Genomic DNA, 71170 nt, shown 5'->3' with positions numbered 1-71170 from the left:
TAAGATGTTAAGACAGAAAGATTAAAGAGACCAATAAAGTAAATAAAAACCTAGATTTTACTGCCAAATAATTACAGCTCACAGTTTTAATAAAGAGCTATAAATGAAGTGAAATATGCATTTGCATATACTCCTAAAAAGTGAAATATATATTTGCATATACTCAAGCATTTCAAACAATGATTAAAATGATCTCAGGCCTCAAACTTTTCACTTGCAGCTATGTTCTTCACATGGCAGAAAAAGACACATTCCTAGAATTTGATACTAAAACACTGTCCTGGATAAAACAAAAACAAACACAAACAAACAAACAAAGAAACAAAAATTAAAATATTATTGATACTATTCTGTTCAATAGTAAGCCATTCAACTACCAGGCTCTCAGCTGAGAACACAGGTTGGGAGCTAATGCAGATGTGGATGACCATCAGTTTCCTCAAGAAGAGGGACTGAGAGGCCTGGCAAAAATATTTACCCTATGCAATGCAAATATGTGGACATAAACCTCCTGTGGGAGAGCCTCTAAAAAATCATGCTCCTAACTGCATCTCTATGCTGGAAATAGCCAGAAAAGTACAATAGAAGATGAAAAATGAGAATATTGCAGACAAATGACTGTTCAATTGACACAGAGGAAAAACAAAGATGATTGCATGCTGTTGAGTAAGAGCTGTTCCAGAAATTACCATCCCAAGAGCAGGATTTGAATAACCCTTCAGTAAGGTGCTACGATGGTCCGTGTGTCCATCCTTGGTCTGTGCAGTACAGGCAGGAATACACAGCACCTCCCAAGTGCCCTGGCAGAGACACCCTGAGTGTCTGCACTGAGTAGTGCAGACTGAACCCATGAGGGCAGGAGTGATGAAAGATACATATTTGTATCCTAAGAAAAAGAGAGACCAAAACATTAATCAGTGTTTGAGCTTTGAGGTGAACTTTGTGCTATTCTGTCTGGTTAACAATCTGTGGCATAGATATGTCTGTGTTACATGATGTGACAGAGAAGCCTGCAGACTATGTCACTTGAGGCAGCACTATAGAAAGAGGACATTTGGAAAAGGTAGGAAACCAAAATTCCTTTTAAAAAGCATTTTTTAAAAGTTCATCACTGAATGTGACTGAAGCAGCAAAGCCAGGAGAACAACACCACCTACAACTGACTTCTAATCCAGAGCAGTCAAGAATTCAGAAGGATGGTAACTGAATTAAAAAATGAGCTCATGAGCTGGTTCAGATCCCAAGATATATTGAAATAACAGTTTTGAGAAAAGCATTAAAGAGAAACAAAGTATAAACAACACCAACCAAGGATTTAAAAGTACTTCCATCTCAAAATAAGTCCATCTTCCTTCTAAGAAGACCCAGATCAGAGGGCAGAAGCTTCCACTTTTGGATGTTGAATGGTGAAGACAGCACAAGCATTTCAAATGATGTTGAATATAGAGGTAGCCAACTTGAGGATATGTCAGGACAATGTGAAAACAAAAGCTTGCATCATTGCTTATTGAAAATAAGCAGCATCCCCAGTGCATTTTTCCACAGGCGGAAACTGTCTTCTCCTTATAAATGACATATCTATTTGCAGTGAGTTTATGCTCCGCATCTGGGAGATAATCCTATTGCTTCATCCTACTGCCACTGCTAACAAGTAGAAAGGCTGAAGTGGAAGATAAACCTGTTGTTATTTTTAAGTTTATAGAATATATTTGAAAACAAGGCCAGTCTGGAGCAATATTCCTCAAGAAGTATCAGTAACATCTTGGTATAAACATGCACATTCCTTGGTTCTTGTGGAGCAGCACCACAAAGCTCTGCAGTAATAAAAGTGGGACAAGCATGCAAAGGCAAACAGCTGTAGTGGAGGAGAGGCAGGAGAGCTCCCACAGCAGGGTGAAACTTTTAGTGTCTGAGAAAATCACGAACTTGAGGCAAGGCACAAAGGCAGCCCTGAAAGATAGTGCAACATCAGCTGTTGGTGGGACAGGTAACTCAGCCCAGTTAAAGCTCCACTGACTGCACTTGACATAATTTAAAGGTCGTCATCACTGAAAGATGACCCCAAAGAGCAACAGGAAGACTGATGGAAGCACTGACTAAAGAACTCCCTTTGTGCGCTGGTAAAACAATGTAAAACGATACAAGAAAGGAGCTGGACCTGGTGACTTCTCGGTGACAGGTGACATCCACGTGCTCCTGCTGCCACCGCCCTGCGGCAGAGCCTGGCAGCTGGATAGCAGCAGGCAGCCCCTGCAGGGACTGCTGCTTTCCTCGGGTGCTGCTCAGCAGCGTTTGCACAGCCCTCTCCAGAGCACGAGCCTCAAAGCAAGAAGCCTTTTACAGCTCCAGGCCTTTTTGCAATCCTCAATCTCTTGATGGTTGCTGAAGACCTGCTGAAATCTGTCTGTGCTTATGGTCTGGCAGACTGTTCTTCCATATAAGATTCCCCAGATGATATTGAATTAATCTAACCTATAGGCTCATGTAAATTTGTAATATAATTTCTTTTAAAAATTCATAATCCTTTTCCTTAATGGTGAACACCAAGTACTTGTAAGGAAAATAGAGGAAATTTTGCGAATCCTTGCTAATTAGCTCATAAAATATATGGCTTAATATCTCTTTCTAAATGTATTTTTACTTATCTCAGATGTTATACAGAAGTAAGAATTAAATGGTAGATCTTCAAATATTATTTTTCCTATGGTTTTGATTTTGTTTTGCCTGAGTGTTCAACTTCCATGACATATCACCACAACACTAGTAGCAATGCTGTAGCACAAGAGTCTAGAGAAATAAGTAGCAGAAGGCTTTGCTCACAAGCAGTTAAATATGTGTGATTCTCTTGAACTTCATTTTTTGTGTCCATTATTATGAAATGACCCGTGTCTTTTGTTAATCTTTAAGGTAATATCTCATTATTGTTTTAGCTCTATTAATGTAGTATAAAGAAGAAATATTCCACTTTCTCTAATGAAGAAAATTAAAAATCAATTTCCAAGCCATCTTATTAAGAAAAGTAATTTTAAAAGCAATAAGACTATAATTTTGAATTGTGTAACAAATCAATCCATGTTTTAGAGCACATAGTTGTCAAGGGTGATTTGTTTAGCAAATTCAACTCAGTTTTCCAATGCAGCTTGTATTTAATTTGTCCTGATCCTGCCATCTCCATTTTCATTGCAGCACAATAGGAAAATGCATGAAGACCTAATGTTTCTTACAGAGGTTTTTATTTCTGATTTACTGCGTTCTCCTTTCCTCTGTACTGACATCTCATTTGAACCTGTTGGTTGCCCTCCCAGTACAGTGCCCTCAGTTCAGATTCCTGAATCTGGTGCTGACTACCAGGACCCCTCTGTGGGAATCTGTTTCCATGAAGGATGTTTTGCCTCATTCTCCCCCACCATCTGAGTCACAACATGGGACAGTGGGGCTCTGACTATGCCAGAGAACCACACAGACAAATGTCTCAAGTGTTCTGCAAAAATATGCAAAGTCTTCCATTAGAGGTGATAATATAACATGAGCGAGTGAGATCACAGGCATTTTATAAATAAGTAAACTAAGGACATGGAGGCAATATCACTTTCCAAGGGCCATACATATATGCAGAGCCAGAAATAACAATAAAATACATTATACTTTTAAAAGTTTATGACTATCAGGTAGATTTTACTTCTCTCACTACTCAGTAGTCTTTAATAAATCATTAACTGGCGTAACTATAGTGACCTTTCTGAAAACACTGAAACTTTCCCAGTTTCCAGAAAGAGAAAACTGATTCACATTTTCTCTCCTTAGTGAAGGAAACAAAGTTTTTCATGCATGGGATCCCTGAGGATCGAACCTCCATATTAGCAACCCTGTGTTCAGAACAAATCCGAAACAGCCCTGTATCAGCCACTGTGAAGAAAATAAATTCTACCCCAGACAAAACCAACACAATATTTTCTTAAGCTTGGCTAATACTGGAATTCAGAGTGGGGCAGCCACATACTTTAAAAGATTTCAGGGAAACCTGTTGGTGTTAACAGACACACCTTGGTGGGGATTTTTTTTTTTCAGTTTGCCATTGAAATAGGAAAATTCAGATAGCCCAACCTCCTTCTCTGTACTTCTCTGGTGCAACCAGTAAGCTCTCAGAGATAGCAGCAATATTTGAAATGGTTGAGCACCATTTCTTCTGAAGTGATGGAGCAGACCCCTCTTTTGCTCACCTTTGTCACATGCAGAGTGAGAACTATCTAATAGGTAAACAGTGACTCAAAGACCCCTCAACAGCTGCTGAGCTGTTCAATCAGTTTGGCTCTGGGACTATAGGGCCAGAGTTGGGTCTGATGAACAAAGAGCCTGTGAGCAGAGTTACATGGCTATGAACTTGGCACAAGAGGAGACTGAACAAAGCAAATCAGATGCCACAAGCACGATTTGCTCGCTGCTAATGATGTCTCTGTAACATCACAGGCTATCTCTAAGCTATATTTTCCACTGTCTTGCTGGCTTGCAAAACTTTCAATGGAACTAGTTTTTCTGGCAGAAGAACACTGATTTTTATCTTTAATGAGCAGCCTCTCTATCATTTAGCTTCAGGAAACAGCTTCCTGGTTGTAAACTGCTTGAGACTGCTGACAGCCAGGCAACTTCAAAAGCAGCCCGGAGCAACTTCCTTGCTGACTTTGGGAAGGAATTCAAATATGCTGAAAGGTGCAGATGATTCTGTTATGGAGCAGGAGGACTCTGCTTCCCGACAAGGAGAAATGACAAGTTGGGATATCAATGATATCAAACTTCCCCAGGTATGTGCCTGTGTCTTAGAAATTTGTTTAGTTCTGACCAGTCATCTCCACCACAGATCTTCAGTGCTTTCTCAGTCATCTATGACTCATTGCCTTTATTCTCTTAGTCACCTCGAGGTATGGAGGGAGGGCTTTGCTAGAAAATACTGAGAAAATATTGAGATTTCCATGCATTTCTCCTAAACGTATTACTGAAAGTGCTGTAGATGCATAAAAAATAGCAATGCTGCAGAAGCATTGTTTTGACAGGTGGATTAGGTGCAGAGAAGGCAGAGGGAAAAAAGGTACCTCCTGCTGTAGGCACTTAATTAGAGCTGTCTAGGACTTGCTTTTTGCCCTGGGTAGTGCTTTTTGAGAAGGGAGCACAGCACCCACAACTGCCTTGCAACCGTGGGTGCTCAGTCTTGCTGCAGATTGGGCTCCAGCTCCAGAGCTGTATTCCCACATGGAGGCAAGTCTTTTCACCTAGGGAAACCTTGCTTCATGTTTGCAGAGGTTTGCTGAGAGGCACAACAGTGATCTTCCCCTCCCTCTGTCCTTTTCTAGTTCTCTTAGTTAAAAGTTTCAACCATGCTCTCCACTGAAAGCCCAGACACCCAGCACACCAATGTCACCTCCCTGTCCCTCAGGTCTGCATATTTCTGCCAGATTCCTCCTACTGCCGTCCTTCAGTGTCCAGCTCTGCCTTTCATCTCCCAGCCCTGCCTTCTTACTGGATCCCAGCCTCCTCCCTACCGTGACAGTGCTGCTTGCCCAAAGCCTCCATGTTTCAGGATGTCCCCTTCCCTGCCCTTCAGCCTAGGTCACCTCCACCTGCATTTCAGTCTGGAGGCTTCATTGACATCCTTCCCTACACTATTCAGTGGCTACCAAGGGACCGTGGGATTTTTTTCTTCTTAGTTGCTGTTCTTACTGCTGTAATGGTTCTCAGTCCTGGGATTAGCAATTTAAAGGAAATTTCTACTAAGCTTTTGTATCCCTTACAAGAACTTTTCCCTCAAAATCATCATCAGGTATGGTAGATGTTTTGCAGTTTACTGCATTTTACTGTATAACTGTACCCACTGATGTACACTGATGTGATGTGTATTTGGGTCTCTGGGGGGTTTTCCCCAGTTTTATTTTTATTGCTCCTTACTCAGTTGTCCTTGAAGCTTGGCGTTTGTTCAGTGGGGTCTTTTTGTTGTTTCTTATTCTTTTTGTTTGGCTGGTTGGGTGAATGAGAACAAGCTCCTGGCCAGGCTTCCTGATGCTCTGGGGCCTGTGGGGAGCCACAGAGATCTGTGTTTTTCCTGTCTTATCTCCACTGCTCCCTGCTGACAACCAGCATCACCTGCCGGGGTGCTACAGTTACCTAGTCTAGAGGAAACCCAACTCTGCTCAGCTCCTGGACAGGTTCTTCTCTTCCCCAGGCTAAAATGTGGCTTGGTTTGCTCTTTCCACAGCATGTGAGCCAGACAGACTGGTTTCAAGAATGGCCAGATTCCTATGTAAAACATATCTATAGCTCAGAGGATAAAAATGCTCAGAGGCACCACAGCAGCTGGGCAATGAGAAACACCAACAACCACAACTCTCGCATCTTAAAAAAGTCCTGCCTTGGGGTGGTGGTTTGTGGTAACGACTGCTCTACCTTGGATGGGAGGAAGATCTATCTAAGACCAGCCATATGTGATAAAGCCAGACAGAAACAACAGCGTGAGTATGAACATGGCAGCTCATAAGTGAACACAACACAGCAGAAATCAAAGTATAGGATCAAATTACCCAGCCTTAGTTCTGCCATTCCTTATATTCCAATGCAACTCTTGATTTGGAACAATGCATTTTACACTTCTTACTGTTGGGGCATGGTCATCTGCTTGTTTATTTTGTGGTTTTTTTCCTAATAATTTTTTAATCTCTACTTCTGCTGGTTAGGGATTGGCCTTCTCAGCCATGAATGAGGGTGCTAAGAAGGCTGTGCAGTGCAGGCAGCTCCCTGCCCTGCTGTTCCTGCCCACCCAAGTGTTGGCATCACTATTGCGCTGGCTCAAGAGTAACTCAGGAGGCAAGTTTTGCAGGAAAGAACTTGCTCATCATCTGTGATGACTGGAAAATAGGCCTCACGGTCACATCACTGGAGCAAGACAATGCAAATAGAGAACATGAGCTGCATACACATTTTTAACAGGACCATTCCAAACAATTGTGATTGCTCAGTAGAGCTAGCACATACTGATTTCTGGATCTGATGTATATTTTAGCTAAAGAAAGGTATTACTCAGGCACTCACTGAAGCCAGAACAATGCTCTCTAGAAACACATATGACATTCCAAACACCGACAAAAGAAAAACTGACCATGATAATAAATTATAAAATTGTAATAAAAATAATTTTTGAAAATTATACTTAATAACAGGCAGAATAAAGGCAATGATTAGTTTGTTTATAGTGATTTTTGCTTATGTTTGGAAGTTTTTTGAATAATCTCTTTCAGTGTAATTTCTGAGCACCAAACCAGAAGCAGCAATCTGCCACCAATGAACCATTGTATCACATGGGATTTGTCTAACCAGTGTTGTATAGAAAATGTTTCCCTCTATCCTTGCTCCAGGGAAATGCTGTCCAAACTGCAATGGACCACTGCGACTCCTTTCTTGCCGAGGCCATGGTGGTTACCCAGTTACCAACTTCTGGAGGCATGAAGGCCAGTTCATATTTTTCCAGGTTGGTATAAAATTACCTAACATTATGTATGTTAATTTTGAAGACTGATATTTTAAGTTTTATTTAGATTTTTTTTTTTGTTCCAACAAATAGGGTTACTGAATATGATGAGGTCAAATGACTGTAAGGAGAAAAAATTTATACAAGGTCCTAAACAACATAATCTAACTCTGAAGTTAGTCCTGCCTGAGCAGGAGATTGAACTAGAGGGTCCTTCCAGCCTAAATTAGCCTATGCTACTATGATTTTACAGCACAGTGTACGTTTTATTTAGGCTTGTGTGAAAACTTGTTGATTTTGAAGTGTTCTGCCTCAGGTACATAGGAGCCAACAAATCCTCAGAAGTCAGAAATGCCATGTTATCTCTTCTTCTCCAAGGCACTATACATAATCATGAGGCAATCCTGGAACAAGAAATGGTTGTCCCCAAGGGACTGTTTATGGAAAATTTCCCTCTGTGTATTGTATGTAACTTATATCTGGAACACAGTGTATGCAAAGTGTTTAAATAATGGGCACTATTTCTGGAAGCTGTAGTCCTAGTTGAGTAACATAACCACTTTCCTGCTTTTCACTTATGTGCAGCCTAAATAAAATTAATTAATGGGAGCTAACGGAAATTAATGTTCAAATAAGCATGTCTAAACTGTGAGAAGAATTAAAGTGATGGCAGGGACACTATAGCCAAGCTGCAGCTCTTGGCTTCAGCTGGGGCTTTACTGGGGAGACTGTCTTCTACAAATAAATGCGATGCACTGATTTTATTATTTTGGAGGGTTTATACCCCATCCCACTTCATCTGGGATATGTTTATTATTTGATCTCACAGTAACTAAATCCTATTAAATACAAAGCATTAAATTAGGCCATAATGCGTGATTTTGGCCTGTGATATAAATTCTGCTCCCTTAAGATTATTAACAAGGTTGCTACTACCTTTAATATACCGTAATTACTTTCTAAAGTCTAAAGGAGCTCATGACCACCCACGTCCAGAAACAAAACTACAAGCAGAAGCAAGAAGATCAATCCAAAAAGCAAAGACAGCTTTTTCTCCATCTTCTCTACGACAAAAACGAGTCCAGGAGATTGAGGTAATTCTTGCTATTGGTCACTGAAATTTTGGTCAAGTGATCTGTGGTTCAAGGCACGGTGGAGGCTATCTGGGCTTTGGGTCTGGGTGGGAGCAGGCCTTACATCTCCACCTGCTGCACGCCCATGATCAGCCCAAGAAGGACCAGGGCCATCCTGAGCATCCTGCTCTCCTTAGTGCTTTCATCCACGGTCAGCACCCCCTCTCCAGAGCAAATTTGTGCCTGGAGGCAGCAGGAGATTACATCTACACTGGTAAACAAAGGAGGGCTGCAGGGCAGGATAAATTTCATCACCATTCAGGTGGAACCTCCTGAGCATGAGTTTCTGCCTATTGTCTCTTGTCCTATTTCTTGGCACTACCAAGAAAAGCGAAGGCATGTTCCACCTCTGCTTGTTCCCCTTGAGTTTCAGCAAGGTTAAGAAGGGGAAGGTGCATAACCTGTACCTGGTTTGCCTGGTTTGAAGGCAGAAGAGTGATTTGAAGGACTTTCTGAAGTACTGATGATGTTAAAAACATCAGCTCTGATGAATGTGGAAACACTTGTGAAAGCATCTCCAGAGATTCTTGGGACTGCTGCATGCCTGATGGAGGGAATCCCAGTGACCTTCATTGCAAAGGTTGTGTTACCCTCAATTGTCATCACCAGTATTCACATGCAGTTTGCCTTTTGATCTGTTAAGGGTGGTGCATTCCCCCAAGCTGGTGCTAGGGATGCATGCCCTTTCAGCCACAGACAGAAGGGATAATTGCTCTGGGTGGGGACAGATTTCTTAAGTGGAAGACCTGGAGAAGGAAGGGGATCTGGGAACCCAAGAAGGATATAAAATGTGCATATGGGAAGTTAAACCCATTTGAATAGAATGTGAATTTAGAAGTTGCAGCTTTCTGCTTTCTACTGGAAATACTCAGGAGGACACTAAAAACCAGAACCTCTCGACACAAGTGACTGGGAACAAAAGCATAAGAAAAAACAGCTGATCTAATTGTATAACAAATACAGCAACAATGTTTATCACTGGTTTAGTTCTGTCTTCATGAACACTGAAATAGTTTCCACTTAGAAAATACTACTAAGCCACGTGGCTTTCTTTCTTTTATAACTGAGCCTACTGCTCAGTCAACCTACTTGCTTAGGTCAAGTTTTCTGTAGACTTACCTTCATCTTTCCCTTCCTAAAACATCTGCCTGAGGCTTTCACTTTCAAATGTGTGGGAGTAGAAATACACTAAAGATGTCAAAAGTGCCTAACAGTAGAGCCTGCTCTTCGGCTGTTCTGACTCAGTACAGTCAGAGCATTTATCCTCATTGGCTTTCCAGTACATGGCTCTCCAGCAGGTTTTCCTTGGGAATAACCCATCATATTTGTGCTTTGGCAAACTGGATATGATACAACTGACTCAGGAGTTTGATTTGTCACACAGAACCTGTGTTGTTCAATCTGCAAAAAATATTCTGAAAAGATTCAGTTTGAATGTGCTCACAAGAGATCACGGAGGAGATCATTAGAAAAAGGTATGAGCCCAAAATAGAGCAAGTTATATATAGGATGGTCTCCCTACGGCATCTATGGCAGGTCTGTAGCTAAAGGTGGACTGGGTCCTACACCAGATTGTTGGAATTTTTTCTCATGGTGAGTGAAGGACAACTGAAAGGAGCTTTGCTGCTCCAGCAGTCCACAAAATCACTATAATTAAATGGATGAAAAAGCAGAATTATAAAGCAGAGAGACCTGCAAGCATTCATCAGAAATTAATGTTCTGAAAGGAATTAAAGTTTGCATAATTATAATCCAATAATTGGGGGAATTAAAGAAGTTGTAAAATACCCAGAACAGAAGATCCAGAAGAATAACTCTTGTGTGCTGGCCCCTACCTGAATGAAATTTCTGTTTGTGGGGTAAAAAAAATGTAAAGATAGGAAAAAATTATTAGTCAGAAACAGATTCTACGAAAGCTGAAGAAGAACATTTTTGTAGTGAAAAGATCACGTCAAAACAATTAGTATAAAAAGATCATACTTAGCTTTTCCAATCTCCATAGAAAAAAAAATCTGTGGTGTCAAACGTATTAGAATAATTTCATTTTTAGGTCCTTCTTAGTATATAATGGCAGCGGACCCTAAGGGCTGTGAATGCAAGGTCTGAGCAAATCTTTCAGTGTAAAACATATTTTGGGCAAAAACTGCTGAAACAAACCCAGAGCCAAGAGCTGGGAGCCTTGTTTGTCCCTACAGCCCATGGGCACCACCCCTATGGTGGGGGAGGCTCTCTTATGCCATCTGCTTTGTTATCTGTGTTCACAGAACCACAGAATGGTCAAGGTTGGAAGAGACATCTGAGATCATCAAATCCAACCATCGTGTTATTTGAGTGCTTTTGTAAGCAGCTGATAGAGGAGAGGTGCTACACTACACCTTGTTTTACTAACCCATGCCTTGCTTTCCCAAGTCACTGCCAGATGCGATGCCGACACAGGAGTCTTTGCTTCTTTCCAAGCCGGATGTTCACATGCCACCTGCTAATTTCAGGGGACATTTAAGCAAAAGCTCCCACGAGCCAACGCTGAGCAGCTTTCCTGGGCAGCTTCCATACGCAAGGACAGCCGGGGAGGACGGGGCGCCCGGAGAGGCAGCAGCCTGGAGCCGAAGCCCGACCCTCAGGAGGACCCCCAGAGCCGAGAGGCTGTGCAGTGTCCCTGCTGTGCCCAGCTCAGCCCCTCCTGCCCCGCACTGCACCCACCTCGGCCCCCAGCACATCTTGCCCATGACAAAGGGTGGCCACGACCCCTTCAGGTCTGTCGCGGGCCCTTTGGGAGACGGCTCATACGGGGAGAACTCTGCACTGACCTTCAGCGGCCTCTCTCCGCCGCCCTACCCCGCGCGTCAGGGCGCGCCCGGCCCCGCTGAGGCGCGGCCTCTCCCGCAGCTCCCGCTGCCTCCGCGGGGAAGCGAAGGAGACAGAGGGGCGGGAGGGCACCAAGTCTGCCTCAACTGCTGCAACAACGACATGGTTTTTAACCGGTACCCATTACGGTGACTGGGTTCAAACGTCCCTGCCCGCCCCTCCTCTGGCAATGGGGCCGATTCTCCACCCTGTGGCAACACAGACGGGAAAGTGCTACCACTTACCAGGTCTCACTTTAGCTCCTCTAGCATCCCCCAGAAGGGGCTTTTGTATCTAAAGGCTTGTCTTTGTTCCTTTTTATTTAACAATCTTATTTCTCCCCCCCCCCCCCCCCCCCCCCCCCCCCCCGCCCCGTTTCATGGATCTAATAAAAGCTATCAGCTCCTCTTACAGATTGCCTCGCTGCCTTTCTCGTTTGGTAGCATTTCAACCCTCCTCGACACAAAGCTTGTTCAAGCCTGTGGGACTGTTGGAAGGTGTAGATGGATAATCTCAAGGACCACAGCTGTCATGTGCAACCTTCTGCACTCTTCCAGCTTCTTTAGGCAGTCCCTCTTCAGATATAAGTCCCTGCACTAGCCTTGCACTTGTGTTGTATAGAGCTGGATGCAGAACTTCAGATGGGATGCCATGAGAATGGAGTAGATGGGGAGAATCCTCCTCCACCTGTGTCCACATTTCTTTTGATGCAGCCCAGAATACATTTGGCCTGAGCTGCATTTGCAGACTGCCAGATCACGTCCAATACATCAGTTGCCCTAAGTCCTTGTCTACAGGGCTGGACACAGTTTTATATAGGTATATATTCAAGGTGCCTTGCTGCTTTTTCCAGGCACTTTTCATTTCTTTCATTGCAGACTGTAAAGAGCCCTTCAGCAACCATTCCATACATCACCCCCTTTGCTGACCACTACCATAAGCTGTATTTTAGCAGGACCCACCAGTTCTTTACATTTGTTAAAAAAACTAGGGTGCTAAATAGGAATTTTCTTCCCTGAACTTACTGGGTCAGACATCCTCGGCAAAGATCCCCTTACCTTTTCCCACAACGAACATCATGACTTTGCTGTATGACTGGCCTCTGCTGCTCTCTGGACTGGGTTTCAGGGGCTGACAACCTCCCCTGCAGAGGCAGGCACTGACAGACACCCCTGCTGCCACGTCTGCAAGGAAGAGCTGAGGGATGTTATGTACAATGTATGGAGCCACATTTCAAGACTGGCTCCTTTATCCACCAAGGGGAGAAAAACCTTTCATTGAGATGAGTCTGGGAGGACAGTATTTACAAAGCAAGCGGCAATAAAAACTTCACAGACCTCAGAATGGGATATATCATGTGTTCATCAAATAGGTTCAGTCTTAGGTTGGTGTGGGGTTTTTTTGTTGTTGTTTTGGTTTTTGGTGGGTCTTTTTGTTTGTTTGTTTGTTAGTTTGGGGTTTTTTTTTGTTTGGTTTGGTGGGGGTTTTTTGGTATCTTTGGAATATATTAGTTGCTAGGGAAACCACTCTCCTGGTGATGGGTGTAGTTCAGAGACATTTACAAGACAAGAATGAATTGTATTTATGGAGTGTTTCAAAATGTTTATTGGAATTTGTGAAACAGCATGCACAGAGATTTGTTTTAAGTGGAAAAAAATCTAAATGTAGATCACAAACTAGCAATGTACTACTGTACATGAAGGTCAACTCACCAAACTTTTTTTTTAGTCAGTGAGTTACTCCCACACTAATTCTGAACTTGGCATGTTTTATGATTTTTCAGATCATTAACTCAAAGAAAGAAACTTTGATCAACATTTGTAACAACCTCTAAGACAGAAAAAGAGAAAATAATAGGAGGCATGAACACTTGTGCTTCAGGAGGTGAGCTGCAGGATTAGAGACAGGCAAGGCCCCCGGGGCTGGTGTCCCATAGCTGGGATTCCTCAAACCAGCCACGCAGGTGAGGGACGGCACAGGGCATGCCCCCTGCCACGGCCATCTGGCTGTGTTTCATCTTGTCTCTCCTGTGAATTCCTTGCCTCTCCACTGCAACGCTGCCAGCATCACCTCTCAGCAGTAGTGCCATTCAGATGTATGGCTGGGAGGCTCCTTGGTAATTGTTTCCACACCAAAGTTTTATCAGTTCCCCTTATGCTCACCAACCACTTCCTCTATTTTTTGAAACTTCCAGCAAAGGGGATTTGATAACCAATTCTGTTCCATGCCTTCTCTGTTCCAATTCCAGCTGTTAGCATTTTTTTCATTAATCTGATTTTTTTTCCTGCAAACCAACCATTTCTTCAAGATTTTAAGATGGGTAGCATCCAGTTACTAAGTTTCACAGACTTCCTGAAGTCTATTACAACCAAACCTTCCTAGAAGATAATTACTACCAACCTTTCCCCCTGTCTGAGAAGGAAGAGCCTTTTTGTTTGTTTGCCTTTGAAGTCTAAATCAAAAGGTTTCCAAAATAAAACCTATTCCTGTGATCTTAGCTCCCCTCAGTAGCTCCCTGCCATAGAAAAGCCATGCCTCCTTGCAGCTTCCATGCTTGTAATCCTGCACAAGCAGGACTGTCCTGCAGTTTGGGTGGGACTCCCAGCCCCTGTTCATGCAGCATTCATCATGCCCAGCCTGTTTCCAACAGAAATACATTTCAGGATCAAGGAGGACAGGTTATTCATTTTTAAAAGTGAGGAAACTAAACCTTTATGGTTTTTCTAAGGTCAAACATGGAAAGTCTATCCAGATTTATAACCTGCCAGGGTCATTTTGACCTTTTCAAGCTCTTGAAGCAACTTCTGTGCTGGCAGCAACTCCCTCCACTTTAGGTACATTCAGCATGGTGAGTCTATATAGCACCAAATTTATCTCTGTTTGGCTTGAAATACAAAGATACTGATCCCATCTCTGACCTTCACAAAAGCTAATTTTTCAATGTGTTTGGGATATGTAAAAAGAAGCATATATATATATATATATATATATATCATTGCTTTAAAACTCTTTTAACCAGCTCTAAGGTACTGTGCCCACCTGGGCAATGATAAGAATAGTAGAATCATAGAATGGTTTGTGTTGGAAGGGACCTAAAAGATTATTTAGCTCCAAACCCCACTGCCATCAGCCAGGACACCTTCCACTAGAGCAGGTTCCTTAGAGTCTCATGCCCCCTCTAGGCCCTGAAAGGTGCTATATTGTCACCCTAGAGCTTCCTCTCCCCCAGGCTGCACAGCCCCAACTCTGTGAGCCTGTCTTCATAGAAGAGTGGTTCCAGCTCTGTGATCAACTTAGTGGCCTCCTATGGACTCATTCCAGCAAGTCTATCTTTCTTGTGCTGGGAGCCCCAGACCTGGATGCAGCACTCTGGGTGCAGTGTCATGAGGGCATAGTAGAGAGGGAGAATCAGAGGTGAAAGAACATTGGATGTATGATCCTCTGATCTTGTATTTAAGAAAATATAATGAACACTCAGGTTATTCAGATTAGCTTCATGAAGAAACACCAATTGATCTGTGAGGATCCACTCATAGGTAACCCTGCAACCGTGTTCTCTTCTGCAGAAAATTGTTTTCTGCAAGACCCAGGTGCAGCAAAACACTAGGAAGCCAGCAGAGATGCATTGAGGTCAGGATGTGGACGATAATTCAGGCAAAATTGTTTGTTCTGGCTTATTGCTGTTTCTGATGGCTGTAGCTACTGCCAAAGCTAACACAAATTCCCATACATGGCATGGGTGATCTACACTACATTCCCGAGGTCTTAGCTCTGAAAGCTCTGGCCTCAGTGTCTAAGGGCTAATGCTTTGGGAGCAATCTCTGTTCCTGCTCTGAAGCAAGTATTTTTATATATAAGGGTTCTTTTGAGGCCATCAGAGCAGGCTGTATCTTACAGAAACATAACTTCTATGTTTGGAGGATTTTGGCTCATGCAGCATTTAAAGCTGAAATAGACATATAATGATAAAGAACTTCCTAAATAGTACAAGGCAGCAATTGCACACCTGAATTTTTTAGTATATTTATCCTGAGAACATCAAATTGAGAAAGGGTAATGTTTTTGTATCAGTCACACCAAAGGGGCAATGAGAAAGCAGAACAGGGATTTGACCCGCATCTCACCAGCCCTGGGAACATACACTCTGTCTCTTCTGGCCTTCCTCTCCCCAGGAGCTCTGCCTCTGCATGTGAAAAGAATTGTAGGTCAGACTGAGCAAAGACATATTTTCCTTTTCAACCCCTTGTACAAAGCTCCTACCCCTGAGGAGATCGGCAAGGATAAGGACTATTTTCTACAATATGGTCCTAAATGCATTCTTTATATTTTTAAATGAAACAAGGTTGTCAAACTTCTGGTGGTAAAAAAGACTCCAGCTGAGGAAGCTTTACGGAATACACCTCAATTCATTGCAGAGAGCTCTTCTTTCCTTGTGGCCTCTAGGCTATTTTGTAATCTGTGTGTCTGGTACTCCTGGCAATTTTGCTCTGCTTTCTCTCAGGGTAGTATTTTGGAGCTTTTTAATAATTATGGTCAAGGAGTCAGTGTTTTACTTCATTGCAAGCAATATGTAGAAGTGACCCCTGTGGTGGACCTCAGCAGGGATATGGCCAGGATAAGGCACTGTACTGAATCAGGATCACTCAGCACAGATAGCACGAGTCAAGTTCAACTGCTTCTGGTGTTTTGATATGCAATTCCAATTGCTATTCATGCTCTGCTTTGATTACTGATGGCATCTATTATATCCTCCTCTGCCTCTCCTGGGCCCCCATTCTGTATAAATCCTCTTCCTCTCTGAGCTGCTGCAGTACCCGGGCACTAAGGGGTTTTTGTCTTTTGCAAGGTGAACTTCCCTGACATTGTTCATCTCCTGAAGCAAGGAGGACTCACCATCAATGCAGGGGAAAAAGGTTAGGGAACACTAAAATAAACCCAACATACGTAAGTCCATGGGCCCTGATGGGATGCACCCATGAGCACAGGGGAAGTTGGCACATGTTATTGCGAGGTCACTCTCAATAACCATTGAAATGTCATGGTGGTTGGGAGAGTCTGAAGACTGGAAGAAAGCAATGCAACTTTTGTCTTCAAGGACAACAAGAAGGGAGATCTGGAAAACTACACACAGCCCAGCTACACCTTGAAATGTGCAAAGGTAATAAAAAAATCCTCTTCATGACACTTTGCAAACACATGGAAGACTACAAAGTGTCTAAAATGAAATTATTAAGGCCAGTCAGCATGGATTTAGAAAAGGGAAATTGTACTTAACCAACCTAAGAGCAGTTTACAGTGAGAGGACTGGCTTGGTGGATGAGGAGAAAGCAGTGGATATTTTTTATCTTGTTATTAGCCTGCTTTTCAGCATAGTCTTCCAAAACATCCTCAGACACAAGCTGACGAAGGATTGTTAAGTGGACAGTGAGGTGGACTGAAACCTCTGCTATTTTGTGATTCTGTTAACATTTTGGATCAGCCATAGCTCTTATACCAGAGAGCTGCAGTCTCTGGATGCTTCTGTTTGAATTAGCCATGTGCAGTGTGGCATATCCAGAAAGCCATCTGAAATGTGGCATATGAAAGACACCCTGGGGCAGCAGGACACAGCCTTTGTGGCCCTGAAGACAGCAGCATCAGCAATATGATTGCCACAAGCATGCTTTGCTCTCCTTGTTGGATTATTTGATTTCTGTGAGCAATGTAAGATGACCTCTTAGGGGACAGGGCAAGCAAGGAAGGTCTTTTGCGAGCTTCTCACTCTGAGCTTTCAGCTGTTTCCAGTTAGTAAGTGAGGAAGCAGAGCTGTCTCGGAGGAGGTGTCTCAGATGAGTGTTTTTCATTTCATTTCTCCAAATCAGTTGTGTCAAGATTTACTTCACATCTTTTGGCAATTGTATAATCAGTGATATGTCTTAAGTATTCTGCTTCCAAGGGTTGCCCAGTCTATTTGTTCTTCTGAAGACAGTCATAAATAATACAAACCACAGCACAAGAGTGTCCTCTTTGCTCAGTGCTTTCTGTCCCTGGTGGAAACTGTTAAGCAAATGTCAAAGCCACATGGCAACTGGGTATCCAGCTCCTTTTTACTTCTAGAGGAGAAAGCAATTTCCTGAGGCAGGATCAGGTCCCTCACTCCTTCACCCCCAGCAGAATGTTCCTGCCAGGACATGGCATGGACCAGTTGGTGGGGCCTTCTGCCCCGAACACCAGGTGAGGAGTGGAGGCACAAGGAAACGTTGCTGATTGCAGCCTCTCCTCTGGCACCTGTGGGTGGCAAGGTGAGGTGGTGGCAGCCTTATACTGGACTCTGGCACCTATAGCAATGAGTAACGACTGCCACAAGAACAGCTGTGACCAACCTACACTATCTCTGGATAGTGTAGACATTAGGTGTCACGAAAAGCTGTCAAAAAAATGCCAAACATCCAGAGTTTCTCTGGTCAAGTCACAGCAAGGACAGGAGGTAACAACCCTTATCTTCAGTGCAGACCAGCAGTGGCTGTGGGCAGAGCAGGATTCCTGGGGGCAGGGCCCTCCAAGCTGACAGCAAAAGCAGCAGTACATTTCAGGGCAGAGGAGGGCTAGTTCATGTTCATTGCCTATAGACTTCCCTGATTTCCCACACAGAGGAGTGGGATTCCCTGCCTGAGAGGCTGGAGACAGTAGGACAAGGGGGTACACATGGCATGACTAGACTCTCTGACTCCTGCCCTTGGAGGAAAATCTAGGGGCAGGAAGAGAGCGGGAGAAAAAAGAATCAATGTCTGATCTTGGGATGGGAATACAGGATGAACAAAAAGACCTTGGCCAAAGTGAGTTAAAATAAAAAGTAAATGGATGGTGTCTTGCCAGTTTACTCCACTGAAGTCAATGATATTGGTCTTTGTATGCACAGGAGAAAACTTTAGGTCAGACTGTAATCCTGCCCTGACCTTCCTGTACTTCAATGCATTTTATCACCCCAACAAGAAAGACAGAACTTTCCAGAAGCCCCAAATACCTGCCAAGAGCCACCCCTGGAGAAATTAAAACCAAAACCTGTTCCTCTTTGCACAGATGAGTTAGTGCTTGGTGCTCCAAGGCAGGGAGCCAGTGGAAAGCCTCAGCCAGGAGAGCAGGTATAGCAGCTCCCTGCTGATGTGGGATTCATGGCAGAGTGCAGGGTTACCAGCACAGACCATCACACCACCAGCACTGTGGAGAGTGACAGATCAAAGCAGTGAAACACACAAAGCTCACCTGAGGAGCATCACCCAGCAGGTTACTGGGCTGCTGGTAACTTGCTCTCCTCTCTTCCTCTTGCTCAACACACAACGCCTCACTGGGAATGAGCAGAAGGCAATTTTTCCCTCCAGTTCAGGCAAGGTGTGTTCTGGGGTTTTATTGTTTTATAGCTCAATAGTTAGTAATAGTTGTGTAGGTACTTTAACAGGGGTTCTGGTATTGACTTGCTCTAACTAAACTGAAGCACTTATTCTGAGTATTTCATTGCAATAATAATAAAACTCTTGTGAACGTCCAAAAAATGCTCCTTCAAACATACTGGATTATTTACAGCTTAGCCCTGCTCCTTCCCAGTGCTTTGTGAAGCCCTTCCTTGGGGACCAGAGGAGTTTGCCTCACTTGTTAAAGTCACTGTTAACATTCACCGTTAATGCCTTTATTACCGACAAATATAAGGAAGAAAGGCTCCAGCCTTCAGCCAGATGAAACTTATCTCCATAACCATGGTTTGCACAAGACCACTCACAAGCATGTCTGTGTCCTTCCTGCAGCATGGCAGTGAGTACTAGAGCCACAGCACCAGCTGCCAGCCCTGGCAACAGGAGGAGAGCACTGCTCCACAGCATGCAGCAGCTGGGCTGGGGTGGCCTCGGCAGCCTGGGGAGGTTGCAGACTCTCCACACAGCAGATCTTGCCCGAACACCATGAAAAAGGTCTGGTTTGCTCTTTCCTGTAAAACTAATGCCTTCTCAGAAGGTCCTTTCTAGGTGCCCACCAAGGGAGTGCTTCAGTATTTTTTAAAAAAAAGTTGGTTGGTCTCTTGAAAGCCCTATTCTTGTAAGAGAAAAAAACTGCATTATTCAGCAAGAGGCTTAAAGTTTTTCTAAGCAGATCTTTTTAACCTTGTCAGTGGGCTTTTCTTGGCCACCCACACTCCCTCAAAAAACACACAGCTACTCTCCTCCAAGCTGGTTTACTCCTTCATACTGGAAACCTGGTGTCCTGAACTACAGACAGCCTCCTCCCTCCCTCCTGTCATTGCATAGAGTGGATTTATGGTTTTCCACACTTATTCTCAAAGTTTAATTTCACTTTTAAAAGCGCATGCAAAATTTTACCTACTTGATTAAAATATTGGCAGAAATCGTCAAGCTGGGCTTGGCTTTCTCTGCCAAGCTCTCTCTCATGAATTCTTTGGGTTCTAGTAATGAAACTATATGAAAGTGTTATAAAGATCATTTGTGATGATATAAGTAAAACCTGAAAATAGATGTTGCACAGCAGGCTTTCTTCCCATGGAGATACCAGAAATGTGTCCCTTTCTCCTATTGCCTACTTTCATCATCAGAACTTGGTGCAACTGAATCTTTGGTCCATCTGTCAAATTTATTTCAAAATTGCTCAGCAAGTTGAAAAGCTTTTGGTGGAATATGTCAGGCATGTCAAGATGACTGTTTAACATCAATTCTGGAGTCAAAGCTACAGAGGGTCTGAAACCACTACACTAATCTGGGAAACAGAACTTAGCAAATGGGAAACCACTACAACATTCACTTTGTTAGAGAACTGTATAAAAGGCTCTACAGAGGGATCTGGACAGGCTGAATTGAACCACTACCAAGGCCAGTGGTCTGAGGGTCAACAAGGCCAAGTGCTGAGTCCTGCACTGGGGTCACAACAACCCCATGCAGAGCTACAAGCTGGGGGCAGAGTGGATTGTTCTGTCTTTTGGAAAACCTTAACTTGGGCTTACTGTAAACCTGGGGTAACCTTTTCTCTGTTCAGGTGCCATAAGTTTAAGCTGGTTTAGGTTACAATTTTTCTATAGCAAACCATGGTCAAGGCCTGATGAGAAGCTGAACTGCAATTTTAGGACAAGATGATCAGGAATGCTGCTGTGCTGAAGCTTGGTGATCACCAGTTGATAACAATGTGCTTCATTGCTATTTTTTAAAATTCCTGTGGACGTTAGTAATGACATGCTGACAATACACTGTATGATTATGGTCTCATAAAAGACTCTAATTTAAGTCCTTCAAGAAAAAAGAAGAAAAACTTCATTCACTGTGTTGCACACACCCAGACAAATATTCATCTTCTCATCAGATTACCTTTCGTGGTAGTTTTTCAGGTTCTACAGACTTTGGTGGGTTTTTACGTGAAATATTTAAAAAGGCACACTTTTTAAGAGGGAGCAGGTTTCAAACAAAATTGCTGGCAACTGTGTTAGCCCCCTCAGTCTTCCCCTTCTATTACCACTGGGAAATGTGGCTGACTTTAATATCTGTAGGTTTATTTTTCTCAGACTTTACTTGCCGGATCACCATCTGTCTAGACACTGTCAATTGCTAATGTGTGTACTCAAGGAGAGTGTAAGGGTACCCAGTATTTTCTTTCTCAATATTTTTGTGATTAAATTTACAGGGAGAACAGATCAAACTCACTACATTGATGTTTGTCATTTAAGCCAGATGCCAAATCATCCAAAACTAACAGAAGATCTCTGCACTGATTCAAAGTACAGAAGTTGTGATAAGTACCCTGAACCCCAAGGATCTTCTTGAAGGTTGTATAATACAAACAATATTTTCCTTGGGTATCCCCCACACTCCCCCCCCTCCCCCCAACAAAAAAAAATCAGTGAGGTGTGGGTAGGCCACCACCATTGGGATAAATCAGCTAGTAAAAACCCCTAAAGCCCCCTATATATATACTCTTAATGAAAACTGGTTGTAACTGATTATTACTTTCATACACATTTGTCAATTTTCCTTTATATGAAGACATTCGTATATTTTACTCTACACTAAGCCACTGAATCCTGTTCTCCGACCCTGAGGGGCCTGCTCCTCAAGTTGTCTTGAAAGCAAAAATCAGCTCTTTGTGTGAGCACTGTTTGAGTCAGGAGGCAACAGAAAATGAGTTCTAGGGGAAAAGGAGAAAAAAATTGTAGGTTTTTTTTTTCCTTGAAATATGCAACTAAGAGCTAATAAAACTTAATGCCCCTATAAAATATCTTAACTGACCATCCCAGGTCAACAAACTCCAAAGTCTGAAGTCTGAAGTACTAGACCTAAACCAAATTTCTTACCAGTGTAGATAGAAAGGAGCTCCCTGAACGCTTCTTGCAGTAAGAAACCCCTACAGTATCCTCTTAAAAATATGAGAAAGCATTGCTCCTTTTTGCTCCCCAAAGACAGTAGGTGATGCAACATCAAACTTTGGTGGAGATACACACCTTCAGCTCATGGGTCCACCTCTCTGCTCTCACTGAGGTACTCCATTCATATCCATGTTTACCAGTTTTACAGGGGTGCTGGGGAGATATTTTTTATTCCTTATAAAAGCTGTTCTGTAACAAATAGATTACTTGCACATACTGCAGGGCAAGATGTCCAAAACCCCCAAAAGCATGTCTGCTTGGCCCTGGCTGGGGCCATCAACCTTGTTCCAGCAAACTTAGACTGAACAGAAATGTTCAGAGCAGGGCAGGGATTGAAATGATGACCCCTGCTTTGGGAACGTACACTCTCCAAGTGGCACTTCTTTTCACTGCATCATCCTTTATCATATAACTTCTCATATTAGCTGCCTCAGATCCCATTTGGAGGCCATGATTCTGTGATTCAGATAATTAAAATCCCTTCTGTTTATTCCCATTCAGTTATGTTATTGTGAATGTCTTCCTAGTGCAGAAACATCAGGGGACAAATGTTTGCCAGACTAAATGTAATGTGTAAAAATTGCTTGGTCCATTTCCTCTATTTTTCCCGGAATGTTCTGAAACTTTAAGTTGTAAGGGAAAATAAATATACTCAGTTTATAAAGTACAAAGGAAAGCTTCACACTACCTCACAGCACAACAGCAACAGTGCACACCGCCCCGGGAAACTCAGGAAGCTGCATCCCAAAGCTCTTGTTTAGTACTAAGCTGCAACAACTTGCAAGGGCAGCACTATCTCAGGAATAAAGTAAAATTTAAAAAGAGAAAAAACAAGCAGGGAAATTCCTTAAAAAAAAAAAAAAAAAAAAGTTTGCAAACTTATCCAGGCAGAACTTTTGTTTTAGCAACTTTAGCAATCTCTTACCCTCATGGAAGTAGAATTAAAAGAAATTTACTTAGTGTGTAAATTTAGTATGGAGATGTAGGGGTCATGGTGCTTGTATGTGAGGGGAAATTAATTCCTTCAGAAATAAAATGTGTGGAAAAAATGTCTAGTCATCTTGGCCTTTCACATTAAAGAAGTATTTAATTTGGCAGGATTTAATAGTCTGAGTTTCCTTACCTCTGAATCATATCCAGCTGTCTCTCACAGAGCATTCTGAGGCTAAATTAATAAACGCCCTACTTCAAAAATATCTTCAAAAGATGTCAAAAAACTTGCAGTTGCCAAGGAAGGATGCCAATCCCAAAAGATGCAGGAATGTTGTCTTCAGAAGCAGTCCTGCTCCATGCTTTTTTTTCTATTCATACGCTGAACATGTGTCCTATAGAGTTGCTCTACACTGTAAAGTTAACACCTCTCTGTTACTGCCTTGAATGATAGGTACACACCAGCATGATGCACCTTTCAAATGGGCTACACTACCAGAGCTGAAAACAGTTTTAGCTAAGAGAGAATGCCACTTTTATATATCCTCAGAAGTTCCATTCAATTATAGAATCTTGTTTCTCATTCCAATCCCTGGTTTCAGTCAGTATTGTATAGGACTTCTGGCTCCAACAGTTATTTAAAGGACTCCAGAACTAAACTCTGGACATGCCAGAGGCAAGGCAAAGGTATTAACTGCTCCTTTTAAGTGAAAAATTTTGTAAGTCATCTTAACAAGCAAGCGGCTAGTCTTAGCATAAAGGACAAAACCTGAATCCAGACTGAGCAACAATCAAATGGGAATCTTTGATTTCTCTACAGGTGTTAGTAATACTAAGTAGCATAGGTAACAGTAATTTCTGAAATCCAAATTTCACAAATGTATAGCAGCTTTTATGTTTTTCTCATATTAGACCACAGAAAAAATGGTGACACACCTCAGTACTTCAGCCATTTTAAAGATAACGAAAGTTTCCAAACACCCTGGCACACATTCCAAGGGAATTCTTCTGAATTAAAAAAAAAAAAAACCCAAACAAAACAGACTCCATTGTTCTCTTCCATTAAAGAACCTAATGTAAACACCACATGTTTTTTTAATATCCTGACCAGCTTGGCTCAGGGCTGTTCAGGAGCTGAACTAGCAGCTGGACAATGTCTGCTCGCTGGTCCCTTGCTCATTCACTGAATTACAGTCTCTTTACACAAAAGGCTTAACTGATGCTAATCTCCAACCAGATGAGACAAATCAGTGTAACACCTGATCACCTCAGCATCTTCTCTACACCAAAGTGTGCATTCTGCTGTCTTAAATTCAATGCATCCAAGAGATCTACAGCTCCAAGAATGATGTTTCTGTCAGCTTTTGTAGCCCCGCTTTGATTTTTATAAGTGAACTTGTCTCAACTCCTTCAGTAAACTCTTGGGAAAAAGGACTGTATAGGTGTACAGCTTATTCTTTTAGTCCAGTTACTAATACAATTAGTAAAGAACAATTTCACAGCAATAAACTAGTTATACCAACTAATGTCATTCTATGATATTTACAAGGACAATAAAACTGAATTATAAAAACATAGAGCCTCTAGTAATTAGAGCCTTGGACTACTGAAAAACACTATAAAGAATGAAGAAAAAGCAACTAGTCACCAATTCTTTGCTGAAACAGGTGCTAGTTTAATAGCTGCACACGAACAAACAGTAATAGTATCTGCTCATTAACCATTTCAAAACACAAAACTAGCCCGACTCTTAAATTGCTTAATGCAAGCATATTCATCATACCTCAGTCTAATATATGGAAGGCTCACATAATTTTCTTCAATAACAATATATGTTTTATCATTTCCTTGGGGAGTAATATAACTTTTATTTTGAGATTATATCTCATATATATATGAGATATATGTATCTTCTTCTGTTGAATCAACATCTCTATTTGTAACTAGCTACGATGTTTTCCTTATGCCTAGACTAATACCTGGCCAAAACAAGGAAAAAAAAAAGGTCAAAAGAAGCGACTAAGTCTTGATATAAAAATAGCTCAGAGTTAAAAGGCTCCTCTATTACATCCAACTTGCTTACTGGACAAGACTGTACCTAAACTAATAATCAGTATCATCATCTGACTCTTGTGGCAAAACTTGGACACTTCTCATCAGGCAGAATCATACTTTAACCTTTCATCCTCGACAAAAGGTGTAGGCAATGAACAGGTGTTCCTGTTTATAAACTTTGCAATATTTCAAAACATGAAGCTGATATTCTAAGCTATTGCTTTTCCATTGAGAAATGAGAACACAATAGACTCCTTATTAAACATTCTGTTGTATGAAGTGATAGTGAAACTGCAGTCTAAAGACACTGACCAGTCTTGTAGGCAGAGCCTTATTACAGTAGCTAGAAACATTAATTTTCAGATATACACATCCTTATTGAGAACTCATGTACTTGAAAACGTCTCTACTTTTCTCAGATAACCTGTAAGTAGTGTCACAAAAGCCATTAAGAGGGTAATTCTACCTGTCAATCCTGCCTGGCATGTAGTTTATGCATGGTAGCTCATAACTAATCACCATTAACTGTATGAAAATAAGGATTTCTTGGGAAAATAAGAAATTGCAAGGGACTGAATGTTCAAAATCATGATTTATTGATGTATTTTTAAATCATGTAGCTCCTTGCAAAGATACAGTTTATAAATTATAGAACAAGTATAACTCTTTCCACAACTTTCACATTTTAGTCCTCAAGTCCAGGTCAGTATTTTGAAACAAAATGGTCAAAGGTAAATATGCAAAATGGCTTAAAAAAAAACTACACTAAAAAGCTTCAGTTCTTCCAGGATCCAAGACACACACATAAGCAGCATTACAATGTCTGCACTACACCCCCAAGCGATATATGCAGGAGAAGCAGCATACAGTACCTGCACCAGACCTCAAGAACACTTCATGATTAGCAGTACACAGCACCTGAACATCTACAGCAGCCTCAAAATTTATCTCAGGAAAGCAAATGCTCCAAGGGTTTACAGCATGAGTGGCAAGGTTAGATGACGGGTTGTAGCACATTACAATCATGTCCAAGTGAGCCCTGCTGACCTGTTTATTCACACCAGGTCAGAGCACAAGCAGAGCACACCAGCGTTTCACCCCTGCTGTGTGACACTCCCGAAGCAGGACCACATACCTGCAAACTCATCCTACAGTACAAGAGAAAACTCATTCTGATCCCTCTGTATCCCTTTCCCCTCCACGCACATCCCATGGAGAAGGCAGGCTCCCCTGAACTTCTACCATGATGAAATTACACTGATGACACCACTGACACCACTGCATTGGTGGGGATGTACATCTGCGGTTAAATTCTGTATTTTGTGCTTGCTTGCCCTTGACTGTTTTTCCTTAAGGTTGATGTCAACAAAATGCCAGATCTTAAAGGCAAACAAAATAAGTTTAATTTAAAGAAAACATTTATTTGAAGTTCTTTCAAGTCACACAGTTTAACAGATGACAACTTTCTCCCTTTTCACATTTCAAGTCTTCACCAGAGACCATACACACTGTCCCATGGACAATGAGATTTTCCTATAGATACCTTTTAAACGAATCAGTGTCTACGCAGATGAAAAGTCATATTTTAAGCAAATTGATTTAAAAATATTTTTTAAAAAATCAAACACAACAAAACAAAACTTTGTTATCAAATTCTTGTCACAAATAAAAGTTGTTTAACACTCATAAGCTTGATCTCAAAACAAAATCCCAGCCATTCACAATCAAACAGAACATACTGCCTTCAAAAAATTTCCCAGAATTTTAAAATGCTCCAAATATATACACATTTATAACTTAAGTGCTTATTAGCTACAACCTTTTACTCATGCAAAAGTTGTGAGAGGACAAGATGTTTCTTAAAGTGGCTTTTCTGAATATGCAGTAAAACTCTTCACTCGTGCAAAGAACAAAGGGGTGTACATTTTGTCAATGTCAAAAGTAGTTACAGCTGTCTCACCAGTCGATCTGCAAAGAGCATTGTAAAAGTTAAATTAGACACAAGGTGCTGTTTGAATCCCTCATGCAATCATGTTCCATAGCACAGTGTGTGCATCAAACTACAGCTGGAATATTGTTTTTTTTAATGCCTTGTTCTGAAAATATTTGAGTATTAGCTGAATCACACTACACAGAATCCACTTCAACATTTATACCTAAAAAACCACTTTCCCTTTCCACTCTTACTATGAGCTCCAAGACTTGAGAAAGTACAGAAACTATACACTGAAAAGAGTGTCTGCAATATAAATTAGGTATGACAATGTTAGCTTTTACAAAAGCAATTTTTCTGTTTATGGAAGTTACCTACATTCCTAACCCTCCGTAGTTTACTTCCTGCATATTATATTCCCACAGCTCAATAACTGAGCTATGTTCCTATCAAAACACTGAATATTAAGAACACTGGAAGACAAGGCCTAAATCCACCCTACCTACCAACAATCAAACATCTGGAAAGCCAAGTTGCCAGTAATTTTAAGTGTCAGGTGCAACAACAGTGGTAAGGGCTCCTGCCTGGTAAGTGATTAGAACAGTTGGTCACATGCCCATAATCTGCACTGCTGAATTATACAGTTAGTAACATTAGAGTTATTACATGACAAGTACAGACATCTTTAGTCTGCACATCCGCAGTGGAAAACATCTTAATAAATACATGCTTTCCACATCCTCTCACTAGCACCACATTAAGTCATTCAACCCTGATTCAGTTCTGAAATCAAACACCCTGCATAAATCCTTAAAAAAAGCTAAAATACTACAGTTATGCTACTTCGGAAACTTCCAATTATCATTAAAACAGGTTACTAAAATCTTGGGGTTCCTTTACACAGAAGTTTATTATGGTATTTCAAATCAGGACCAGTTACTGTTTTCATGACACTTTGTTAAAGCCATCTAAGTCTCAGACTCTTTACATTTTCTGTACTTGGTACCAGACAAATTAATGTCACCTTTTATTCTACACTTCAGTATCCTTCTTTGCTCTTGTTCTCCATTTACTCACCTGCAAGTGATGTGACAAGAATGATGTATCCACACAAGTTTGTTGAACCTCTGGCGCCCACTGGAGCACAACTGTAGTCCTACATGAAAACTGTGATCTGTTTCTTGAGCAGGAACTCGGCGGAAATACCTGTATTTGTGGTAGTCAACTGGTTTCTGTACAGAGAAATAAGAAGTTTCATGACCTACACGGAACACATTGTGCAACTATTTATCCTAAGTATCTGCAAGACCAGATTGCAGAAACTGTAAAACTCTCATACTTAAAAACAAGTACTACTGTTCCTTCAACATACACAAATGTGTATGTTAATGATGGAAGAAGTTTTCACAGAAAGCAAAAGAAGCATACAGGACACCACCCAACTGTGCATGCTTACTGTAACACTTCTTACTCTTCACAAGCTTCTCTTGACTAGCACTTTGGTAATCAGAAGAATTTGTAAATAAGTTGATCAAACCATTCAGAGTTCAATTAACAAATACTGCTCATCTAGTTTCACTAAATGTTGTGGAACATAACTGCACACAATCAAATGTGTTGTCAGAAAATGACCCATTCCTCCTTCTGCCCTTTTAACAATGCTGAATCCTAATACCGCCATAAATGGAAATTAAGCCTAAGGGTGACAACAACTGTTTAAATTAGAACCAGGTATTTATTTGCCTTAATAAATTATTACAGATTTGGGGACAAATGTAAGAGATATCACCATGCTTATTTATGTATATTTTATTTTTAAACTGTTTAAAAAATTAAATTAATTTTTAAATTTTTTGGTGTAAGACAAATCTTTGAGTCCCTTAAAACACTCTGTCTGAGTAAGATCTTGTCAAACTATTTCTCCTCTATTCTATTTTTCTACCTACCTCTTCCTTTTTCTTCATTATTACAGCAAATACTTTGGTTTGATTGTCTGTTTCCTGGGAAAGGCGATAATGGCCAAGCAAGATTGCATCTGTTCTGGAAGGTTAAAAAGGAGGATAATGTCAAGGACATAAAAATACTGTGTCTCCAAAGTGTGATGTTCTTACAATACAAATATCAGCAATGAAACAAAGACTGACTACATGGTATAATGATATAAACTGTTTCTTATTTCCACTCACTAAAGGCTCATTGATAATATTAAATGGTGAAAACATTTTGCAAAGTTGCTTCTAATTTTCCCAAACACGACAGTAAAGCTAAGTTAGTTGGTTCTATCTAATCTACTGCTAAATATTTACAGATTTCTGGTGAACAGCTCAAACTTGTTTTGAAGTTGCAATCGATTTTCTATGTTTTATGTCCAAACATCAAAACCACTGAAATCTTCACTTAAGGAAGTGTGAGAAGGCAGTCAGTAACAAAATAGTATCTTTAAAAGGATTGTTCCATCTACTTGCCTTAAAAATTTCAAATCACATAACTCACAAAGGAAATCTAATTATAATATCTGGACCATAAAATGAAAGGTATCTTTGCGTAAAGATCAAATTTTTTTGTAGTTCTTAGGAGAGAACTGTATCTATAGCACAACATAAATAACATTGTTTTGCTAAGCCAGGATATAGAATCTGACACAAAAGTAAATAAAAATTGCTAGGTAAAAGCAAAATGAAAACTACAGAGCCAAATACTTTATTTCAATAACCTTGTGTTTTTAGTCCGTAAGCGAGGAACTATAGATTGAGGATCTTCAGGAGTTGTTAGCATCATAACTTGACCATCTGGAAAGAATCTCAAATACCTGCAAAAACATAATTACACAATGCAAACCTAGAAAATATATCCTTTTTCTGTTTTGGTTTTTTTGTTTTGTTTTGGTTTTTTTTTCTCTTTTTTCCCCCTGTTTGTTTGCTTTTAAAATCACATGATGTTACCCAGGAGGATTTAGAACTTAATTGGTAATATCATTTGAAAACACATTTCTTCACACATAACAGAAAAAAAAGAGATCAGAAATCAAAAGAGAGTTATGAATACTGAAAAAGGAAGTTATGAAGAGTTATGAAGTTTTGTCACCACTATCAAAGCAAGGTGGCTACCCTGAGATCAAAACTGACCTGAAGTTTCTCCATTCCTATCCACTGAGACCAATGCAACAAAATCTCAATTACAGTATCAGTACAGAATTAGCAATGTCATAAGGACTTTTTGGGTTCTGGAATCTGATTTTTACAGTAATCAAGTACTGTGCTAATGTTTGAGACTACAGCAACAGCCATCAGGTGCAACGGTTTCTATGAACAGCTTCCAGCCTCAGAAGGGACAGTAGAATAAAACAATAAATGCTGGGAGCAGCAAGATGAACAACAGCAAAAAAACATGCTGAGGAAACAGTAGCAGGACATTGACAGCAAGATGAGAAAGCCTAGCCTCTTGATTTTACAATTGATTACGCATACACTAAATGACTAATCTTGTATAATCATGTGTATTCTCTTTGCTGAATTGTGCCATGTACTGTATCAAACATGTAAAGCAGAAGTTGTTTAGGGAAAGAAATCTGTAGATAAGTATTAATTGTTATAAGCATTCAAGCTTTCACCACAAGCTTAAACATGACACAGTTTAAGTGAGGATGAAACATGTTTCTAAGATAATTTCTAATTACCATACTAAATCCTATTTCTAAAACCTATTCTCAAAAAATACACATTGCTTTACATACTGTAGCAGTCCCATTCAGTTTTACAGAATGATTATTGTCTGTGATAGCCAGGGGTGATTTAAAGAACTTAAGAGAGAGAAACATTTCACTCACTCATTGTACTACAGCTCTACCTGTAATATTCCACTTGGTGCCATGCCCTGTAGAAACCATCAAGAGACTGTTCTCCTTGACGTATGTATTTTGTCTTGCTGACATATACACCTATAGATAAGGAAGATACATAAACAAAAACTGAGAACATAAAATATTTATGATAAAACAGCCAATAATCTAAAACTTTTGAGTTTTGTTACTTAAATACATGGAAGTTTTTATTTTAATCCCTTGCATCTTTCCCTTCTCTTTGCAGATATTCTGCAAATTGAAATGCACAAACAAATTCAAATTAGGTCTAACAATAACAACGTCAGAAACATCAAACCCACCTGATTGTTTCTGTGACACACAGTTAGTGCTTTTTCCAAAAGTACAGCTTACCATCAAATCGAACGCGAGGCCTTTCCAAAAACATGTCCCTCCAAGATGCATATGGAACAAGTTTATTGCAGCTCCTGCCCCATATTTTCAAACAGACTTGATGCCAGATTTCAGGGTCTCTAGTGAAAACGAGAAAAAAGCAAACACCATAACTTCCCTACAAACCCCGTTTAGCTTTTATTTATCAAAGTAACACTCTCTTACTTAGTTTGGATGCAACTAAAAGAAACTTTCCTGAACAAAAGTAGCTCATAGTTTAAAACCCTGGACTAATTTACTTAATCCCGGAGTGTTTGAAAGGCTTTTTCTCTTCCCAGTGAAACTGAAGAACAGAGTGTCATTTTCATCCAAGTACAGAACCACAGCAGTGCAGCACCCTGGCACTTCTCTGTGTGGCTATATATGAGGATGACAACATAACAGACCATATTATGGAGACCTGAAACATTAATTTTCAAACAGGGTAGAGCAAGTAATATTTTCTGCTATATTTTTATTACAGTAAAGTCATCTATCTCTCGTACCATTTAGCAGTGTATTGAAAAACTGATAAGCACTGAGGAGCTTAACATGACAATGTCCATGAGAAGGAAAAGCAGAACATACTTAGTGCAAAGAGAAGTTTCACTCTAGATAAATTATCTTCAATACCTGGCACAAATGTAAAATCCTCGACAAACAAGAGATAACTGCTCCAATGATCTTAGATCCAAGTCACTTGAAACCACCCATCGGAAAATGTACATTAGTACTTCCATAGGCAACGCTAAAAAGAGAAAGAAATCCTAGTTAGACGCAACCTGTAAATCAACAGGCTATTTAATAATTCTAGGTTTGGCTTTTGACTTTCCATTAAGAAATCATACTTTTCACATTGTAGCCAAATGTCAATGAACAAAAAAATTTTAACTTAAAATGTCACTATAGATTAGATGTGAAGAATCCTTTTGCTCCTTTTCAGCCTACCAACTTCTGAAGCAGATGTGATTTTTTAAAAGTTTTCATTCTGCTATAGAAGCCAGTAAAAAACATACTATAACATAGGACTGGTTGGAAAGTAGAACATAAATCTAGAAAGAGACCAACACTGCTGCTCAAAGGAGACATCTCATGAGATCATTTTAGAGTAATGTCTGCAACATCTTGTGTTTACTGGCAAAAAAGGAAAATACATTTTCCCAAGTGTACAATGCACCAATTATTAAAATAAAATAATGTTTAAAACCTTGTTTTCTCTATGTTTTGATTTGCTTCACTGAATTTATTTTCTCTCCTTGATCAGAACAAAAGAGAGGCCAAGATTTCAAAGTGCAACTGATAATTTAGGATGCAGAACAAAGGCATCTGTTTTTAAGAGAGATTATAGCTCATATGTATAGCTCTATGTATATGTATAGCTCATATGTATAGCTCTACAATTTCGATCTCATAAGGAAGTCTCAGGACAACAGCCGTAGAACTGAAGCACTGGAAGTCATTAACCTTTAGAAGACTTTCTAGCTTTATTATAGTCTTTCTGACCCTGGAAACACACTTGTTGCAAAAATCTCATATAGAAGCAGATAAAATCAAGAAATGTAAAGATGCATAGTCTACAAAACAATTCTCTCTTACTCACACTTACAATTGTAATAATAATTGTATTTGCAAACCAAACCAAAAGAACTGGAAAGAAAATTGGAATACACTTACTTCAGCAAGTCCATTCCTAGAAGCTGTGACTTTTAAGTATGCCTCTGATCCTGAAAATTCTACTCAGAAATACTACATGGAAAAAGGTTGTGTGATAAAGACAAATGTTTTATGGGAACAATATTTGTTTACCTAGTTGATATTTTTTTTCCTTTGTGTCTAATTACAGAAGTAAATAAAGAGATCATGTATGCGCTTCTTCAAAGGTGGTTTTTGAATGAAGGAGACAAATGTTTTAATAAAGTGAAATGTATATACAAATTCTGCCTCTCAACTCTTACAGCATATCTTAACTATTACCTGAAATGTGGGTCTGGCTGACATAAACTTCAGGCTGACAAAGTTTGACTGAAGATTCCTGAAGAGTTAACTGCTGCTGGAAATCCGTCAGGAGATCTGCCATTTTGTCATCCTCTTTGCTATCCTCAACACTAGAAAAGGGGCAATGCCAACACTGTAATATTGGACAAAACATACCAACAGATGTCCTCATCTTGGCATCAATCCACTGCCTTACTCTCATTCAATAGAGCTGTTTCCTGTATGTTTTTAAAGCAATCTCATTTCATCATACAATAAAACAACTATTAAAATATGGTCAAGGTCATTAAGACATTGCTGGACTACATCTGAGAGTAACAACTGGGGTTTTTCCAGTTTTAAGTTTCCATCCCACTTCTTTTGTATTTGACTTTTTTACTGAAGTCACTGAAAAATTTCTTGACCTCATGAAAAGACAAATCTCATCTTTTACTTTGTCTCAGATATGGCATACATAGGAAATAAAGTGCTGTTAATGAAAAGTTGTATTTTGCAATGCTTCTCATGCTGTAAGATATTGGAAACAATTAAGGATTATTTTTTACGCTTGCATTATTCATCAAAGAGTGATCCTTGGTGGGTTTATTCAACAGTAATGAAGGAAAACTACTTGTGTACCTATTCCATAAATAGGCAGAAATAATAAATTTCAGGAGCCAGAACAAAATAGCAGAACAGAAACAATAAGCTTGCTACTCATCAGTAAATTTGAAGGATTACATACTGATAAAAGAAGATAACCAAATAAAAAAATAAAATAAAATATATATATATATATATAAATTTAAGTTGTATGTCATAATATGATCTTCTAATAGCTGCCCACCTGCTTAGCCCAAAAAAACAGAAAGGACACAAAACTCCTTAAGCACATCACAAAACACTTTCTTTCCCCTGACTTAGTATACAAGCTAATTAAGAAATCTTCCAGTCACTTTTTAATACTATTCAATTCTACTCTAAACAAGCTAATAGAATGAGCTGAGAATATAAGCAAGCAACTAGTAGACATACCAATGGGTTTTGAAGTATCATAGAGAAGACAATTATGTTTGGGCCTGTCCTAACTAAGACTATAGTAAGATGTTGCACTGAACATACCTTCTTTTATTTTGGTGAGTATGATGGTCAGTCCCAGTACCTACAGGACACACTGTAAACTGTTTTTTTTCAAATCTAATTGTGTAATTTGTTTTTTCTCATCAAGACCATATGAAACACCTACCATAGTAATTCAGAAAGCACAACCACCAAAAAAATACATCTCTACAAATATTGCTTTTAAACAGTTGAGCAACAATTGAGACTACTAGTTGTTTTTCTCTCACTGCCACAAAGTGCTGGAAACAGTACAGCAACATTAAAAAAAAAAATCCACAGAATTGTACAATCATTTAGGTTGGAAAAGACCTCTAAGATCAACAAGCCTAACCATTAACCTGGCACCAAACTGCCACTTGTACACATCTTTTAAATACCTCCAGGCATGGTGACTTAACCCCTTCTCTGGGTACCCCGTTGAAGTGCTTGACAACCCTTTCTGTTAAGACTTTTTCCTAATATTCACTCTAAAGCACACCCTCAGGCCATTTCTTCTTGTCCTGTCACTTGTTATTTGGGAGAAGAGACCAACACCTACCACAATACAGCCTCATTTCAAGTGGTTGTAGAGAAGGAAGGTCTTCCCTGAGCCTCCTTTTCTCCAGGCTAAACATCCCCAGCTTCCTCAACTGCTCCTGCCAGGACTTGTGCTCCAGACCCTCCACCATCTCCACTGCCCTTCCCTGGACTCACTCCAGCCCCTCAATGTCTTTCTCACAGTGAGGGGCCCAGAACTGGACCCAGCTCTCCAGGTGTGACCTCAGCAGTGCTGAGTACAGAGGGACAATCCCTGTCCTGGTCCTGCTGGCCACACTATTGCTGATACAGGCCAGGGTGTCACTGGCCATCTGGGCACACACTATCAACCAGGATCCCAGGATCCTTTTCCAACAGGCAGCTTTCCAGCCATTCTGTCCCCAGCTTGTAGCTCCGCATGGGGTTGTGACCCAAGCACAGGACACAGTACTTGGCCTTGCTGAAATTCACACAATTGCCCTTAGCTCATTGATCCAGCATGTCCAGATCTCTCTGCAGAGCCTTCCCACCCTCCAGAAGGATCACTCCTACCCAACTTCAGGTCAGAGTCTCAATTGAGTAGAGAAAATGATGCTAAAGTAAGAAAATAATACTGTGAAAACCATCATGTAAAGACTATAGTGAATGATCCAGTAGTTTTCTTAGTGCACAAATGCACAGCAAAGATTTCATGCCAGCAACACACTCAGAAATAAAACTAATGGATGTAAATAAAGCACTTAGCTCATCTTGAACCCTTTTATATTGAATCAACAGCTGCATTGGAACTGTACTGTCCTGGGGCAACAAGACTGTGCTAGTAATACCACAAGGACATGACTGCGCTTTCCTTTTTCATTCCCCACATTAAAACTCTTGATTTTTTTGATGCCGCTATCAGCAGCAACAATGGCTGCTATAAGTAAGCAAGAATTTGGGAAGCTCTTTCATAAGCTTGTCTACATTAGGCTGTGGGGCCTGGAACATAAATTTTGGTCCTCCTTAAATGTAAGCCTTGGGCTCAGGTTACGCCAACCATACATCACTACACATCCACTGTACTGAGGCATGGGGTGTTCCAATGCTGAAAGACTCGACTACTCAGATTGCAATCTCTGACCTTCTAAATCTAGTGCTCTACTGAAAATGTTATCATCTGGCTGTGACAGCATAAGAACAGATTATTCCTTTGCTTAATTAAGAGGCTTATTTTAGTAGTATGAAGCTTTAACCAATTTATCTTTTTACCATCTACAACTTTGTATATGATCCCAAATCTGAAAATCAAAAATCAAAATAATGACTGATGCTTTTTTTTAATTAACAGCATAACTATTTGTAATTCTTCCCCCTTAAATTAGCTAGCTCTAAACAAGCCTGTTACTATCTTTGAAAAATATAGTCTACTCAACTGAGAGTAGGTATGTTTTCCAGATACTGAGAGACTTAAAATTGCATATTACAGCAGAATATTAATATCCTTCAGAAACAAAATGTCATATTTCAGGAGTCTAATGCACTTAATGAGTAAAATTTCATACTTACCACCTCTTTCCAGCTCCATCACCATCTGGGGACCGTGTATAGGTGATCTTAAACTCTATATCAGGTACAAGCTGCATGGCTAGACGATAAAACTTGATGGCTGAAAATAAAGGTTTGATGTTCAAACATATCTGATGCCCATACTAGCCTATCAAAACAAAGACTGTTATCAGGTTTCAGCTAAAATCACTAAGAAGGTGGAAAATGTCTTTGCCTAGGAAAGCTTATTTAGTCTAAACTGTTAAGTTTAAATTCAACACAGAAGAGAGGAACATTAAGTACCTGTTTTCAAAACTAAAAACTTCATGTACCTTTTCAGAATAAAGAGATTCAGCTTTTACAAATTTACCTTAATTACCACAAATTCAACTACGGAGTAGAAAACTTTACACTAAAACATTACTAGCTCCTGATGTTGTTTGTTGCCCAGCACTTGCAAAGATTTCCCAACAAGCTGTAAAGATTTTAGATGGTAAATCCATAACCAGCCATAAGTTAAATGAAAGAGAAAAATTATGCAGGTAGCTTAAGTCCCTGGTATAGCCCAAACAGGCATTCAGATATATACAACACTAAAAAGATGAGAACGATGAATAGAATATTGGTGCAATTTTAAAATTTCAACAATAGATGCAAAACATATCAGCTTCTCTATGGAAACCCCTGGAAACTAAAGAAGGCATGGAACCAAGCCATTCAACACACTGAAGGTGAGGAAAGCAGACTAGTCACAAAACTATGGGATGTGAGGGAAAACCTGACAGCTTAGGTTTTGCACACTTTTCACACACACAGAGAAAATACTTCTGCCTTTAGCACTACAAAGATCCTACAAACACTGGGTAGAGAAAGAGGTTCAGGAGCATCACTGTGGCAACAAACTGTTATTTAAGGTGCAGAATGTCTTTCTTCTGAATCAGCTCTGTGAATCCTTCTTAATTAGAATGTATTCGATGTATGCACATTCAATCTATTTTAACGCCAGTAGTAAAACCATGTGTGCACGTTTACGTTTCTTTGTATTCCCACATCATGACACCAGGACCAGATGGCAATTCTTCTTCAGTCTGGACTCTTAAAACCAAAACTCAAATAAAACATCAGTGAGTGTGGAGCTCTGAGTCTGGGAAACTTGAGTTTGGGGCTAGTAAATATTCCTGTTTCCTTGAGTTCATGTCAGGGCCAGTGACTGACATATAGCATCCTTTGACTGCTGACGATGAGAAACACCAGCAGCCAGCTAAATAGAGATCAGTCTCAACTTTAGCATTTAATCTTACAGACAAGGCCTCTACTGTACTTAAGCAAAAACAAGCTGCAGCAAATAATGATCTCACGAACATCAGGTAGCAGATTTCAGAAGCAGGTATGGATTCTGGTGACCTGGGCCAGGTCAGCAAATAAAAGAGATGTCTCAACATGTGCTCAGTAATATACCTGTGTCTGGTATAGGACCATGCCTCTAAGGTCTCATCTGTGTGTAGAAATAGTTCAATTTAGTTTCTCTAAGTCTCAAATAAAATTCAGTTGAGAAAGATGAATCCACAGTCATGCAATACAGATGTCTGAAATTCTTTTGTGAATGGAACTGTTAGATATGACTATTTCTTTGCTGCTATGTTTAACATACAAGGAGTGCACTGAAGCAGATGAAGCCACAGCTTTCATTTTATATTACATAATGATTAAATAGACTGCTTTCCTCACCTTTTTTAAAAAATTTATTCAGAAAGAACCTTCACAATCTACTACATGATTTCCTAAATATGTACCAGATTTTTAGTTCTGACACATTTTTTACTGTGCATTTAATTTTTACCAAACACCCACCATATCTTAACCTAAAGTAATTCTGCCCTGTAAAAACATGTAAGAAATTAGAAACTGAGACAACTGATTTTATTAACTACAGGGGACTCATGTTTCTCTCACTTAATATGAAATATGAAAAAACAACCAGAAACCCCTTGAAAATGAAGGAAAATTCCCATGGTAAAGTAGAAATTTTGTATTCAGCAGGTGGCTGAGCTCAGGAGCTTCCAGAGTTCTCCCAGATTTCTGTATCTTAAATTATTTTGCACCTGTACTTTAAACAGGCTGGCCAAACCTGCATGTGCCATCCTGTATGAGCAGGATGGCACATACATTCTGCTTCGCTTTCTTTCTTGCATGAAAGAAACAGAAAATTGGTATCTCCACTACTGACCTACAGAACTTGGAAGTTAGGACAGACTTTTTACTCTCTAGATTCTGAAAATTACATATGAGAAAGAAAACTTTGAATTTCCATTTTTACTAGTGCTGATAGCAAGAGTGTAGGAAAGTAAACTAAGCACCTTAAATATTTATCAAACCTCGAAGACTACCAGATTTGAATGTTCACTGCAGGAATTCTTCAAAATGCTATTTTAGCATGCTGTGTTAATCAAAAAACCCAAACAAAAACCCCCAAACCCAAACAGACCTCTCAAAAAACCCCCCAAAACCACAAAACAAACCAACCAACCAAACAAAAAAAGACACCAAAAAGTCCCCACAGCCAAACAACAAAGCATTAAAGCATTCCAGAGATTAAGTAGTTTTGTTCACAGTGGAATGATGAGAACTGTGAGCACAGGAAATATAGTTTATTACCTTGATTAATTATTATGCTAATTTCATGTTACAGAAGTCACATAAAGAGGCATTCTATTGGAAGATGCAATCCAGTGCTCCATTCAACTGCAGCATGTCAAAATACTGTTATTTTGCCTGAAAGCTAGAAAAAAATCTTTCCTTGATGTAATTTTTGCTTTACCTCAACCTTAGAATTGTGATGTGATGGTTCCTTCCATAGCATGTTTGTTTGCTTATCTGAATGACGGAGCTCTCAAACCACTGTCAGCCTGTAGTTTAAGTTCACTGGCACCATGCAGATTTGCCCATAAATCACAGGGTGCTATATTTCTCTACAATAGGGTGTTCATTGTAGACTTCCACATTACCTTCATAAAGAGCCCCATTTCTTTCTTCTTCCACTGCCTTCAGGAAAAGTTCTTTTGCCTGCACAATAAATTACACAGAGCACTTCTTTAATTCCTTATGAATACAAGTGCAATGTCACTTGACTTGCAATTATTTTTGATCTTACCTACTGTACCTATGACAGACATAACAACATAATTCCATAAACAGAGAATACATGTGCTACAAGACATAACTGAAAACCCCAGGCAACAAACTATCTATATTCCTGCTGCTTGCCCCTTAGATACAGTCTTTTGGAATGCAGATTGTGAAGGTGACACCAAGGCAAACATAAAGACTTAAAAAATCAGTGTAGGATTATGTAGACATTAGTATGGAAATAATGAGATAGTAACTTCTGTTGTTTCTCCAGATTTAATTCATCATTAGCTTTTAGAAAAGTTACAGTGACACAGTAATACAGACAAATAAAACCTCAAAATTATGCATCTTTTTCTGTACCTTTTCCTCTTTTGCTATCTCCTGTTTTCCCTTGGCATCAACAGACTTTAGTCCAGGTTCTCTTGATGATGCTCTGCATGGTAGAGGTTCCAACCCACTAGAACTCACACCTGGGGCAAGCTCAAACATCCACTGAGCTCTGAACATCTGGAGCTCTGCCTAAAAAACATGATTAATTCTACTTAGTATTACATATTCAGACACTATATGTTCTGAAAAGAAATTATAAAGTACAAACACTTGTTGAATTTCAACTATTCAAAAAGAACTTCAACTATGCTTTACATTTCCAACTCTTAGATGGGTTCAGTGAATTTAGGCACAGAGAGCTAGCAACTGTTTTATGGTAAATTAAAATGAAAAAGTGCACAAGTACTTGTTCAGTCTCATTCAACAGCAAAAGTGGTTTTTTTTCTGGACTGTTTACCTCAGAAGAAAAACTGATGTTTCAAGAAATGGTTGTTAGTACTATGGTTATGATCTAAAATCCCATAGAAAAGTGAGCATTTCAGACATTGTCATGTTTGTTCTTTTTTATGAAGTATTATCATAAGCAAGATGTCAATTAGCTCTTAAAATTAAAATCTAGAAAATCCAGAGGTTTGTACACAAGCATTCTAAGTTATCTAACGTTAAAGACAGTCATTTATATAATATACAAGTAAGACCTTACTCCTTTCTTTTTTAAGAAGTACGGACTATGCTCTGTGATGTAATTCAAGTTACAATTCCTGCCATGCCTTTTTTTTCAGCACCTTTGAAGTCACACTTTACATGTCTCTTGCAATCATCCCAACTTCTGGGGAGCAACTACACAGAAATCTAATCTTGAAAGAGAACACACTTTTCTACTACACTGCGTTTATCAGCTTTCTGGTCCAGTAGAGAGTGACAACTTAAACTGGAATTTGATCACAGAAAACTGCTGTCCAATTTCTACAGCTCTTCAAAGACATTCGAGATCTGTCACAAGCTTTCTTTTCATCTACACAGATAGCTGAAGACTGAATTTGACACTTAGAACACAATGCAAAATTTCTCTCACTTTTGGAGGGGCAGACAGATTAAGTATTTGTCAGATCAACAAATTTGTGGCAACCAAATGAGGATAAGTGATGCAGTTTAAATCACAGCAGTACTATGTTTGTGAAAACTTGCATGAGAGACATACCTGAAGATTTGCTTCACCAGATCTTTCACTGTCATCGGCTCTTACCAAATCGGTGTGACAATCTTCTTCAGCTTCTGCCTAGTAGAGAGCAGACAAACATGATTGTAGGGTCTGCCTAAGTCCCTACTGCACATTTAGAGAGAACTACTGTCAGGGATGCACATGAAAAAAAATAAATTAGGCATACTTCCCTTTCCATGATAAAAATTTAGAACTACTGAGATCAGTTGTACTTCTGTATTAACTCAATGAGGATGGGGTCTGCATTTTAGACATGTTAATCCAACACAGATTAGCTGTGTATGACTTGAAGGTTTCCATGCTTCAATACACTGGCATACCTGACTAAATACACTCAGTGTCTATGTCAAAGCACAGAGCAAAAGCTTCAGTATTAAACAATTAGGTGCTTTGTTTCACAATTTAAAATTTAATCACTATCTTCTCACTGTAAAGATAACCAGTAGTTTTGATTTAGTATTTGCAAGAGCACAAAGTGCTTTGAATAACAATTGATATTTTATATATACATGTGCAACTAAACAAGAAATGTATTGGAAAATAAAATAAAAAGCTAGCATGAGAGCTTGACAGTTGGTTTTATTTACAGTACAGCTGTGAGAAAGGTTAAACAAATAAAACCTGAAATAAGACCTTTGACTAAACCTAACATAGCTCTACACAGGACGTCAAACCGGCTAGTTTAAGAGGAAAACTTAAAAATATGCAAATTATTTACATCGTGAAATATACTGAGATTTATGCAGTCTATACTAAAGCAAAGGAAAACTAATTCTGAGCATCAGTGACAAGTCTCTACAATGACAACAGCAAGATGCCAGTAAGGGGAAAAAAACCCACCCCAAAATCTCAACTAAACCATTTGTGTAAGGTTTTTCCTGCAACTGAAGCAAACCAGTTTTTCTACCATTCTGAACTAAAATTCATATCTATAGTTCTGCAAGTAGATAATGTAAAGTGAGATTACAAGAAGGCAAACCTGACATTAAGATTATCACAACTACTTAAAAAAGTTTTATTTCCCACTCCTTCCTATTATACTCAGAAACTTCAAGCGACATTCTGTCAGTGAGCTTCTACCAAGCTCTCAAAAAGAAATCTCTACCTCCTTCACAAAGTGCAGAAATCAAAGCATGTATTCAGAAAATTTATACCATTTTTAGAGTACATGGAAATTCTGCTCAAACTACAGAATACTAGCAAACGCAATGGGAAGGCAACCTTTAATCTCTTTGTCTTGGTGACCAGCACCTCCCTGGAGGTAGCACGTCTTCAGATTCCCCAATGACCACAAACTTGCTGGCTTGTCATCTCTAAAAGTGTTTTCACTGATGTCTCAGATAATTTATCATTTACAATTGATAGAAATGGTTGGTTGGCTGAAGATAAACAGATACTGCATCTATTTCTACATTCTCATATTTAATTTCTGTACATTTTTAATTTCCCAGTACACGAAACAGGTGAGCCAGAACATTATCAAACACTAAAGGCATTAAATCTCAGGAAGGAGTAAATAACTTGGAAATTTCATGGGCTTTGATTCCAGAATTTAATTGCAGCAGTTAATGCCCTATGAATTGTGACAGTCCTACCACATTATTAGCATCCAGGAATACTCTGTTGGTCAAGCAGAGCTAGCCTAGGAATCAGATAGCTCTGAAATGGGTGTCTATAAGTGCATTATTATGGCACTGGGCTGACAGAAATAAGGCCTAATTCTGTCTGTGCAGAGCGCAGCTTCTGGTTTGCAGTTGAATTACGTCCAGTCAGCTCTCCAGTATGGGCAGAGTAAGCCTGCTGTTTATCTCCAAAATGCAGAAACTAGCAATTTCTAAACTAAATCAACACACTATCTTCTTGTGCATAAAGGCACACCCATTAAAACCTTTAACTCCTGAAGTCTGTAAACAAACTGATTTAAGTGTTGAAACTACTTAAAAGGTTAGGAAACTGGATGAAGTCTACCTCATTCAAAAACTTTATATTTCACTAATCTGTTCAAATCTTGATTTTCAACCTTTTCTCTCCATTCAGCTGCCCTACTTCTTCATTTTTGAGTCACAGTCAGACATGGTAGTGGACCAACTGCATCCAAAATGGCATTGGATGCTCTTTGAAACCTAAATATGCTCTCAATTCAAACCAGAACTACTATGAAGACCTGGCCCACAGTCTAAAAGCTGTCAAAAACCATAATGAAAGTGATTACAACCAAAGTTTTGTCATCACCCCCCTTATACTGTGTGCATGTTCTGCAATTTCTCATAGCAAAGGTCTGTCTTCTGGCAGTAGTAGCAGCCTAAGTGGCCACTCCTCTAAATTTACCTATAAAGCATTTAATTCACATTGTTACTGCATAGGAACAAACTAGAAAACTGATCTCTATTAACAACATTGCCACTATTTATTTGCCCAGGTGAAACCCTACAATTTTGCTAGGACAAGTGAGTAAACACAGGTACTGTGAAGCAAAGACCTTCACCAGCAGACAGCCCGTGAGATCACACCTTTGCAATGTGTACAAACTGGCTCCTTGCCCCCACTCTAAGAATACCTGTGTTGTACTCACAGTTTCTAAAATTCACAGAACACTGTGCTCTAACTGCTACTTAGGGGATAAATCTAGATTGTTCATCGTTGTGCTGCTGGCCTTTCTCCTGATACAAGTCAGCTGAAAAAGTGACTTCATCCTGACTGAAAGGAAGACATCATACTGTGTACTGGCCTGATTAATTTTCCATGAGGAAAGTAGTCAAGCCACCAAAAGCTAACATGTCAAAAGTAAACATGATTTAGGCTGCAACTTGTAAAAAATGAAGTCAGCTTAGTGGATTCAATTCTGATTTGCCTGCAAAGCTTTAGAAACCATTTGCCAAATGCAGAACTAGTTTATTTGCACAGTTCGGTTTTGTTTTGCAATCAATAATTGCATGCTGATTTCCTCAGAGTACATTAACAGCTCACTAAACTGCCTGTAACATCAAGTCCTTTAATAGTTCTCATCTCTGTTTCAGCAAAATAAAGCCAAGATGGGAAACAGTTCGAAGCTGAGTGTCACCAGTTGAACAGGGCTATGTGTTATGTGTGAACCATACAGAACTCAGGGAGGAGCAAGCCGGCAAAGCGGAACAGTGACTCCCAGCTAACGTTACTCTTGGTTTTATATAAAAAAAGAGAAAGCCACCCTATTTTTCTGTATATGGGGTAGAAACAACACGGTGTTCAAAAATAAGGGTTTTCAAAACCGTGGTGAAGTATTTTAACAGCTCTTGTGTGACATAAATGGTTTAACTTTGAATGATCGAGTTCTCATCATGGATACTTGAATCCATATTGAGGCGCAGTCAATAAAGCAATACTGACCCAAGGACTATTTTTGGTATGTTAAATGACAAACTCAACTCGAGTCCATGGCCCACAGAGTCCTTTAAATTACTGAGTGACTTTATGCCAAAACATTTTTTGAAGGAAGAAAGGGAAAGGAAGGACAAGCTCCCCTGTAATGACACAGGGATTTTGTTCACGCGTTCCTACGGAGGGCTATGTCGCTCCAAAACCAAGCGGTCCAGCTCATCAAAATCCTCTGGGGGAGGCGGCCGCGTCTCGCCGCGGCGGGGCGGGATCACGGCACGTTCCCCACAAGCATTCCCCGGTGCCCGGGGGCGGACAGGCGGGCAGGGCAGGGCTGCCTGCCAGCAATTCGGCCAGGGAGCAGCTCCCACGCACACACCCCCTTGTGCCGCTCCCGCCCAGCCGTCCCTGCACGGCGGCCGAGCCCCCGCCGCCCGGGCCCGCTCACCATGCTGCCGACGCTCGGGCGGCGCTGTCCCGGTTCCGGGGGCTCTGCCCCCCCGCTTGGTCCGTGTGTCCTCCCTGCCCGCGGGGGGCACTTAGCAGAGTTCTCGGTCGGAGAAGCGCACCACGCAGCGGGAGTCCCTGCGGGCCCTGCGGACGGCAGCCATCTTCCCGGCGAGCAGGGCCGGCGGCGGGAGCGGCGGGACACGGCCCGGGCGAACCCACCAGGTCAGAGCGCCGCCTCCCGCGCGGGCCGCTACGACGCGCGACCGTACAGACTCCCCGTCCCAGTGCGCACCGCGGCCCGTGCCGCCTCTGCCGCTCGCGGCGGCGCGGCGCAAGGCCTACTGGGGAACGTAGTCCACGGTGACACACCACGGGAAGGGCTGCAGAGCAAAGGCTGCCGGGAACTGTAGTCTCCGTGGGTGGGAATCCCGGCAGGCGCGATCCCGGCGGCAGGAGCTGAGGTAAAGAGGCGATGTCTGGGAATCGCGATTTCTGCTGTGACTGCGGTCAGGCCGGCACCCTGGCACAGGCGAATTGCCGACGGGGTAACGGGAGAGCGCTCAGTGCCGCGGCTGTGGAGATAACAGCTGTGCCGAGGCCATTGAATCTCGTGGCCCGGTGATTTGCCACTCCAGTTCAATGAGCACAGTTATCACCTGCTGTCAGCACACGCCTCGTCAGGTTTTCTACAATTGGATTAAAGCTATTTTTTAAAGCGTATCGCGGTCTTTTTGTTCCAGAAGAAAACCACGTGTATGGATTTGTGAATCTTTGTGCACGTCTACTGCCCTGAGCGTTTTCGGGAGGAGGATGAGGAGGCGTGTGTCTTCTCTGGAGGAGGGGTAGGTGAGCGCTCAGGCTCGGGCGGCGGGAGCAGGGAATGGGAATGCAAGGGCTGCGGGAGCCGGCATCGGCAGTGCGTTTCACATCCCGGTGACTGTAGAGCTGCTTTGTGGAGAGGAGAGAGTGAGGCGAGGGCGCTGCCCGACAGGCCGGGAGCCGGAGGCGGTGGGGAGCAGGGGGCACTGGGTGCTGCTGGTGGGCAGTGTGAGCAGTTGAGATGACACAGCATGACCACCTGGGTTTTGAAATGGGGTGCTCATGGCTACAACTGGTTATCATTAGTGCTGCTTCTCGTTTGGAGTTGGAGTCAAAGCTGCTTTTTTCTTACGTGGGTGTGACTCTTCTTAGATATTAAACGTTACATATTAGTAAAAAATCCTTTACTGTGAGGGCGGTAAGGCACTGGCACAGGTTGCCCTCCTGAGGAGCTGTGGATCCCCCATCCTTGGCAGTGTTCAAGGCCAGTTTGGGTGGGAGTCTGAGCAACCTGGTGTAGCGAAAGGTGTCCCTGCCCATGGCAGGGGGGGTTGAAACTATAGGATCTTTAAGGTCACTTCAAATCCAAATAATTCTATTATTGTTTGGAGACTGAGGAAACTTTGCCTGTAACAACGGAAAAAAGGTATCCTGTGGCTGTCGCTGGGTGAGTGCATTATAATATGGGATTAGGCACGTGGGATGTAATATGGGTGGCTTAAAGCAGAAATCACATATAAGTGTACACTGCTCCTCCTGGCTTCACTGAGAATCATGCCAGTTTGTTGGGGGGAATTTGAGTCTGTATAATGTATTCATGTAAATATAAAGATTAGCATCTGATTAGATGGGGTGAGCTTTGTTTTTCCCAGCACCTGTTAGCAAATGAATGTGCTGTCCTACATTGTACTCCTGAATTACAGCACCAGCTCATCCTGTCTTTCCAAAGCCTGGAATTTAGCTCTATGCTTTACTTTTAAAACCTAAGGGATGAAGTGTAAAAAGAAGCTGACACTTCCTGAATCACTATTACAGTCCTGATAATTAATTGGTTTAGAACCATTTTTTGTTCCTTGTTTTACTTTTCCTGCCCTTCCTGTTATGTTTTAGGCTGAATGTCAGAGCCAGGGTGAGCTGCTGGTGCTTGAGTAAGGAAGACACAGGCAGCACTTAAAATGTCGATATTCTTCCCATTTGTTCACAGTTTGGTATTTCTGCGTTCTAGTTTTTTTGTTAAAACTCCTCTGTAAGATGTGAGGGAGGCCCATCATCCCTGTGGGGTTTGTGTTTGTTCAGCTGGGTTTTTTCACAGAATCACAGAACTGATGGGTTGGTAAGCACCTCTCTAAGTCATCTAGACCAGCCCCCGTGCCCAGGCAGGGTCACCTAGACCTGGTTACACAGGAACACGTCCAGGGTGGGCTTTCAATGTCTCCAGAGAGAGACACTCCACGACCTTCCCGGGCAGCCTGTCCTAATATTGCTCTGCCACCCTCAATGTAAAGAAGTTCTTCCTCACAGTTAATGGAACCTCATGTGTTCCAATTTATGGCTATTGCTCCTAGTCTTGTAACTGGGCACCGTTGAAAAGAGTCTGGCACCACCTTCTTGGCAGCTATCTTTGAGATATTTCTACGCATTAACGAAATTTCCTCCCAGTCTTCTCCAGACTCAACAGGCTCAGCTCCCGCAGTCTCTCCTAAGAGAGATGCTGCAGACACGGTTTGGTTTGGTTTTTTCTCGTTAAAACCCAGCTGAGCGGCCCGGCGGCGGTCGTGGGGCGCTGTCCCCCCGCGGGGAGCCCCGCCGGGCCGGGGGCCGGGGGCCGGGGCGGGGCCGCGCCATGGGCCGAGCGAGGCCCGCTCTGGGCCGCAGCTGCTCCGCGGGGCGGCGGGGCCGCGCCGCCGCCATTCCCAGCCTGTCCGCAGGCCGGGCCGGAGCGCGGAGACACATCCGCGGTGAGTCTCGCCGGGCATGGGCATGGCGGCCCGGGGGACCCGCGTTCCTCTATACAGCGACGAACGGGACCGGGGGGCACTTGAGCGTACAGGGGCCGAGGCTGGGGATCGGGCGCCGCCGCAGCGCGGAGGCCGGCCGGAAGCCGGGACCTGGCCTGGGCGGCGATCCCGCCATCGCACATCTGTCCCCGCCTTGGTGTGCGGCTCCTGGGCTATACCCAGAGCCCCCTCTAACAAACACTGAGACCGCACCCATGGACACCCACGGCTTTGAACCGCGCCTTTCTCGCTGTTTCCTCCCAGTAATACCTTCGAGTAATTGCCACAGCACAGACAAGTTTAAAAAGGCACATGCTGTTTGTTTGCTGTCTGCGTTTCTCAGCTGTGGCAGAGTGAGCCAGTTTCGCTTTCAGTTCTCGGTGCTTCGGCACTTCAAACAGGAGTGGATACGTATTTAAATGGTTAATAAGCAAACTAGTAGGTTTGAGTTGTGCTTAATCAGAAAGTACTCTTGATACATTGAACTAGGCTTGCTGTTAAAGGCGTTTTACTATTTGATCTTTTCAGGGGAAAAAGTGTATAGGTGGAGTCTGAACACTGTTACGACATGGTGAAAATAAGGGGTTTACATTTTCCTCTTTAGTATCGACTAACTTCAAGATATTTTTACTTCAGGATATTTTTGTAGTTTGTAGTTACATCCCCGAACAATGTGAATTTGTGTAGATTGTACTTTTAGATCAGATGATACATGGAGCTCTGCAGACAGTCGGAGACTCATGCTCTTTTCAGTGATTTCAGTGGGACTCAGGTGAAACAGTCTGAAGGCCGAGTAAAGTAGATTTTTAAAGCAACCTCACTATTAAGTTCAACAAGAAATGGTGCTGATTGAGTTAATCAGAGAAGACTACTAGGTTTTGTCAGTGGGTTTTCACACAGGTGGATTTGTGCTTCCATGGGAGCTGGGTTAACTGCTGTGCATCCTGGCATGTTTTTTAATGTGCATTCCTCACTGAAATAACTGCTTTCTGACTGGTTTCTTGTTTTTGTGGGGGTTTTGTTTTGCTTTTCTTTTGGTTTGGGTGTTGTTTTTTTGTTATTGTCTGTAGGGGTTTGGGGGGGCTTTGATTTGGGTGGGGTTTTGGTTTTTTTGTGGGTTTTTTTTTTTGGTGGGTTTTTTTTTTTTTTTGGGTTTTTGTTGTGGGGGTTTTTTTGTTGTTGTTTTGGGGGTGTGTTTGGTTTTGGATTTGAGGGAGTTTTGTTGGTTTTGGGGTTTGTTGGTTTTGTATGTTTGGAGGTTTTTGTTTGGTTTTTGTTTGGTTTTTGTTTGGTTTTTGTTTGTGGGTTTTGGGGTTTTTTACAGTGGCTTTTTTTGCTCTACTCACTTTTATTCCTCACAAATATTTCAGTTAGTCTGTTTTGGTTACATTTGACACCAGAGCTGGAATTGCAAAAATAATTTCATACAAATTTTATGAAAATTGGTGACTGTGGAAAGGAGAGGGACTTAAATTGGTATCCTCAGTAAGGAATAACAATTTGGTTCACCACTTCATCGGTTCAAGAGACATGGAACAATCTGTCCAGCCATTGGTGATCATTGCTAGTAGTGTTAAACAGCTTAAGTTTTGTGGTGGTTATCCAATATGAGACAAGGGTGCTCCCCAGTGTTCAGTCACAGTTCCCTGTAACTGAAAGGGGTTTGTGAAGGGTAAATCATGGACAGCATAGGAGTCTGTGCATTTTAGGACATCACATCTGTTCGGATCACAGTTTCAGAACTGTTGTCAGGGCAGTATGTGCAGAAAAGTCCGCAAGTCCCATCTGTGTTGATTTGAAATACATAGGTATAAAATTGTTTGGATATTAATAAATTTTAGATTTTCAGACTAGTAGAACATGCAGGATGCTGTCATTGTTTGAAATCTTGTTGCCAAGGATCTGAATAAAGGCTTCTGAGTTGCCATCCAGTCACTGACCCGTTGGAATAAGCAGGTAAAAGCTTTTTAACCTGGATGTAGACCACTGGACATAACTTTGTTCTGTGCAGGTGCACAACCTGAAAACCAGCTGAAAAGGAACTAGTCCTCCAAACTGCTGTTGTCACAGACAGGCTCTGTCTTCCTAGGCAAATAGGACAAAATGTGGGATTAGGTCTTTAATGTAAAGTGCTCAGTCCTGGTTCTCTGTAGTAGTGAGTATGTGCAAAGAAACATACTGCTAGAGGGCAGTTCCTCCTGCCTGTCTGAGACACTAACTACCCAGTGTCTGAGATAGATTTAGAGACATGCTGCACAATGTGTAAATTGTCAAAAGGTCTTTTAATTTCAAATTTCCCGGTCTTCATTCCTGTAGCAGAATTAGTAGGGCTGGTAGGCTTAGAAGATAGAAAATAAAGGATGTTCACCACATCTTGAATTTACAGGATTGTAGCTCTGCATTGATGTCAGTTCAGAATTCCAGTAACATAATCCCGTTACCCATTACTTCTAAAATTATAATACAGCTTTGTGAAATAAGGGAGATAAAAGGCTACTACTACTACTACTACAAAAAAAAAAAAAAAAAAAAAAAAGTGAAAATGTAGTTAAAATATTCGTTACAGGAGGCAAAAGTCACAAGCCATGAATATTGTTGCCTTTCTAAGAGGTGAAAAATAAGAAAATGCAGTAACCAAATCTTCATTGAGGGGAATTGTTTTATTTCAAATGTATGGTTAGTTTACATAGAATAGATTACATTTTTTCTAAACTATAGTGGAGGAAATACTAGCTACAATTACATTAAACTAGAAACTAGAAGTTTTTTGCTTTATTATCCAGAAGAGATTCCATGGATGCCCTATCACTGGAAGGATTCAAGGGTCAGGCTGGGTCAGGCTTTGAGCAATCTATGTAATAGAAGTTCTCTCAGCCCCTGGCACGGGGGAGTTTGAACTAGATGATTTTTAAGGTGCCTTCCAACCCAAACCATTCTGTGATGTTTTTGTTCATGCAGTGTCACAACAAAAGATTGGATAGATAATTTGATCTAGTCGCTACTTCTAGAGACTGATTCATGCTTAGAGTTACTGTAGTAAAATACTGTTGGTATTACATGAATGTAATACTCTTCCTGTGCACACTTTGTTTAAAGGAATGCATATGGCTATGCTCTCTCACATAGGACCATATGGAAATTCAGGGTATTGGTTTAACTGATGGCAGTGTGACTGGTAAGACTGTGACTTACATGTCTAAAAATTTGGCTAGGACAGATCTCCTCCTATTGTATTGTAAAGCTTATTTTTTTTCTGGCAGCAGACTGTTTTCTTCAGGCTGTGATACTTTATCCTGTGACTTCAGCATTCCCATCAGGGCAGCCTGCAAGCTTGCTGTAAGGTGCCTTTAGCTTCAGCATGGTAGTGGCTTTGGGAATTATACCCGGTTACATCCAGATACAGGCTGGCCCTTTCTGGTGAGAGACCAGGATGAGTGTTTGTGTGTGGCTGACAGGGACTGTTCTCTTGGAGGAGAGTGGAGTCTGCGAATGATCTCAGAAGGGTACAGAAATCAAATGAATTATGTTCTGTGCTTACAGACTAAAGGCTAAGTCTTGAAAACATGATTCCTGCAACTGTTCACACTGTCCTGAGTGCTCTATATTTATGCTGCCACAGAAAGAACTGGATACGCTTGGAGGAGAAAAAACACAGAAAACTCCAAGGACTGAAATGCACTTGCAGCTGAAGTATCTTCATCATGAATAGGTACAAAACCATCAGGCAGCTTGGTGATGGGACCTACGGCTCTGTTCTCCTAGGGAGAAGCATTGAGTCTGGAGAGCTAATAGCCATTAAAAAGTAAGTGTTTTCATACATTACTTAATAATGAATAGTCCAGGTTTTTCCTTTCTAGGTCCACATCAACTTGGTCATGCTGGTTTGAGTACTTCACATTCTGTGCAGCTTTGTAATATGGAACTTACTTGGGCAGCATGAAAAAGTTCCTTGTATCCTCCAAAGCTTCAGCGGGAGATGAAGAGTGTGAGATCTATAGGCTTATTGTGTAACAGCCCTCTGCTGCTGTGTGCAGTCAAACATGTGTTTTATGTATTATTTGGAGTATTCTGCAATAATGCTATAGAATCTATAGCTCTTTCACTGCTGCTTACATGGAACATATATTTTGTAGTCTGATTTTCAATGTAATATTAATACTGTAGTTATGATTACCACAACTGATCTCATTGTCCATTATTGTATCTTTTATGCTATTACATATTGGTCTTTTCAGCTTAAGATTTTCTTGAAATTCTTTGAGAAATTCACTTGATTTTCTCTTCTGCTTCAGCAGTGACCTTAGTTTGTGAATGGCTTATTTGTCCCAGCTGTGGTAAAAGACAGCTGTAAAGCATTGCAGGCACCTTCCTGAAATACCAACCATGACAGACTTGTCAAAAGAGCTTTCAGTACCTTGCTGTTTTGTATGAGCAGTCAATAGCTGGCTTTATCTACTTTCAAAATCCCCTGTGCTGACGGTATTTTGCCTGTCTCAGCCCTTGCTAGAAACACCTTTAGTTTGTAATATGGGAAAAACTCAGAACACACCAGAAGTATTCTCTTAGCTTAGATGTTAATGCCTGTCCTTTGTTAAAAATAGAAGTGGCCTGGTAACTGAGTCCACAAGACAGTAACTGCAAAAACACTGCTCAAAAAAACCCCCAAAATTCAGATCCCTTCATGGCATGAAGGGCTTGTAGTTCTTGAACTATTCTAATTGTAAGAGCTAATTTCAGACTGGAAACTTGCTACGATAGTAAGCAATTCTGAATTATCATTAAAGGTAAAGGCTCAGAACTTCAGAAAGTGCCTAACTCCCTCTGATATGCAGACTCAATTGAGTATTTTTGTAAGTTTTAATCTGTGATCTTCTGTGTGAATTTGTCTGTGAGCTTTGATCCCTTTGGTCCTAAAGCATAGTTACATCTCAAAGAACTGAGTGGTAATCAAAATGTTTATGAACACACAGCACCATATGTTACACACAAATCCTATGTTCAGAGTTACAATCTGTCTTAGGAGAAAACTGCCACACAGTTTGTTTCTGTTAGAGCAGAATTGCTTGTAAGCTTGAAGGGGAAGGTAGAATTCAAAAAGCAGTTGGCATGATAGATGCAAGGGGAGGAGAAACATGGGGAACAGTGGACAAAGGAAAATGTGGAAGTACAGTAAGATACTAAAATTACAGGGAAATCAAAATACAGAGAAGAGGAGCAAGGATGAATGTGATGAAATTGGAGACCTGGTGAAGTGATTGAGTCTTCATTTGATTTGTTTCAAAACTTTCCTCTGAGTTGTTCATAACTGTCAAAACTACCCTTGATGTTTTCACAGTTTGACTCTACTCCACTACCTTGCTATACCCGAAAGAAAAACAGGACGCCTGGGCTTGTTGAAGGCTCTGAATTATTTTCAGCAGGATATATATAGAGAAAAATGCAATTCTGTGTAATTCTATTATTATTTGACTGTGATTCTATTTGACTGTGTATTCTAGAAAATCAACTTGACTATACCATGCCTAGAGATGTAACATTTTTTGACAAAGGAGCTAACATCTTACATTTTGATGGAAGAACTGAATTGTTAAGATGCAGTGAGGCTTTTGGTTCTAAGAACAGCTGATGTTTTCAATGCATTAGTCATTATTTTCCCCTCTACTTTTGTAGAATGAAGAGAAAGTTTTATTCCTGGGAGGAGTGCATGAACCTTCGAGAGGTTAAGGTACTTGTTTTGTTCAGTGGTTGACTTCAAATTAGATGATCACTGTTACATTTAGGGGTAACAGCAAATTATTTACAACTCTTCTGTCAAAACACTACTCCCAAAGTGAGCTGTACCATATGACATGACAGTTCTGTTTCCTAACTCTTCATTGGAAGAGAGTGTCCATAGTCTCATAAAAATGCTTATTGAAATTCTGTAGCCTTACAAAAATTATTTGGGTGTAGAGAGCTGATTCCTCCCTGTGTGAGTGAGAGCTTTCCTGCTACAGCGCCTGGAGTTGATTGGTGTTTGTTTTTCAGAGCTTGAGAACACGTGCACTTTGTGCAGCATTAACTTTTGTATGTGCAATTTTTTATAGTTGGCTTCAGTACAGACATTTAGCATGAAATTCTGATGCTGACAAAATATTGGGGGTTTGGCTCTAAGGACCTCCTTAATTTATAGTCAGCACTGGAAACATGCAGAAAACTTACGTCGTTTTTATTATGATACCATATAAAAATGGACATCAAATACACTGAAAATCTAAGAAGAAGGAAGTCCCACGTTTGCCAGTTTTAGCTATGGTAGAGTTCGTTTTCTTCGTAGCAGCTTCTATGGGTCTGTGCTTTGGATTTCTTTCCAAAACAGTCTTGACAGCACAGGCATGTTTTGGTTGCTGTTGAGCAGTGCTTTCACAACCACAGGCCTTCTCTGTTTTTCCTGCTTCCCTGTCAGTGAGTAGGCTCAAGGTGGGCAAAAGGCTGAGAGGGGACACAGCCAGGACAGCTGACCAAAGGGACATCCCATGTGACATTGTGCTGGGCAATGAAAGCTGGCTGGAGGAGGAGGAAGCTGGAGACCTTCAGAGTGTTGGCACTGGATTCCCAAGTAACCATTATATGTGATGGAGCTCTGCTCTAATGAAAGTAACTGAGCACTGACCTGCCCATGGGAAGCAGTGAATGAATTCCTTACTTTGCTTTGCTTGAATGCTTGATTTTTGCTTTACTCATTAAACTCTATATTTCAGCCTATGAATTGTCTCACTTTCTGCCCTTCTGATTATTTTCCTCATTCCACTTGGAGGTCTGAACTGCTCTCAAAGGTTAATCCACAATACCAAGGAAGTCTTTCCAGGGTTGTTTTTAGTCTTGACTCTTAACCTGACTGTTGCCAGTGCAGTTACAAGAAGAGCGTGAATTCTGCCATTGGGAAATTGTTGCAGAGAAAATGCAATTATTTTGGTGCTTACTTACTGTGATAGCAAGTAGCTGGCTTTTGAATGACCAGCACATTAAATTGCTGCATAGACTGTATATGTATGGGGTAATACTTGGAGATCTGGTCTTTGTTCTCAGAGCTGTCTGATTATTTAAGACACCAAAGAGTTTTTGAAGTTGATCCTTTTGCAACAGTGAAATAAGTTGGGTTGGTGTTTTTTTTTTCCTTCTTCACTATATTAAGTAAAATCCTGTTTATATTTTCTGTTTCCAGTCTTTGAAGAAATTAAACCATGCCAATGTGGTAAAGCTGAAAGAAGTTATCAGGGAAAATGATCATCTGTATTTTGTGTTTGAATACATGAAGGAGAATCTTTACCAGTTAATGAAAGAGAGGTATGTAACAGCATCACCCCTTCCTGATATAAATTAATTACTTGTGTAATGTGCTTTTAACACCCCTGATACTGTTCAAAGGACTTTCAATCATTTGTTTAGGCTTGGATCACTATAGCTTAAAGCTGCAGGCTGCAGTAGGAGTTGTGACTGTCACCTTTGAGCACATCCCAGCCAGTCTAATGAGAGTTTCCAGTGTCTTGTCCCAGATTGGTGTGGTAGGGGACTATGATTTGAGAGGCAGGAACTGTGGGCTTTTAGCAGTCCTCACACTGAGGAGGCATTGGACCTAGAACCTCTGATTTCTATGTAGGTAGTCCAGTGGTGCTTTTTTATAAGAGAGTGGTATCATCACCTCTTCTTCTATGGCTTCCTCAAATAAATGAATAAATAAAAAGTAGTTGAACAGTAATCAAGAGGTGTCAAATTTTGGATTGCTTCCAGGAATTTTTCCTTGCAATTTGGACTGACATGACCAAAGACTGCTGACAAATGAAACAAACATTCTGAATAAAATCTAACTTTTTGATATTTGCTGGAACATTAATAAAGTCTTAATTTTAGCCTTTGGGCCATAATAACACCCACCAGAGGATAACTGAGGGCACAATTTCCTGCTATGAATTATTTCTCTCTATGGACTGTAGTACCAGCCTGGCAGATGACAATAGTATTCTTTGATTTAACAAAGTAAAGTTATCGTTATTTTATGTGGCATTCACACAGATGTATTATATACCTTTTTAAGCATAAATATACTTACTATGCATGCACAGGTATAGAAAACTGTAATTTAGTTGGGCACGTATATATGGAGAGATATATGTATATATAATTATATGGTATATAATTATGCGTATGGATATATGTTATATGAAATCATGAACTTTGAAAAAATGGTTCAAGTCTATAATAGAAACCTATTATCTTTGGGAATTTCACAGAAATGCTTGATATCCTACCTTCTTATGAAAACAAAAAGCCCAGATGTCTCTAAAAGTATGCTTTGCATCATACTCTGTACAGTTTAGCTAGGCCATGGATTTGGTAAATTTGTGTAAGTCAGACCTTTAAGAATATGATTTATAGCCCTAATTCTTAGTTAAATGCCCAGTTTTGTGCCAAGGGACTGTAGAGGAAATAATTTCTTCTGGTTGTCATTGCAACCTTTTATCTTTGGTTCATTAGATAGCATAAGCAAATGTATGAATTTAATCATTAATATTTATTTCTTCCCTTTTGTTCCACAGAAACAAACTGTTTCCTGAGTCTACAGTTAGGAATATTATGTATCAGATCCTGCAAGGGCTTGCATTTATCCATAAGCATGGTAGGTTATGTTTTAGCTATAATCATTCTGAATTAGAAACAGATAGTGTTTTTGTAATTTTTTTGATTTCTACACAAGCAATTCCATTACTACCTTTAGCAGAAGGAATGATTAAAAAAATGGTTTTGTATGAGAGATTCAAATTACTGAAAATACCTGTATTTTATAGTTTCCTAATACTTCATTCTGGAGGTTTGCTCAGTTCTTTTTCTGTAGATTTCAACTTTGTCAGTCTGGCAGCTGGCCACTCTCAAACTTGTTGGATGTTAATGAACACATTTCTTAATAGATTATAAGGTTCCCTGAGACTGAGAATAAAGAAATTACTCTTTTCTCAAGGTACATGCAGATAAAACACAAGGTACACCTGAATAAAACACATTCTCTGCAAGATACATTTAAGGTAATGAAGTCTGATTGACAAGCAGCTTTCGGTGCATGGGCTTCCAACTGTTATTTACAACAGTGATAAAAGTGATAAAAGCTAAACAGTGATAAAAGCTAAAGATGATGTACCAGTAGCAAGACCCACTTAACTAATAAAAAAAGTCTCAAAACAAACACCTTATTTTAACAAAAGCTTCCTCACCATTTTTTGCTGACCTGTGCGATTCTGTCCGCTAGATACACTGTACAGTCTGTTGCTGGGCAGCTCTCTGGGTTATCAGAAGAGAACTGACATTGGTAGCCAAAGTCCTGTAAACGAAAGGCTTATAAGGACCAGCATTACACTTCACTTGAAATACACATTTAACTGTGTTTTGCGAAATATTTCCCAGCTAATGACTTTATTTACTCTTCTAATGGGGCTTGGATACTCATCTGAAACGTAACTATAAATTCCAGTCTGTTTTAGTGACATACATAATATGTAAAAACAGAAGAATATTATGATTGATTTGCAAAAATCTAAGCCAGCTTTTTTCAATAAATTGTCACATGGATCACAGCCTTTCAGAACAGCTTTATTGCCGTTTAACTTACTATAGCTGTGAAGACTGAATAGTTCAATGATAAAACCGTCTTTTTCACTTACCTGCTAGCACACTAGACTTGTATTTCTACCAAGATGTTGCAAATCTCTAGTTAAGAACACCTGGAAATGTTGGGCAAGCCCAACAGGATGGTTGTGATGGTAATGTGGCTCACAATAAGAATGTGAGAATGAATGTCCCAAGACACTCTTCAACAGTTTTGGAAAAAAAAACACATGAGCATTTTTCCCTATCTGTATTTCTTTGTTCAGTTCCTGTGTGGCATAGAAATACTTGCCAAGTAAATTTCTTATATTCTTTGTGCATCCAGACTCTTAAGCATATTTTTATATTTGAGTACACAACAGATTGTGCTTTTTACAAATTTGTCATTAAATGAATTGCCTCAAGCATTCTGTTGGTGCATGTCTGTGCAGCAAAATACAGAAGTGATTGTACTAAATGCTAAGAGCAGCCTTGACTGCTTTGCCTGGTACCTTTCATAAAGAAGCAGTTGTTCAAGGTGGTACCAGAATATCAACCCAACATCCCTAGGAAGGATGCAGTTTCCTCATTAGTAGATACCTACAGCACTGTGTCTTCAGTGCTGTTACGCATTAATCTAACAAACAAAAGCTAATCCAGTTGTACTTGACAATGTAGACACATCCTATGTCATTGTTTAGACCATTCTCTGTGGGAGCTTATTCAAAGCCATGGAAAAATAACCTTGTTGGAGTCTCTGAAAAGCTTGGAGAGCTCTGGTAAGGTACTACAGAGGCAGCTGTAACTAGGAATGGTTCAGATGCTTGCAAGATAAAAGCATAAGGACAAGATTTCTGGGCTAATGGTAGAAGCAAATTTCAGAGACAATAGTGATATTCCAGCCTCCTTCTCTCCTTTGTATTGAAAGAGCTCTTGCCAAGTAGTTGAGTGCTTGCCGATTATGTTCTCAGATGTAAAAAGAAGTTCAAAGTGCAAAAAAAACCCCTTGTTTTAATTTATATTCTGTTTAAAATAGCATTTATGTAACTGATTAATAATTTCATTGGACAGTTTCCAGTTAAAATGAAACTAGCATTAAAACGTTGGAATTTTTTTTGTCAGAGAAGTGTCACTTGAAAGAGAGCTGTCTGAATAAGCGCTCTGAACTGTTACAAGATAGCCCACTTGTGCATACTGCTCTTCACAATCTAACTGTACAACGCTGTACTGATCAGCTCTGCTGATCACATAAGGCTTTGTTGTCTATGTCATGCTATTCCAGCTTCAATGCTAAGAGCTAAAGCAAAACAATCCAGTAAAGTAAAAAAAAGTAAAGGATAGGACAGTAAAGTAAAAGGAAAGTAAAGGATACAACTGTGAGTAGCAGTGCAGTCCACAACACTATTTCATTTGAATTTCAGGATTCTTTCATAGAGACTTGAAACCTGAAAATCTCCTTTGCATGGGACCAGAACTTGTGAAAATTGCAGATTTTGGCTTAGCCCGGGAAATCCGATCTCGACCTCCTTACACAGATTACGTATCTACAAGATGGTAAGTGCTAGTTCTCACCTACATTGTAGGAACTTGGAATCAGCACTTGAAAGTAGTACAGTACTGCATTTGTGCTGAATGTTATACTACTTTTGATGCCTCTTCATTATGAAACTTTTATTTAAACTTGGCATAATTTGAAAAGCTTCAGTTAGTGCAAGATCGTTTACAGATACAGGAGCAGAGAGGGAGTATGATAAAAGGCAGGTGGGAACATGCTAGGATTGCTGCGAGTCAGAAAGGTGTAAGAGAGTTTAGAGAAGCTTATGTAGTTTTAATCAAAAAGAAAAAAAGTCTGCGTACAGGAGAGGAGGTTTTTAAAGAATGTTTGCTCTCAATAGCAAAGAATGAAGAGGTGAACGATTTCATGTATGTTTGAATTGTGAACTGTTTGAATTGTTGATTGTTGGGATTTCATTTTCTTTCTTCCCTTTATAGGTACAGGGCTCCTGAAGTACTTCTGAGATCCACCTGCTATAGTTCTCCAATAGATATTTGGGCTGTTGGTTGCATAATGGCAGAAGTTTATACACTGAGGCCTCTCTTCCCAGGCGCCAGTGAAATCGATACTATATTCAAAATTTGCCAAGTCTTAGGGACGCCAAAAAAGGTAACTGAAGTGATAGTCCAGACTGCAGTAATCCTGAAGCTGTTCTACAATACACAGTGGCACGGTAGCAATAAGCATAAAAAGAATAAATTTTCCTGCTTACTGTTAATTTATGATATTGATCTGCGATATAATAAACTAAACTAAAAATTACTTTCTGTGCAGTAAGCATTTCTGTGCAGTAATTATGCTATAAAAGCTGATACACCAAGAAGGAAAAATAGACCCCTGCACAGCAAATGAAGTAATCTGACTGTGATTTCATTAGATGGGAATTAAATTTTCTCTTGCACATTGCATATAAACCTATGATTTAAGAGATTAAAAATTGAGATCAGGGCAAGATTCCTATTTCCTGATACCATTTGTGCCCTTGACTCTGTGAGATGTACAGTAAGAATCACCAGAGGTTTGAAGTGAAGATTTTTAGTGAAATTTTCAATATAGGACCAGAGTAAGCTGGACTCAGTCTGTTACTGGTAGAATATGTGTGTTTAGGCACTGATACTTTACAGCTGAACTTCAGTTGTGTTTGGAAATCTTTTTTCCAGAATGACTGGCCTGAAGGGTACCAACTTTCAGCTTCCATGAATTTTCGCTGGCCTCAGTGTGTACCTAACAACCTAAAGACTCTCATACCTAATGCTAGCAGTGAAGCAGTGCAGCTCATGAGAGACATGCTGCAGTGGGACCCCAAAAAACGGCCAACAGCTAGTCAGGTTTGATTTTGTTTTCTTCTTCTCTGCTTGTGATTTTTTTCTGTTACTGCAAGGAACAGTCATTTAGCAGTTGCTCAGGGGTGCAGGAGAAGAGGAGAATCCAAGAACAATTTGCAAGACAAAGGTAATTAAGAGAGAGTAATCAAGCTTTTGCAAGAAACATCAGCTGCTTGGGGTGTGTGCTCAATGATCAAAAGTGTGACTGCAGCGTCTAAGTACACTTGAATTAAGTGTAATCCAATCACTGTGAATAGTGGTGGAGTGATGGTAGGATGTACGGCTGAAGGCTGTGATGCTGTTCTTTCATTGTAGTGCACCACAGAGTGACTGAAATCTGGTTCAACCACCTTCCCTAGGCAACCTGTGCCAGTGCTCAGTTACTCTCAGAGTAAAAAACTGTTTCTTGATGGTTATAAGGAGCTTCCTGTGTTTCAGTTTGTGCCCATTGACACCTGAGTGCCCAAAGCACCCTGAAAAGAGACTTGCTCAATCTTCTCTGCACTTTCCCTTCTGTTTTTTTACATACTTTGATAAGATCCTCAAGAACTTTCTCTTCTCCAGGCTAAACAGTCCCAGCTCTCTGTCTTTCCTCATATTTGCTTTACCCCCCAAAAAAAGGAAATTAAATTTGTGCTGACACATAGGACTGGGGAAACGAAAACTTTGGTTTTCTAAGCTTACCATCTTTATTACTTTTTAGGCACTTCGATACTCATACTTCCAGGTTGGACATGCCCTGGGCATTCAGGAACTGGGAAAACAAAAGGAACTACATAATAAATCGTCTCTGCATATTAAGCCTGTCCCTCCAGCACAGCCTCCTCTGAAACCTCATGCCCGAATTTCATCAAGGCCTTTTCAGCAATGCCAGTCTTCTCAGCATGTGGTGTATGCATGTAAGACAGACAACTCTGGGGCTGAGCACAGTAACTACTTACAAGAGGAGAAGTCTAACCAAGTTCTTCTGCCTGCAATTCACAATAAGGTTCCTCAGCAGGTAAAGGTCCATCTAGCATAAAATAAGCTTTCTGATATACTGCCTTTTTTCCTTGTGTTTCTTTTTCTTGTTCTCTTTCAATAAAAGGACAGAGAATGGAACTAAAAAATGGTTCCAACTTTCTGCTAGAAACTGGAAGTTCCTCTATTGAAATCTAAATCCAGTTGCTGTAAAACAAGCAAGTCAGGTTCTCGTTTTAGAGCCATTTTGTGCTTCCCTTTTTTGTAGAGCACCACTTACAGGATGACACTGCTTTCATATGAGTAAAAATGATGTACAGTGTTCAAAATATTTAATGGGTCTGATGCCAGAGAGAAAAGTATTAAGCTAAATAGTACTGAAATGAGGGAAGGGAGACTGTTGCCTTCATCCATTTAAGTCATCCAATTTATTGATGAGGAATCACAGTCCCCTTGGTCTTCCATACTGGACATGGAAACCAGCAGATGCTTCTTGCAGCATGAGAATGTACCCTTTCTGTCTACTGATGAGGAGACTGGATTCATAAAATAGGTGACGAGAGCAGACAGTGCAAATGCTGCTGCAGGGTCAGTCATAAGCAGGGTCTGTACTGGCCAGTGTCACACGAAGTCAAAATATACTGCTGAGCCTGAATGACTGAAAAGACACGAATTTGTACCTGTGCTGTCTTGCAAGAGAAAAAAAAAATTGAATGTCTAGACACAGGCTTGTGGAAACATAAGAGTTCATGCAGTTTTATACTCCCAGCATGGGTCTAAAAGTAAAAATTAAGCATAAGGTAGTGGTTTGGAAGGTGCACACTGAAACATGAATAGAACTGGAATGGAGACTCAAGAAATTTCTTCTTCTGTCAGTTCAAGAGGCTTTATTACAGGCCAAAAAGCAGAAGATATATAATAATGCCAGCAGGCTACAGATTGTGTTCTTAGCATGTTTAATGGAAGTTGAAGATTCTGTTGTTACAGATCTACTACTACTATTACTCTTTGAGATAGAGGGTAAAAAAATCGTCTTTTTTTCCTGTCAACTAGTTTGTGTTCCAAGCACGTGGATTTGTTTCTTTTCAATCTCTATAACAGAAAACATCTGCTGGGTCTGAGAATATAAATGGTGAACTTAAACCAAAACCTAGGCGAAGATGGGGACATCTTCCCAGGACAGTTAAGAGTTCTGAAGACTGGGATGACTTGGAAGACCTTGATTTCAGCTCTTCCATCATAAGAATGGACTTGAAAAACAAGAAGAGACAGAATGATGAAACTCTTTGTAGGTAAGGGATTTTTTATGTGTATGTGCTATTTGGTTTATTTCTTTGGCCTTTTCCTCTTTCTTAGTAATGTTGCTCTTCACGCTTTCTTTGTATCTGGAAATGTATGTCTGTACAATTTAGTGGGGGTTTTCCCCCCACTGAAAATGATCCTCAAATTAATTTTTGAATAAATACTTTTGGTTTTATATGTAGACCTTTTTGACATATTCCACGCATACAAACTGTTTTGGACAAGTCTGAGCTGCAGTTTCCATGGATGGTATACAGAAGAGAGAAACTTAATGAGTGATTTATAAAAGCTTTAAAAGCAGTATGTAAGGGAACTAGAAGCATAAATCTGATTTTCAGGGGAACTTGCGTGACTTCAGGTTGATAATAATCCCTGTTGTCTGTGTGTGTATGGTGTAGCAAACATAAGGAAATGATTCCTGGAGATAAGGTGGAGTTGAGTAAGTCAGCTGTGAATAAGCATGTGCTATAAGAATTGGAATTCTTATATTCAGTTATTCTTATATTCAAATATTCTTATGATTCAATTTTTGAATTCCAGATTTGAAAGCATTTTGGACCTGAAGCCTTTGGATACTGTAGGTTCTGGCGGCAGTGCACGAACTTCCCATGGGACCTTTCTGCGGCAGGACACTCCCACATTGCGAGTTTCAGCAGCAAAGCAACACTACTTAAACCATTCTAGGTATCGGCCTGGTTAGTAAAAAACACTTTCCTTTTCTTCCTGCAATTCCTACAGGCGTATGAAATAGTCATTGGTACATTAGCTCTCATCCTTTGAACTTATGGAGAACATGAGGACAGAAAGAGCTTTCCTAATGTAGATGGCCATGACACAAACTACATTCTAGTAGTTGTTTAGCAACTGAGAAGTGCTGCTTATAAACAAGGGGGCAGGACTGTTGGTACTCCTTCCTCCTTATAGATACTCTTATATTTGGAAGTGTGTTAGAAAATGTCTGTATATTTGCCAAACTATTCCCTGTCTCCCTAAAAAGTAGAAGACTGGTCTTGTAGGCTGAAAAAGAAAGTGCCATATGCTTACATCATGAGTGTACAATACCATGAACAACAGGCGAACTAGTAGGAATATGCTTTGCTGTAGTTTTGGGTTCAGTGAAATGCATGTCTCCATAGAGAATTGCATGCCTGTCTTCATGATAACCTCTGCTCTACTCACACCAGTGCTGGGGCAGGATGACGTACAGGAGGCACACAGCATGTCTGCCAGTATTTACAATGAGTATAAATGTAGTCTTTCTCATAAATTCTATTCATAAAGGTAGTGTTAGCTATTTATTCACTTTTAGTACTACTACTTCAAAATTAATTAAGTAAACTAGAAGGTATTGTGACAGCAAAGTCAGTCTTTTTTCCTGAAACAATTAATTGACTTTCAAATTGTCTCACTTTGATAGAGTTTGGGTAGCTAAAACTTGTTTTACTAGAAGAGATTCTAAAGCATATTGGTCCCAAGACTGCTTTAGCCATATCAAAAATTGTGAGTGCGTCCTTGAATGTTAGATGCCCTGCTTAAATATGAGATCTAAGTTAATACAAATAATAGGTATCCTCTGAACTGTAGTGCAAACTGTTTGCATGCTCTTAGGTTTCAGTAGATACACCAAAGGAAAGTACAGTACTATGAGAAATGGAATTGCCATTATTACCTCTCAGGTTATCTTGTCGCTGTTAGGCTTTTATGGGGGCACAGATTTCATGTACATAGCAAAGTCCACTTTCTGTGACGTGAGAATATTTGTGGCCTTGATGTAAAGACCCTGTCCTGTGATATAAGCAGCCTTTGATACAAGTGGAACTGCTTACATGGTGATGTTTGCAGGATTAGGGCCTGTGGCCAGCTATAGTATTCCTGTACTATGAGAGGATGGAGAGTGACTCAGAGAGTTACTGAGAGGGAGAGGTTTTGCTTAAGTTAAACCAGACATCTGCTCTAAGATTGTGCATCAGGTGAAATGAATGCAGGCCTGTGTGGCAGCAGGGATTTTAGTGAAGTAATCTTTGCATTTTTGCAATATAGGAATGAGCACCAGGAATAGCATAGTCTCCACTTCAAACAAAGAGTCTGTTCCATCTAATTACTGGCCCAGTTCTGGTTTGTTTTCTGGGAAAACTTCTGGTTTGGGAGGAAGTACTACCAACAGGATGAATTCAGGTAAGAAGCTGTGCTTAGGACTCTGAGAAATTACAGTAAGTGATGTGCGTGCTGGTGTATTTTGGAGTCATCCATCTCCAAAATGTTGTCAGCTCCGAAGATAACCCACTAATAACCCTGTCCTTTCTTTGTGTTAAAATGGGTTATGAGCACTCTTCTTTGGGAGACTAAACTGAAACACAGTCATTTCTTCTAATGAAAAGTCTGAGGTACCCCATGGGTAGAAGGCTGGACAGCTTAGGTCTGTTCAACCTGAAATACTTCATCTTGCTTTCAGTTTCTCTCTCCAGTTTCTTTAAGTCATGTTTTCGGGTTTCCAAATTATTTTAGTCTGCCTGGTGCCTAAATGGTTGTCATTACAGGAACAAGATGGCATGAATTGAACTAGCCATACACATCACTCCTGTTATATGAATTAGGCAAAGAACACCTATTATTATGTCTTTAAATTAACGTTTTTTAAAATAATGTAGTAATTATAGTTCAAAAATTCAGATAAAAAGCAAAACTCTTCAAATTTTCTTCTTCAGGTTTTTTTGGCATTTGGTATTTCAGGTATTTAATCACTGTTGTTTGAGTTGAAGTAATTAATTTGTAGATTTTTATGTTAGTTTTTATCAGATATAACATGTTGATAACACACTGATTTTTTAGACTGTATTTTTGTATTTCCTTTCTAAACTGTGGCTTCAGGTTTTCATGTGATACAGTTCTGCAGTGCCATCTTTCTTTTGCATATGTTGTTTTGAAAGTGTTATTGCCAAAGTTTGTGTTGAATCTTGGCCCAAATAAACATTTTGGGCTTCTAGAAACTCAGGTTAAAAAAACCAAAACAACTTAAAATTTTGGATGCCAGTTTAATCAGAAAATCATTCTTAAAGATTCAGGATGGGAGGACACTGTAAATAGCTAAACTACATGAGAACCTTTATATACGTAGCACATCTGCTTCCTGGCTCTTTTACAAGTTTTTGCTTCTTTTGTAGCAGCATAGGATGTAATTCGATTTTTCTCTTATTTATTTTTTATTACCATAATTTCCAACAATAGCCTTTTCCACTGCTCTACTACAGTGTAGGCATATGTGTGATGGCTCTGCCCTGTGCATGATATCTTTAGTGTCCCTCTGTGCTATAACTGTAGAGTGTTTTGTTCAATTTCTATGGCTTATCCTACAGGTCAGTCTGATCTGTTCCTGCTTATCTTAGGGACAAGCTTTGTAGCTGGCTTTCAAAATTTGAAATGTGAATCTGTACCACATTTTTAAGTTGTGCTCTCACAGGCTTCACTAAGAGCTCAGACTCACTACATAGGAATCAAGAGTCAATATATTCTTAGCACACAGTTGCTGAAAGTCAAGCAAGGTAATTCCAACGGAAATGCTAAGTGTTGGAAGCTTTGAGAAACGTTGAAAAAACGTTGAAAAAACTGAGATGTCAGGGAGAACTGCTATTCCCCGTGACAAGTACAATTTGTACCTGTTTTCCATTTATCTTTAATGCAGTCTGATGCCGACAGTCTCTTGAATGCAGATGTATATATAGGAGCTGTGGATTTCAAATGTCTTCAACTAAGTTCTTGTTTTAATCAGTCCATGATCAAGCTTGGTCTTGAACATGATCCCTCAGGGCACACCTTTGTCCCCTGTTGACAGTCCAGGAGATCCATTGTGTTCAGGTGTCCCTTGAAATTTCTTTCAGGGCCCATAGGATCAGGCAGTCTAACGAGTGCTTATGTCCCTTCATTTCTGAAGAAGGAAGTAGGTTCTGCTGGGCAGAGGGTTCAGTTAGCACCAGTTGTGGATCCATCTTCTGGTAAGTCCAGCACTAAAGTTCTCTTGGTCCCTTGGTCAGTACTCCAGCAATGATGTATGTATGCAGCACTGAACTGCTTATCTTTGCTTTATTTTATTTGTCAGCATATGACTGACTGGAAGTATTGTTTGTAACCTTGCAGAACTTCATATGGAAAAGGATTTGGTTTGTGTTTACTTTTGTTTATTAAAAATGTGGGTTTATGTACAGCTTATTTCAGTGGGACCTAGAGGTTGGTGTGAGAGCTGGCACAGAATTCACACTTGTCAAATCAGTGATAAAAATACTCTTTGTCTGCTAAGGTTTTAGGGATTGGATCCACTGTTGTTTCACATCAGCAAACTTTGTTAAAAAAAGGAGGATTATTTCTTAAAGAAGTAAGGATCTGGACCTGCACCCAGTTGTTGTTCAGTTTGGACAGCTCTGACTGTACCTTTACATGACAGAATTTTTTTGTCCCTTAGATTTTGCATCTCTGACATCAGTCAGACCCCTTCTTGGATGGCCATCGTTCGGTTCACCTACCAAAAGCTCTCCGAGGTTGATGCCTCTCCCGCCAGCAGCGGAACCGATCCACGGGCGCGTTGACTGGTCTGCAAAGTATGGTGCTCACCGGTGACCTGGGAAAACACCCTCTGACCAGGGCGTGCTTCCCAGGGAATGCTGGCCAACGTGAGACCATTTCATACTGCTTTATACACATGGACATTTAAAAGGAGCAGATCTTCCATGAATGAGACATTTTGAAGGTTTTTTTTTTACTTACCTGCATTAATCTGAATGCAATCTTGTACCTTTTTGTATAAAAATATTTTGTTATATATTGGGTCCAGTTATTTTCATAAAAGTGATACATTTTGTATATAAGGCTTAGGGAATTTGGCATTTTTATACAGCAAAGTTTTATAATGAATTTTTTTAAAAATTAACTTTTGTATTAGATTCAACCTTTTTATAGAAGTGGATAAAAAAACCACGGTGCAATATTGGCAGTGAAGGAGAAGTACTGAGGAAGGGGCATTCATTAGACATTTTCTGAAGTTTACGTGCTAATTGAGTCTGTGTAATTTCAAATGATGCCATGTCTCAGTGCCACACTTATGTTGTCCTGTGCTCATTGCTTCATACTGACAGCAGAGGAGTGAGTGACTTAACAGCCTAAACTCTCCTTTGCAGTCGCTGAGAGAATGCTGAAAGATAGTGGGAGGCACCTTTTCTTTTTTTAATTTATTTTTGCCTTTAAAAGGTTTTTTGTTGGACTGCTATTCAAATTTACCAAATCTGGGGACTCTTGTTTGGTGAAGGGTAAATGCTCTTCTGTAGATCTGTTTTCTGACACAGTGTTCCTTTCTCCTGCTTAAAATGTGTTCTTTGGCATTGTTCACTATGAAATAGCATGTGGACCTACCTCTGTTAAATTTATGTAAATGGTCTAATGATTTCTAAGGAGAAAAAGCAGGTTCTGCTTCTTCTTTGTATTTTGTTGCAAATGTAAAATCTGAAGACATATTAAAGACCATATTAACAATAAATTAATAAAACTAATAAAACTGGTTTCAGAGTAACGAAATATTAATGATATGCCAGCAACATAGTTTAAGGAAACAAGATGTATGCAGCTGACTTACTTTTCAAAACTGTTTTAAGTCACTTAAGGGAAAAAAACCAAAACAACCCAGAGGAAATGAGTCGGTCTAACCTTACTTCTGCTTATACTCAGTTCTTCTTCACTCAATACATCTTCATTTGCAATGTGAACAATACGTCAGCTTCCGTAAATTTGGCCCAGAGGCTCTGCAGGAAAAAATGGGATGTTATGTGGGCCTGTTAAGAAAATACAAAACTGTGGTTGATTTACTGAAATTGATACAGTCCATTGAAGAGCAGTTTAACTCAGTTTATGAGAGAATGATTTATATCAAGTTAGAGAAAATAAAGTAGCCCCATAATCTGGTTTAGTTCTGCTCTGGAAAGGAGTGTCAGAGTCCAGCCATCAGCAGAAGATTCTTTCAGGTCACAGTCAGCATTTGTCTGTTCCTACATCTCCATAAAACTGTTCAGTGCTGTGGGAGAACGCCTTCCATAGCTGTGTTCTGGAGCAGTGCTGCCAAAGCTGAAGTGTGCTGAGAAAATGCATCTCCCTCCAGAATTGTGCAGAAATGCACATCTTTCTGAGGAAAATCGTTTATTTATGAGACTTAAATCCAGCCTAAAGGGATCAGAGTGGGTGCAGTTCTCAGCTTCCAGCCGTTGCACAGGAACTGTGGCTTGTGTGTCAGTGAGATCCTTTCCATGGGATCTGCCAGCACACACAAGGGGCAGCTGCTGTGGTTTTGAGACTGAGAAGATATTCTGGCCCTTTCAGTGCTTTCCATGGTGAATGTGTGGGATTTTGAGGAAAGTACCCTAGAGTAGGCTGCTGGCTCAGTGCTACAGGGAGAACCACAGGGAGCACTGGTCACTGTTTGCTTTTATGGCACAGCGAGACAGTACAAGACAAAGAGGAGGCACAAGTGTGCATGTAAGACTTAGATATGCCAAAGGCATCTTTTTTGTCCTGCTGCTCTGTTATCTGGGCATAGCAAGTGCTAACTCCAAACCTTACCTAACTGCTTCCACAGTTTAGCAATGATGCCAGTGTTTAGCAGTGAAATAAAGCAGCCATTTGATTTCTAAAGCACACACTGATGGGTGTTGGTGGGTAAATGGAAAGGGAAATACGTACATTTGTGTTAGAACTGGAAAGATAGTTGTTTCTCTTGGTGGAAATAAATGCCTGTATTTATGTATACATATAATTTAATTTATTTTATCACCAGGTCGTTTGTCTCAAGAATGAACACCCTGAACCCATCCCTAGACCTAAGTAGGCTATTTAAGTAGTCTGGTCTGTACACTTAGTTCCTACGAGAAGAAGGAGACAAGTCATGAGAACAGGCAGCTGAGGCTTGGATTCATCATACCCAAGTGTGAGCTCCTTTGTTGTGAGGTGACTTACCTCTGGTGAGTGAGAGTCATATCAAAGGAAATCTGTCTCATTTAAGAATATACTACATTCTGGAGATACCTGAGTCTCTCCACTAAGGAGAGGGACAACTCTGTCAGATTCAAGTAACACAGGATGAATCTTAACCTGGCCTGTAATTTCTGAATCTTTATCAGACAGTCAGTGATTCTTTTGACTATAGCATTCAGGCTTTAGTCAGTCCAGTGAACAGATTAGAAAAATACGTTGTACTTCTAATTTTCTTTTTTTATATATCTCCTCCTTTCCTAAGTTAAAATCTTTTATTTGTGGGGAAAAAAGCTAGTAATCTGGACATTCAGAATCACAGCTAGTTTTAACTTTGTGAGACAGAGAAGTAGCTATATGTAATGGCTGTATCCTTTACTCAAGCAAATTCTTCCTGAAGCTGGAAAAGTTCTTTTTGAGCAGGGCGGAGCTGAGTTTATGTATTTTGCCATGCTGTCTCTATGCAATACAGATCTGCAAAAAGATGGAGGTCTTTATATACTGAAATCTGGATGAGCAGCATATCTGAGAATTTATGATATGTAACCTACTACTTTGTGCTTGAATATTTAGTAGCATCTTTGTGGAAAATGTTTTTAAAATTGTACTGTTTACATTTTCTCAGGCTTAGGCATAACATGTAATAATAAAGGAGGCTGAAAGTGGATCCATTCACCCCTGTAATCCAGATTTTCCAAAACATAGTGTGTAAGTGCCATGATGTTAGCAAGAAAAAAAAAACAAAAAGCCAGAGAACCCACTCCCAAGGTGTTCCTGTATCTCATGTGGCTATTGACAGGAGCAGGATGTTCCATAATGTGAGGTGGAAAACTTACACTGGAAGAACATTTTAGAACTTGCCATGGAAGGAGGGAGTGGAACTGTCAGAGATGGGGAGAAATATTGGTTCTTGTTTATTCAGTGTTTTTGTTCAGAAACATTCTAAATGCTTGTTTCATTCCTTCTGTGTCAAATGTCCTGCCCAGAATAAAGTTACCCTTGAAGAAGTACTGACTGACTGACTTGCTCTTTTATTCAATTTTTAATGAGATCACTTTAGTTTGTCTTTGGTTGGGTTTCTTTCAGTTTGGGTTCATTTTTTTTAATAAGCTGCCTTGGAGGGACACTGCATGTTTACTCACCACATGGTTTGAGTCTAAGCATGTAATTTCTGCAATATACTGTGACCTCCCTGTAAAACTGATCACTTAGGCTTCCTTGGATGTCAGGTCCTCTGAAACTACCTGCAAGACTGAATTATATATGCATAACACTTCAGAAGGACAGCTAGCTGACCTAGATTTTGTGGGTCTCTTCCAAGGGAAATTATTCTATTTTGTTCTGTTCCTGTTCTATTCAAAGTCGTTCTCAGTGTCTTGTGTCACCTCTTTAGCCTTCTCCCCTGGCTTTCAAGGCAGTAGAAGCTGAAGACAGTATATAACTTACAAACCCAGCCCTTGCCTTAGCTGTTTAAGTGAAGAACTAGGTGAAACATACATTTACATGTGCAAGGATTCCAGTGTTACTTGGCAGAAGCAAGGGTGGAGGGGGGGGGAGAATGTGTGATTGTGTCACGTGAGGAGCTCACAGATTTATGGGTGATTGGGAAATTGGAGAAACGAGCAAGTAAAATAAAAGGCAGGATTTGCATTCACACCCCCTCGCTGCAAGGAATGATCATGTAAGGCACAAAAACAATGGCAAACTGCCCCATGCAGCGCCTCACTTGGATGTGTCTGCAGTCTTGGAAGCTTGACTACCCTACGTTCTCCTACAAATGGACCTTGAGCTTGTTTGGAGGTTCTAGCAGGGGAGCGCAGCTACCGTATACCCTTGACCGATGAACGGTACCGTCTCTATCGGGGAGGTCGTCCTCTTCGACCGAGCGCGCAGCTTCGGGAGGGACGCACATGGAGCGTTGAGGGAGGAAGGGGACACCCGCCTAGCC

General features: G+C 40.4%; 3 protein-coding genes across 13 annotated transcripts; 2 read left to right on the top strand and 1 right to left on the bottom strand.

Moving 5' to 3' along the window:
• The first annotated feature begins 4697 nt into the window (after positions 1 to 4697).
• On the top strand, positions 4698 to 11640 carry GCM1 (glial cells missing transcription factor 1). The gene is made up of 6 exons (XM_066314264.1): positions 4698 to 4799; positions 5597 to 5812; positions 6245 to 6497; positions 7398 to 7510; positions 8476 to 8604; positions 11053 to 11640. The coding sequence occupies exons 1-6, from the start codon at positions 4698 to 4700 to the stop codon at positions 11638 to 11640; spliced, it is 1401 nt and encodes a 466-aa protein (XP_066170361.1).
• Positions 11641 to 25435: 13795 nt separating this feature from the next.
• On the bottom strand, positions 25436 to 44914 carry FBXO9 (F-box protein 9). 3 transcript variants are annotated; one of them, XM_066314938.1, is made up of 14 exons: positions 44646 to 44914; positions 40823 to 40900; positions 39652 to 39810; positions 39168 to 39225; positions 36184 to 36283; positions 33001 to 33131; positions 31660 to 31774; positions 31009 to 31127; positions 30642 to 30732; positions 29509 to 29604; positions 28742 to 28835; positions 27873 to 28027; positions 26682 to 26830; positions 25436 to 26241 (listed from the first exon to the last, which is right to left on the bottom strand). In XM_066314938.1, the coding sequence occupies exons 1-13, from the start codon at positions 44646 to 44648 to the stop codon at positions 26722 to 26724; spliced, it is 1308 nt and encodes a 435-aa protein (XP_066171035.1). In that variant the 5' UTR covers positions 44649 to 44914; the 3' UTR covers positions 25436 to 26241; positions 26682 to 26721. The 3 variants fall into 3 exon arrangements, with proteins under 3 accessions (XP_066171035.1, XP_066171033.1, XP_066171036.1); XM_066314936.1 differs by lacking the exon at positions 25436 to 26241 and having other exon boundaries at positions 26263 to 26830; XM_066314939.1 differs by lacking the exons at positions 25436 to 26241; positions 39652 to 39810 and having other exon boundaries at positions 26263 to 26830.
• Positions 44915 to 45055: 141 nt separating this feature from the next.
• Positions 45056 to 70232, top strand: CILK1 (ciliogenesis associated kinase 1). 9 transcript variants are annotated; one of them, XM_066314930.1, is made up of 14 exons: positions 45056 to 45108; positions 51004 to 51265; positions 53134 to 53188; positions 54668 to 54789; positions 56040 to 56119; positions 58500 to 58632; positions 59071 to 59242; positions 59794 to 59961; positions 60662 to 60958; positions 62020 to 62210; positions 62761 to 62915; positions 64261 to 64395; positions 66096 to 66209; positions 66674 to 70232. In XM_066314930.1, exons 2-14 carry the CDS (start codon positions 51165 to 51167, stop codon positions 66826 to 66828), a joined length of 1878 nt encoding a protein of 625 aa, XP_066171027.1. In that variant the 5' UTR covers positions 45056 to 45108; positions 51004 to 51164; the 3' UTR covers positions 66829 to 70232. The 9 variants fall into 9 exon arrangements, with proteins under 9 accessions (XP_066171027.1, XP_066171029.1, XP_066171028.1 ...); XM_066314932.1 differs by lacking the exon at positions 45056 to 45108 and adding an exon at positions 45150 to 45489 and having other exon boundaries at positions 51083 to 51265; XM_066314931.1 differs by lacking the exon at positions 45056 to 45108 and adding an exon at positions 45669 to 46133.
• Positions 70233 to 71170: the final 938 nt, after the last annotated feature.

The sequence above is a fragment of the Sylvia atricapilla genome, chromosome 3, assembly GCF_009819655.1.
Source record: "Sylvia atricapilla isolate bSylAtr1 chromosome 3, bSylAtr1.pri, whole genome shotgun sequence".
Classification (NCBI taxonomy): Eukaryota; Metazoa; Chordata; class Aves; order Passeriformes; family Sylviidae; genus Sylvia; species Sylvia atricapilla.
This window is presented reverse-complemented; position numbering and strand designations above follow the sequence as displayed.

Excerpts from the sequence above, each read along its gene's own strand:
- GCM1 (XM_066314264.1), top strand. The coding sequence starts at position 4,698 with ATGCTGAAAGGTGCAGATGATTCTGTTATGGAGCAGGAGGACTCTGCT. Across the intron at positions 5,813-6,244 it reads TCCCTCAAAATCATCATCAG|CATGTGAGCCAGACAGACTG; the intron begins GTATGGTAGATG and ends CTCTTTCCACAG. Across the intron at positions 7,511-8,475 it reads GCCAGTTCATATTTTTCCAG|TCTAAAGGAGCTCATGACCA; the intron begins GTTGGTATAAAA and ends TACTTTCTAAAG.
- FBXO9 (XM_066314938.1), bottom strand. Across the intron at positions 39,811-40,822 it reads CTGGTGAAGCAAATCTTCAG|GCAGAGCTCCAGATGTTCAG; the intron begins GTATGTCTCTCA and ends CATGTTTTTTAG. Across the intron at positions 33,132-36,183 it reads GATGGAGCTGGAAAGAGGTG|TGTTGAGGATAGCAAAGAGG; the intron begins GTAAGTATGAAA and ends CCCCTTTTCTAG.
- CILK1 (XM_066314930.1), top strand. The coding sequence starts at position 51,165 with ATGAATAGGTACAAAACCATCAGGCAGCTTGGTGATGGGACCTACGGC. Across the intron at positions 62,916-64,260 it reads CCATTCTAGGTATCGGCCTG|GAATGAGCACCAGGAATAGC; the intron begins GTTAGTAAAAAA and ends TTTGCAATATAG. Across the intron at positions 64,396-66,095 it reads TACCAACAGGATGAATTCAG|GGCCCATAGGATCAGGCAGT; the intron begins GTAAGAAGCTGT and ends AATTTCTTTCAG.